Source organism: Ochotona curzoniae, unplaced genomic scaffold (assembly GCF_017591425.1).
Source record: "Ochotona curzoniae isolate NIBS_2020 unplaced genomic scaffold, NIBS_Ocur_1.0 contig_430, whole genome shotgun sequence".
Classification (NCBI taxonomy): Eukaryota; Metazoa; Chordata; class Mammalia; order Lagomorpha; family Ochotonidae; genus Ochotona; species Ochotona curzoniae.
Window position 1 is genome coordinate 28,291,081 of NW_024466219.1, and position 63,475 is coordinate 28,354,555.

Below are 63,475 nucleotides of genomic sequence, written 5' to 3' on the forward strand. Positions count from 1 at the left end.
AACCATTTCCTGGGCAATGCTTGGCCATCTTGGGTGTGGTTGGGCCATGAGGGCTGCGGAAGAGAGGATGCAGGGAGCATCCTTGGTCCACAAGGCCAAGTGCTACTGAGAGCCCAAGGCCTTGGGCCTGACACTTCGCTGTCTTCATCTGGGCCATGCAGTGGTCAGCACCAGCCGTTTCCATGGAGCTGTGTGAGCAAACACAGAGTGGGTGAGTGGAATGGGTAGGAGATAAAGCAGTCATCAGAACTCACGGAGGCAACCAGCAGAGCTGAGGGAAAGACTGGGTTTTCAATTTCCTTTTCTGATTTTATTCACTCAGGAAACTGACAGACAGCGCACTGAGGCCCCAGTCCACTTCCCTGCCTTGGCCAGGCTGGGCCCAGGTCTCCCACATGAGTTGCACATGAGCAGGAAGCTGGAACCTGGAGCAGAACCAAGCATCAGGGGGAGGCAGAGCAGATGCCCACTGCAGGAGTGCTTTTGGTTTCACTGGATGATGTTCCCTGCGAGAGACGTGTTACAGGTGGGGAGGGATACAGGACACAGTAGATACTGAGAGGGCAGAGGGAGAGGGGCTGGCTTAAGCGAAAGGTCCAGGTGGGTAGCAGAGGGGGAATGGGGTCCTCCCCACCATGCTGACCTCACAGCCATAGGTGAGCCGCTCAGCCCATCTTCCTGGGTGATGATGGGAACCTGTAAAGCTAGGGCGTTTCTTTGCAGACACTAAGGGGCAGAGCCAGGCTGGGACTGGGCACTGAGTCCCCGAGACAAGAAAGCCACAGCTCCAAATCCTATATAGCCTACCCTCCTCTGCATGTCAGCAAAAGTGAGCTGGGAGCAAGTGTAACCTATAGGCAGGATTCAAAGCAAGGCAGACCCACCCCCAAAGCCACTGCCAACCTTCCACTGCCCTGGTCAGCCCCCGGCCTCTGTCCTGGAAGCCATCTGTTCTCTTCTCTCTGTTGGTCTCGAGGCTCAGGCGAGCCCACTCAACAAGAGCTGAAGTGTGCAGGTGATGTGCAGGAGGGGAGGCTGAGCGGGGGGCCTCACTCCTGTCCTTCCTCTCCTTTTCTCCTCAGCTCTCCAGGCTCCTGGTTCCCAGAGCAGCCCAGGTGGCACTGTTAACTGGCCCAGCCCTGCACCCTGACCCAAAGGCATCAGGCATGGCCTTCGTACAACTATCTCCCAACTCAGAACTGAAGTTCATCCTCCAGTTCCATCATATAGCCCAGCACCTGGTCACAAACAGGTCCAGGAAAGGCTGTTGGTTGTGGAAGAGCTCAAGATGCAGAGGTGAGTCTCACCACACTGTTAGAAGGTGGGCGCATTCCACGAGGCCCAAGCAGGCTACATTCACTGCTGAGCTGCCACCTGGAGGCCAAACGCTGCCCTTCCCTGGGCCCCAGGTCTTGCCTGCTGAAGGCGTAATCAGCCCTGTGTGCCAAGACATCCAGAGGGCACAATGGCCCTGTTCACCAGGTACCCAAGCAGTGGGAGTGGATCTGCTGGGACCAGACCCTAGGGCCCCAGGACCCCCGTTTCTGAGCCCCCACCCCACCCTCAGTGTTTCCGCTCCCTACAGCCTCTGTGTATCCTTGGGAAGCCGCCACACTGGGCCAGCTTCACTGTGTTCAGCTGCTCCAGCCTCTCCTTGGACACTCAACGGAAACCTTGGAGGCAGGAGGCACACACACCTTGTCCACTTTGAACCTCCTGCACCTGATCAAAGGCATGCTCAAGGTTGCCCAAGGCACAGGGCCACACTTGTCGCCTGCCTTTGCTCTGGTCAAGTCAAGCAAAAATGCACACTTCCTCTCCTCCTGGCCGCTGCCCTTCTTTGGCCATCCAGGGCTCCTTTCCCTTGGTACCATCTGCTGTGGGGTTGGCTCCCTGACTGCCCCCACACCTCCAGCTAAGCAGGGGAGATGCACCTGACGCCCACCTGGGCCTCGGAGTCTGCTTCTACTTGGACAAGTTCAGACAGCCCCTTTCCCAGGCTCTGCCGTGGCAGGGTGGCTGGCTGGCTCACTTCCGTGTGTGCTCGCCACATGTCTGACTTTGTTCTCTGAACTCACCAAGACAGGAAGCAAAACCACTCAACACTGAAGGGCAGAAGGCCGAGCCTTCAGGGTGGCATCTGCTACCAGTTCATGTAAGATCTGACGCCAGTCCAGATCCGTGAGTCAGTCTACCTCCAGCTGCCAAGGGACCAAGTGTCACCGCACTACAGTGGAGCTAGGCTACAGCACCAGCTTCCGGGGTAAGCAGGAGGGACACCTAGGCTCTAGGCCCGAGTCTGCCTTAACGCATCACCCCATCTCCTTGTCAAGGGCTGAGATGTGCCCTCCAAGTTTACATGGGAAACCCTAACCTCCATACCTCCCAAAGTGACCTCAGTTGGGTTAGCGTGAGGTCATCAACATGGGTCCTGACCGTAATGACGGGTGGCCCTAGGTGAGGGGGTATTGGGGATAAACCAGACACACCTGGAGCAAAGAGGATGCAAGGAGGCTCGGGTGGCCCAGAGTGTCAGAGCCACCGACCTGCAGCAGATCCCTGTTCCCTCGCAGACATAGCCAGCACTTCTGCCTGGGAGGAAGCGGGAGGGGTGCACCTCTCCACACCGCACACCCCGTCATCTGGGACACAGATACAGGCCAACTCCCACTGCCCTCTCCTGGACCACGCCAGGCACCAGCATCAGGCTGAGACGCTGCCGGCAGAAAGGCCGGGGAAAGATGCGTCAGAAAGCCTCGGCTTAGCATTGGGAGGGTGGCATCACTGGGGTGCCAGGCGCCCCTCGCGCTGAGAAGGTGCCCCTCCGGCGTCCGGGCGCGAGCCTGGCTCACAGCACCTCCGCGCACCGGGCCTGGGAGGCAGGCCTGGGAGAAGGCCAAGGGGAGCCGGTGGAACTGAGGCGGCAGGGCGAGGAGAGCCCTCCCTCGGCACGTGGGGGACGCTCCCGGGTGCGGGGGACGCCGCGGCAGGACCGGCAGGAGGAGCCGCGCGCCCCGTGCGCCCCTCGGGCAGGCGGGCGGCGGGAGCCCACGGAGCGGGCAGGCGGCTCTGAGGGCCGAGCGGCTGGCCTCCTGGACGCGGCCGCGACCACCCGGCACTCACCGGCCCTGGGAGCACCGACGCTGCCGCCGCTGCCCTGCGACCACCGAGCGGCCCTCGGCACGGGAGCCGACCCCCTGAGCCTTCACAGCACGCGAGGCTGACCCCGGGGGCGCCTTCAAGGAACGCGAGGCTGACCCCGGGGCGACCTCGGTCACCAGGGCACCGGCTTGCTTTTCTTTCTTTCTTTTTTTTTCCTTTGGCTTTCCATGGTCTTCCCCGCCTCCTCATCGCCGGCAGAGGCGAAAGGTTCCTTCTGGACCGCTGCAAGCCGCTTTGCTATTTCTCATGTCTCGGATTCCTGGCGCCCGCCGGAAGAGACGGGCTCCATAGCTCAGTGGTTAGAGCACTGGTCTTGTAAACCAGGGGTCGCGAGTTCGATCCTCGCTGGGGCCTCTTGTTAAGTTTTACTCTTCTCATTTTTGGGGGGGGCGGTTACACTTTACTACAGTCGGCACAGACAACACCCAAGACGGAAAATGCTATTTCTGAAAACATTACCTCCGGCAGAATTGAAAATTGAGTCTGTCCGAACCAGAAGGTGATGTGGATTTCTGTAATTTGCTTTAGAAGTAACCTGGACAAGAGAATATTCCAGAACGCGCCAACAAGGAAGGAAGCAACTTGGCAGCAGCGGTATTACCCGGACGAACTGGGGCGCCGGAAACGGCTGGCTCTTCCCGCGGCCGTCAGAGTCGCCCCCTCAAGCCCCTCAAGCCCCTCAGACCCCGAGAGCCGGAGTGGCCGGCCTCGCCGTGAACTCGGCGAGCGGGGCTGAGGAGGCGCCTGCAGTGCCGCCACCCGGCCGCCGGGCGGCGCTGCGGCCTCGCGCCCCTCGTCCTCCGCGGGCGCTGGCGCGACGGCGTGGCCAGCCGGGCCAGCGTGGCCAGCCAGCCCGACCCGGGCCGCAGCCGGCGCTCGGGTCGACACGTGGCGGCCCGGCCCGGCTCGCAGGTCCTGCCCCTTTGGACTGGAGGCGGAGAGAGACGCCCAAACATAAACAGTCGCGGGCTGCTCAGGAGGCCGGAGTCTGCAGCCTGTCCCCCGCCCCTCTTCCCTCCTTTTTTCCTTGAATTCCAGAACGTCCCGTGACTGGTCGCCAGAGTTGCTGCCAAGAGATTTTTCTGATGCTCCAGTTTTGCCGGGCCAAGTTTCCTTTTCCCAGATCTCGGGCCTTAGTCTGGTGAAGGGCTCTGTGGACGGCAGGCCCGAGCCACACCTGCAGCCCCGAATGACTGAAATGTGGCGAGCCAGCCTTGAGATGGGGGCCCAAAGATTAAATATGCACGAATTTAAGTCACTTCACCACCAAAAGGAGGATGCAAGGGGGCTTTATTCGCTTATTTGAAAGAGTCACACAGAGGGAAAAAAAAAAAACAAAGTGATCTTCCAGACACTGGTCCACACCCCAAATGTCCCGCTGGGCAGGGGGCTGGGGCTGGCTGGGCAAAGCCGAAGCCAGGAGTTAGGAGTTCCTCCCACGCAGGTGTGGATGCCCACGCACTTGGGCCTTCTCCCACTGCTTTCCCAGGCTATTAACAGGGAGCTGGACCAGAAGTGGAGTATCCGGGACTTGAACCGGTGCCCATAGAGGATGCCAGTGTAGCAGGCTGGGGTTGATTGTGCCACAGCTACTACCCCTGTTGAGAATTTTACAATTGGTTACCTGTTTAGAGACAAAAAATACGCTGGTTTTATTGGATAACTCAAATGTCTAATTGCAATGAGGCTTATTTCTTTTTACTGAAATGCTACTACTGGAAAAGAGCCAAGTCGTGGTGGGTGGTTGCAGCTCTCCTTATCTTTCCGCAGGATGGCACAGTCCTGTGACCTTGCTTTCAGGTTAATTCTTAACCCGTGCTTCCATCAGATGCTCACAAACTGCAATGGGTGGAGAGAAGCTTTTCCACCTGTGTCTCTCTTAGAACCAGCACTGGTGCGTGCGGTGAGCCGCAAGCACTGCGTTCCTGGACCTGACGTTACATGGCTTCCCCACACACAAGTAGCAAGAGACTGTATTTCTAAAACAGAATCCGCTTGGGAGTCTTGCCACCACCCTCGGTCCTCCGGAGACCGTTTGTCTTTCTGTGCTCAGGGTGTCTGTTGCTAGGAACGCTACGGAGGGGGAGTGTTCGGAGTGCGGCGGCTTGCATGCTGCAAGAAAAACATCCGCCAGGACGGCGAGGGAGCCTACACCTCACCCACACACCTCACCCACAGTGGTGGCTTTTCCACAAAGCCCTTTCAGGTCGCTTGCTCCAAGGGACGTGGCCATCCAGGAACAGTGAGAAAAAGAAGCGTTCTGCTCCATCCCTCTGCCATCAGGCTGCAACACCAGCTAGTGGCACACAGAGCAATCGAGCGAGCGCCCCTGTGTGCTTTACTAATCATTTCAGCATTGGGGCCTACCTGTCCTCTTTCCTAATCCCTAAACCATCCTAGCCATATCCGTTAAGGTTCACGGGCATTATCTGCCATCTTGTAAGCCAGTGAGCCAGAGAGGGACATGCTGCCAGGCCCCCGGCTTCCCAACATTAAGGTGTCCATCGCTTCCCTTCTGCCCTATTCAAAACTTCCAGCCCCTTCTACTGAAACAAGAACCCAGAGCTCAAATTATTGCAGGTCGGACTGTATTTTTGCCATGTCTTTAAAAGAAAGATCCAGTGGGTCAAATGAGGCTTTGGGTCCAAGGGTTGAACGCCCCCAGGGTTTTTACTGCATCTTTCCACACAATGTTCCAGGATTTAATATGTCTCCAGATACTTCCTCTGAGAAGAGCTAAAAGTGCGTTTGGTGGTACAGTTCAGATTCTGCCTAGCGCATCCACATCCCATACCCGGGAGCCTGGGATCAGGTGCTGCCTCCAGCTTTACATCCAACTGTAGCCTCTTGATGACACACATCCTGGGAGACAGCAAGACTTGGGGTCCTGCCACCCACATGAGAGACCCAGGTGGACTTCCAAGCGCCTGACATCAACCTGGCCCAGTCCCAGCTGGGGAGTGAACCAACCGATGGACGATCTCATTTATTTCATATCAAATTTTTAAAAATAATAATAGGGTTGCTCAGACCCTGAAGAGTATACACAGGAGCTGCCAGGAAAGCTGTGGGGCAAGGAAGAAAAGGGTGCTATTTGGAGGAGCGGAGGCAGAAAATGAAAAGACAATCCAAAAAAACAATCTTCAGAAAATCGTGGAATTTTACATCTTTCATAAACGCTGAATAAGAGCAAAAAAATCAGAAATGTGATAGATTGAGGGGAGGGGAGGAGTGGGCACCTAAAACAGAGCCTGCTTTTATGGAACTTTCAGAATCTGCCCAGGTGTAACCAACCCTAGCTAAGCAGTGATCAGATGACCTCTGCTTAGCCTTAACAATTCCAGGGTTTTCCACTGTTTCATTCCTCATTAGCCAAGCGGCCCCAAACGTTTTGAATGTTTGCATGTTCTGAAGAACTTCAAGAAAATAGGGATCATTTCTTCTGTTCTAAGTCCTCTCATATCAACCCTTCACTACAGCCCCGTGGGGAAGGCAGGTGCCCGGGAGATGCCAACAAGGCAGCGGTCAAGGCCAGCTGAAAGGTTCCCTGTTGCCTCACCCCTGCAGTCTGTCACCTGCCTTCCTGAAGCTCACTATCTCCATCCTCAAACGCAGGTCTACAGCAGCCAAAAAGAGAAAGGTAGTGAGGTTTCAAGATAAAGTATATAAACTTGGCACATTATAGGGACTAAATAAAAGAGTTAAGTTTATTACACTGTTTGCCAAGGCTAAGTGGTGGGTGTTGGAAGGATGAAAATGAACCTACACTGGGTTCACTTTGTGAACTTTGGACTTGGGCAAAGGGGTACCACTTCAGACGGTACTTCCACCTTCCATGGAAGCTGTCAATGACAGGCCTCCTTTCTAGATCCAGATGAGTTAGGGTGGAAGTTACAGCTCTTAGACAAACTCCGTGAGGCAACCTTGATTTCCTAATGCCAGACAAACATCCAGAAGCTCAAAGGACAGGGGTCAGTTTGCACCAATGTTAATTTATTCCTTCAGCTCACAGGCATTTACAAGACATCCCAAGGAATTCCAGACTGGTGGACCCAGTAGCCACCCAGAGACTCTTGCAGTGGGCGACATGGCCTGTCTGCAGAAGCACTGTGTATGTGGACAAAGCCCACTTGTCACTCCATAGATGGCAAGCCTTGCCAGACAGGACAACCATGAGGCTCTTGATGGAAAGTCCTGTCCACCTGCTCCCTCCTCCACTCCAGCAGTAGCTCCCAAGTGACAAGCTGGAGCACTCTCTGCCACAGTCCCCTTGGCCAGCTTCACCAAAGTTTAAGGGAGGCTAGCCCCTGCTGGCCTCCGCTGTGCTGAAAGCCTTATCCTGCCACTGCGGGGGTACAGGCTCTTCTTCCTCAGCCCCTGGGAGGCTGGAAACCATGCTCTGGCTTTCTTCTTTCTCCCAGGCCCTCGCTGCCTTGTCTTGCTGTGTGTGGCAGAAGCCAGCTTCTTGGATGAGGCCCGGTCTGCACTGGAAGCCAAGGTGCCATTGGATGTTTTCCTGGCAGCTTTCTCTGATTGCTCCTTTAGCAAATCCAAGACCGTCTCTGGGAAACAAGCATTTGTTTGGTGAGAAATAGAATCCCTGGAAAGTAGCTAGAAAGGAAGTGCCTCCCGGGAATCCCATAAGTGCATGGAGGCTTTTACTACCTGGTCCACGTCTATGTAAACATACCGTCTTCCGGGCAAGGTCAGGGCAGAGATGCCTGACTCGGGCATGCTCCCTTTGAGCTAGCAGCATCCTCTCTGGGTACCTCCTGACTTCCTGCTCTCCCTGAGGAAGACTTCCTCACCCTCGGGGCCCTCTGCATGCCCTGGGCAACCTTCCATGGCACAACCTCAGGGCTCCATGTATGTTTGTATGGCTGCCCTACTCCAGTTCATGTTTGACTCTGGAGTGCTATGGATCAGAGACCTTGGCATTCACTGCTGCCCACACGCTCCAGTGCCTGCCATAACATTCAGTACTGAATGAGTGATACATAAATGATGAACGTTATGAATGGACAGAGAGCAGGCCCCAGGAGAAGCAGGGGTCCTTCCCACTCACTGGGAGTCACAGAAGATGTAAACAGACTGAACAAGGAGCAACCTCATTAAAACACTACCTCTTAGGGAGGAAGCTATGACACCCCACCCCACCCCCAGGATTAGACTAAAGGCACTGCGGCACCTGTCTGTGGCCCTGGCAGGCTAAGTGCTGAATCTGAGACCCAAAGACAACTCACTGGCAAGTGGCCGGAACGGAATCCGCTTACTCTTGGTTTGCACTGGCACTGGCTTGTGTTTGCACTTGCCTGGGGGTGCACGCCTGAAAAATGAAGAGAAAACAGGGTGAGGTCACAAAACTCCCAAGATTCCATCAGGAGGCAGGTCACCAGGACACACATCGACAGTCCTTACCCAGGGGCATGGAGTAGATACTAGGAAACCTGCTGTGAGCTCAGCCGAGGGGAGAAAGAGTGTGGGAGTTACATAGCACTTCAGATCCCCTGGAGATGGCAGGGGTTAGGAGCAAGGGCATAGTAACAGAACTGGGTCCTAACCCCAGTGACCGAGGCAAGGAACCCTTGTCCAGTCTTAATTTTTGCATGTATGAAATGCAAAAAGTAATAGTACCCTCTTGCAGCCACACAGTGAATATTAAATGAGAGCTGGGTGTCTGGAATGACACAAGTGACTGATTAGGAAAAAAAAAAAAAGACAGTTGGAACACGGTAACAGGTGCTCTAAAGATGACAATAATGAGGAGGAAGAGGAAGATGCGGCTGCTTTCGATGATGGTGGTGGTGGCAACTTCAAGAAATTTGTGGCACAGTCCCCTTAAATAACAGCCAGCTCCCCGCCTCGTAACCTGCTCAGTCTCAAACCGCTTGTCCCCTGGGTGGGTTGTCTGAGATAACAGGGATGCTGGTGATGGCAAGCTCTGCTGCTGGTCAGGGTAGAGCTGGCACTGCCAGCAGTCCCCACTGCCCATCTGCCTTCTCCGACTTTGAGCCTCATTCCACACCCTCGGGAAGAAATAGCTTTATTCATTTAGCAAACCCCTAGGAAATACTAGACACTATTCTAAGTGCTTCAGAAATATTAACTCATTCAGTCTTCACACCATGCCTAGGAAGTAGGTGCTGTTGTTATTCCCACTCTACAGACAGGAAAGTACGGCACACAAAGGCTAGAAAATGGGCTCGAGCTCAGTGACAAAGCCGAGATCTAAACACAGGCTCCTGAATCTGGCCTGTTGACCACTATAGTTTGCTGCCTCTTAAAGATGGGCAGGAGGAAAAGCCAGGAGAGGGGGAAAATATATCAGTCAACCAACTGCCCATCAGGATGCAGGGACTGCATGTTGGGGCAAACGCAGGCTGGTTAAGTAAACAGAGCAGGTCCAGTTCATTACGACAGAGTGTTACAGAGCCTGGGTGCTGGGATGGACTCAGCTGTACTGAATGAACAGCTGATGGACTTTGATCGACCAAGAGAAAGGCTTCCTACCTCAAGCCAGTCCTTTCACTTTCTGACTTCACTTCCTTATTCATAGACTGTGGCTGTCAGCCGTGCACGGTGGGGAATCTGTTAGCATGAGGTGAGAGCCTGCACACAGCGCTCAGCACAGCAGCTGGAACACAGCGATGACTCAGGGAACAGCAACCCCAGAGTAAGTGCAGAAAGACATCTTCCGCATAGTACAAGGCTTACCAGCTGACACTCCCACGGATGCTCTTACAAAAGGGGAGTTCTGGCACATTGGCTCAACCCACTAATTCTCCACCTACAAGAGCAGCATTCGATATGTGCACTGGTTCTAATCCCTGCTGCTCCACTTCCCTTCCAGCTCCCTGCTTGTGACCTGGAAAAGTAACAGAGAATGGCCCAAAGCCTTAGCACCCTGCACCCATGTGGGAGACCAGAGGAGGCTCCTGGCTTCAGATTGGCTCAGCTGTACTCATCGTGGCCATTTGTGGAGTGAGCCAGAGGATGGAAGGTCTTTTTCTCTGTCTTTCCTTCTCTATATATAAATCTGCCTTTCCAATAAAAATTAATTTAAAAAAAAATTTTTTAAAGAAAAAAAAAAAGATTTCAGCTAGCCACAAACCTATCAGGAAACTGCCAAAGAAGAATGACTTCACACAGGAAACTTGTTAGGGGGAAGAGCCGAATTCCTTAGGCAGGTGTTATCAGCCACCTGTGCCTGGCCCTGCTCCATCCCTGGTGCATATGTGGGATACACACGGAGGTAGACCCAGAACAGGAGACAGCCCAGTACCAAGTTCATTCCTTGACACCGTGCTCCACACTCAGCCAAGAAGATGCAGCCCAGGATCGAGGTCTGAGCCTCTTGCACAAACTTCTGACAAATGCACCAAGTAGAGGGAGGCCTTGTTGTCAGATGGAAGCTGAACTGGGCCAGAGCTGACAGCCCAGAGCTTTAATCAGTAACTTGGACCTAGTTACCTAATGTCTGCTCAACTCTAACCCAGATATGTGTAGCATAAGTCTCAGAGGGAAGTTTTGCTCTGCAGATCTAATAGCTCAATCCCAGAAAGAATTCCCTGGTTTGGGTAAGAATCCTGAAACAAATTCAGTACTCGATCCAGACTCCTCATGGTGGAAATACTGCACTACCCTCCCAGGGGCAGCCACAGTGACCACCCACTCAACAACTCACATTATGGACTTGGGCTATTCTGTTGAAGGACTGTTAGCCTCGGAGAGAGGTGAACAAGGAAGGAGAAGTTAATAGCCTGGCATCCACCAAGTGCCTGGATACTATGGCTGAGTTCCAGAGAGGCGAGGTAGAGAGGCTTGAGATAACCCCGCCCAGGAGAGAGAGCATCAGTATTCACTCAGCTGCTCACAGATGGACACCTGCTGTCAGATGAGCCCAGACAGACATTTCCAGAAGCTCATGTGTTTTTTTAGGAGCCACAGATTGAGACTGGCTATTCTGAGTCTCTAGATCTTTATTTCCAACAGCTGCAAGACCATTTCCCAAATCTTCCCTACTTCTTGTAAGTACATTGTTTTGCATGTTTATTTAAACCACTTTATGTCTATCTTGGCAGGGGTATAGAACCCCCAGGCTATAGACCTGGAAAATAATTTCTTTTGGCCCTGCCAACACCATTTCAAGTATGACTCGAAATTTAGTAAATCCATAGTACACTAGTTTTTAAGTTGATCATTTTGAGTGACCCATGAATGATATTAGAAACACCCAAATGGGTCTTGACAGACAAAAGATGTCCCACCTCGAAAAGCTTGCTTCCTCAAACATTTTGGAGATGCTCTCGGGGGCAGAGGATGTGACTGCCATCAAGGTAAGGGCGGGCAAAAATGCACCTGAGCTGAAGAGGACACCACAACTCACCTGGAGGGATCAATAAACTTGTAAATAGATCCGTAGGCTGCATAGGCACTTGGATATGAGGTGGCCAGGAAGTACAGCTCCCCTAAGGAAACAGGAGGAAGCACACAGTTACCACACATCAGCTCAGCTGAGCAGAGCTGCACACAAAGAAAGCCACCAAGAGGAGACTGCAGCCCTTGAATGCAGCAAGGCCCTGTTCAGGGCCCTGGATCCCTGGTTCACAGCCAGGCCTTCACTCCCCTGCAAGGGAGTAGGGATGAGCAGTCATTAACAAAGCCCCGAAGACCAGCTCAGAGTGTAGCCTAGCAGTGGTAACTGTATGTGAACTAAAAATCCCAAATCACCTCTTTGCTCTTGGAAGCTTTGCCTCTGCAAGCACCTCTTTCCTTCCCCAATTTGTTTGTTTGTTTGTTTGTTTTTAAGATTTCGTTGTTTACTGAGTGATGGAGAGACAGACAGGAAGCTCCCCCATCCACTGGTTCACTCCCCAACTAACCACAATGGCCAGAGTTCAGTCAATCAGAAGCCAGGATCCAGGAGCTTCCTCTGGGTCTCCCATGCGGGTGCAGAGTCCCAAGGCTTTGGGCCATCCTTGACTGCTTTCCTAGCCACAAGCAGGGAGCTGGAAGGAAAGTGGAACAGCAGGGACACAAACAGGTGCCCACATGGGATCGCAGGCATGCAAGCAAGAACTTTAGCTACTAGGTACTGCACCAGGCCCACCTTACCTAACTTTTTCACATGATGAGGATTCTCCAGGAGCCCTCTGGAGCCCACAGTGAGTAGGCCCCTTCCTTAGGCGCTTGATTCCACCAGCCCCACCTGAGGGCCATTTTCCCTAAGCCTCACTCTCATTTTCCCTCTTCCTTCCCCATTTCTTGACACCCTCCCCACACCCCAGCCTGCCTGCTACTTCCTTCATGCCCCAAAAAGGCATCTGTATCCATGTTCTCCCATGTGCAGCCAGTTTCTTGCTATGCTTTAACGTTTGGACTGTGGAAATGTGGCTCCTTTCTCACAGTGGTTCCGCTTTGCTTCTTACTCTGTATGACAGCCAGGCTAGCATAGAGCTAAGAGCCCAACTTCAGGACTATCAAGGTTTCAGGAAATTTATAGTTGAGGCCCTGTATAATAGCCTAGTGGCTAACGGCCGCACGTTTCATATGCCGGGATCCCATATGGGTGCCAGTTCGTATCCCAGCTACTGCACTTCCTTTCCAGTTCCCTGTTGTAGCCTGGGAAAGCAGTCAAGGATGGTCCAATGACTTGGGACCCACCCATGTGGGAGACCCAGAGGAGGCTCCTGGCTCCAGATCTGCTCATCTCTGGCCATTGCGGCCACTTGGGGAGTGAATCAGCAGATAGAAGATATTTTTCTCCATCTCTCCTCTCTGTAAATCTGACTTTCCAATAAAAATAAATAAATCTTAAAAAAAAATTTTTTTTTGTAGTTGAGTTCTGGTAACACCACTGCATTATCTTGGTTGCCCTCTTAATCTACATAACCCTTGGATATTTAAAGATTTATATATTTCTATTTATGTATATAATCATAAGAGAAATATTCACTTTAAACTACAGGTGTATTGCTTTATTCATGTGCTTCAACTGGAACTCTGTATAGACAGTCTCCTGGGGGCCTTTGTCTACTAATCCAACTCACGGAAAACTTAACCTTCCTGCTGCCTTCAGGGAAGGCAGGAGAACAAGGTAGACTGGAATGGCTTCAAAGACCTATCTTCCCATCAAAGACACTTCCATGTGAAATAGCAAAACGCCTTTCCAAAAGACCAGTAATGAGCTTTGGAGGTCTGTGCACTTAACAAATTTCACTAGACAGATTTATTTATTTTTATTGAAAAGACAGATCATATTTACAGAGAGGAAACACAGAGAGAAAGATCTTCCATCCGCTGTTTCATTCTCCCAAATGGACACAACAGCTGGTGCTAAGCTGATCCAAAGCCAGGAACCAGGAGTATCTTTAGGGTCTCCCACATGTGTGCAGAGTCCCTGGGATTTGGGCTATCCTCTGCTACTTTTTCAAGTCATAGTAGGGAGACGGATGAGAAATGAGGCATCCAGGACATGAACTGGTGCCCATATGGGATCCTGGCACTTGCAAAGGGAGGATTTAGTCCTTGAGCCATCACACCAGGCCCAACCCTCAGATATTTATTTATTTATTTATTGGTAAAATGGGATCACAACATCTCAAACAATTCTCAGATACTCAGAAGGATCCTATAATCCTGGTTCCTGCTGGTGGTTTGGCTTACAACACTGCTATTGGCTTGGTGCCATGGTGCAATTACATTAAATTAAATCCACTGGCTGTTGCCTTACATTCTCTTCCATGCTGGTTTGGAAGAAAATATCTGTTAAACAGCAAGTCCGAAAGACCTAGAGCTTCTTACACAGGGCTGGAGAATGTCAACAACAGCTTTCCTTGAATGTGCAGAGAATGGTGGCCAGTGCTTGCCTTGGGCACACCGTAAGGTGGCATGGACTTCTCAGAGCCCTTTGCGTGGGGTGACAGCCGCCAAAAGAGCTGTTGGTTCGTGGACAGATGAGCTACACTTGTAATCTTCCCTTATGAAGGGGCCTCAGGAATTAAAACACTACCATGGGCCAGCGGTTCAGGTCAGGCCGCTCCAATTCTGATCCAACTCCCTGCTTGTGGCCTGAGAAAGCAGCAGAGAATGGCTCAAGTCATTTGGCCCCTGCACCTCTGTAGGAGACCCAGAAGCTCCAGGCTCCTGGCTTCAGATTAGCTCCACTTGAGCCACTGCTGCCACTTGGAGAGAATCAGTGGGTGGAAGATATCTCTCTCTCCTTTCTGTATAAGTCCGTCTTTCAAATGAAAAGAATTAAAAAAAAAAAAAAAGCCACCTGCCCTGCCTAATTGGAAACACCACTCACCAATCTACTAACACCATCTACTATTAGATGCCTAAGGTGTCCACCAAGTACCCTTGCGTACATGGGTCACTCTCAAACAAGGGCTTCTCCAAACCACACGAAGGTCTTCCTGGTCTCAGGGAAGAACTGAAAGCACAGTATTGAAGCATGTTCCCCAGAACTGATGTTGTGCAAATTGTACCCATTTAAAATCCCACCCATGGTATTGTTAGGGGGAGATCATACTGTAGATAAATTTTGCCTGTGGTGCCCAGCTAATATTCTCCCCCTACCCCTTTAAGGCAGAGTTACAGAGAGGAGGAGGAAGATTTTCCATCTGCTGATTTATTCTTCAAATGGCCACAATGGCTGGGGTTGGGTCAAGCCACAGTCAAGAACCTAAAACTCCATCTGGGTCTTCCACAAGTGTACCAGGGCCCCAAATACTTGGAGCCATTTTCTGTTTCTTTTCTCAGGTCATTAGCAGAGAGCTGGATCAGACTCTCTGATCCAGTTGGAGCAGCCGAGACTCCAACTGGTACCCATTAGGGATGCTGGCTTCCTAAGTGGAGGCCACTTAGGAATGCGATGCACCAGGCCCCATGCTCATGTTCTTAGTGTATACATTTTAGGAGGACATGAGGAACACAGGGCATACAATGTGAATTGACTGCAAGCAGCATCACTTTGGCCAGCCCTCAACATGCCTCAGTGATTGACATTGCACAATCCTGACAGTTGGGCAGTCCCACATCTGCCATTCACTCAGGGATTCTTTATTCATACCAGCTGTGAAACTTAACACAGGAAGTAAGAATTTTCCTCAACTGAAAAGTGATAGAAAAAAAAAAACGAAATAATGCTCAAATCTAAAAATGTCTCTAAGTGGAAAAGACTATGCTAAAGAGCAAAAAGTATGCATGTGTTTGTGCAAAAAACCCACGCAGTTTCCCAAGAAACAAACTTGCCTTGGGAACAGTCACTGGCTTTAGGGCTGCCAGTGGCTTGGGCAGTGTTTGACTTAGGAGCACCGTGGCCAGCCCATGTCTTAAAATTGGGCCAAGAACACTGAGGTTTTCACGGTGAATGTGTTTTTGCAGCTGCCTGTTTTCTCCTGTAACACATCTGCAGGCACAACAAACCAACCCACCAAAGCTGGGGGCCCTGTGGTCTGTCCTTGAAGGTGACCCCAGTGTTCCTGGGCAATCCTGCCTCCTGGGGGCAGGGCAGGGCAGTGGGGAGAAGCCCACCGTCATCCCCTTTCCAGCCTGTGCTCGCTGTACTTTTCTCTATGCCTGAACTTTCCATCAAAATGCATGTTGACTTCTGTTAGAAATGCTTGAATTTTCCAGAATGCCATCTGATTCTACAGAATGTTCACATCAAATTCTCTTTATAGGTTAGCTGAGAAGAAAGGGTCCCGAGCTGCCTCATCTCTTCCTGACCTGCCCAGGGACAGATCTACCATTAAGCCTGCCCACAGCTCAGAGCTAAAGGAACCCAAACACCTACAGAGACTCCAGGTCTGGCAAGGACCTGAGAGGCCATTTTATCCTCATTTCTTACCTTTAAGCATGGCCATATCCACTGGCAAATACCGGGCTTATTTAAAATGTGAAAATGTTACATTTCAAAATGAAACCTAGTCAAGATGAAGTTAAAAAAAAAAACTACAGGTTGGGCATATGCCACGGTGATTACAATGTTACAATGTCACTTGAGCTGCCCATGCTTCATATCAGATGGCCTGCTGGAGTCCCAGCTCCTCAGCTTCTGGTCTAGCTTCCTGCTGACAGACACTCTAGAAGCAGCAGATGATGGTTCAGGTACTGCCTCCCTGCCACCAGGTGGGAGACCGAGATCCACTTCTGGGCTCCCGGCTGAGGGTAGGCCCATTCCTGGCTGTTGCAAACATCTTGGGGTGAACAAACAGAAGAAAGATCTCTCTCCACTACCACCACTCCATTTAAATAAAATTAAAACAAATAACATTTTAAAGTCAGTTCTCTGTAAAGTATTTGGAATTTTTTTTTTAAAAGAATTATTTGATTTCAAGGTCAGAGTAACAGAAAAAGAGACAGCAAGAGATTGTCACTCTGCTGGTTTAAGCCCTGGTCTAAAGCCAGGAGCCAGGAGCTTCTTCTGAGTCTCCCATGCGGCTGCAGGAACCCAAGGCCTTGGGCCATCCTCCACTGCTTTCACATTTGCATTAGCAGGGAGCTGGATTGGAGGTGGAAAAGGCAAGACTAAAACCTGTGTCCCTATGGGAAGCCATCATTGCAGGAGGAAATTATCTTGCTATGCCACCAAGCCAGCCCCATATTTAAAAAGCTTTGTAGAGCTGAGCCTCTATCTCTCACCTATGCACATGTGCTTTTCTTTGCCAATACCCTTAGTATACGCCTAGTCTGCCTACTGAGCAAACTCCCACCTAGTGTACTCTTACATTTCTCACAAAATAAATACTTTGAGAGAACATTTGGGTAATTAAGATGCCCCTTGGGGCTGGTATTATGGCTCCTGCCCGAATCTCCAGCATTCCATATGGGTATTTTTTGTGTACTAGCCACTCCACTTCCAATCTGCTAATGGCCTGGGAAGAGCAGTGGAAGGTGACCCAAAAGTTTAGGCACTTGCACCAAGTGGATGAGACCTGGATGAAGCGCCTGGCTTTGACGCAGCCTGGCCTGACACTGGCCATTGCAGTCATCTGGAGAATGAACCTGCAGAGAGAAGGGTGCTCTTTCCCCCCACCCTCATTCTCTCTCCATGTGCATGTGCATGTGTTTCTCCCTCTCTCCAGAATCCTAACTTTCAAAATAAAACATACACCTTAAAAGGAAAAACAGAGAGATGCTACTTGGCACACTTACCAGAGTTCTGGGTTCTAATTCCAACTGCTCTGCTTCTAGTCCAGTTTCCGTTAGCAATTAGCACAGCCAGGGAGGCAGCATGTGTTGGCTGAAAGTCTGGACTGGGTTCCCAACTCTGGCTTGTGGCTGGCCCGGAATGGCTTTTGTGCACATTTAGGGAATGAACCAACTGACGGAAGATTGAGATCTTTCTCTCTCTTTCCCCTCCCCATTCCTGACAAAACTAAATAAATCATGTGTGTGAGTTTATTTATTTTTTTATTATAATTATTTTCACTTTTCTCTTGCTCACAGATGCTTCACAGAGTCAGGAAAGAGCCCAGCCCCACCAGCTAGTTTATCCTGAGCCATGTCCTTCCCACCTGAGCAGACTCCAACAGGATCCTCACACTCTGCTCACCTTGGCACTGTGCCCTTTTTCTGTAACTGTAATTAGAACACATGAGGGACCAGAGCCGAGCCTCCTCAGAGGCTCAGACAGAGAAGTGGACAGCACAGTCAGGTGCACATGGAGGATATGGCAGTCTATTAGAACCTGCAGAGGATACGTGGCACTGCAACAGAAGACAGAACCAATCAATCAACTACCCCAGCCAATGTTGGCAGTGAAAAACTAGGCAAACGGAGACTCTAAGGTGGACTACGTCAATTAGTGGATTCTGCAGCAACTTCATCGTGCTTGGAATGGCAGGATTGGTAGCAATTCATAACTGTTGAACTATCAAAACCACTTGAGCAAGACCACATCGGGGACTTGGGATGGGTGGAAGACTGGGTGGGGCTTCTCCCTTCACTTTCCTCTAGCCCTTGATCCTTTGTGCCGTAATTAACCATGTAAAGATTGTCAAAAATAAAGAAAAAAATTAAAAAGAACACATCAAGGAAGGAAGGGCTCGTGAACCTCCTTCGTTATTAAAAGAATAAACAGGTGACAGCATAGATCTTGACAATCCCTGGCCATGAGGTGTGTGGCTCAACCCAGAGTGGAGGTAGACATATTCAGTCCATTTCCACGTTGCTGGAATGAGCAGACTGAGGGCAATGCAGGAGAGCTGCAATGCCCAAGAGATGTGGAGAATGTAAAGTGATCAGAAGGAATCCAGTCCATGCTACAAGACGACTAGAAGGCGCTGATCATGGGAGAAGCAGGGGTCGCCGTGTAAGCACAGCAATAGCAAGAAATGCTCACGGAAGCTGGCCAAGCCGACTTCATGTTTGTTACCTGCTTCATCTTCGGCAAAGGAGATGATGAACTTGCTGTAGGTGTTGATCAGCCCTGGGAAGGCACAGGTCACAGTGCTGCCTGAGCAAATGTCCCGCTTCTTCCACTTCTTGCTTTTCCTATCTTCCTGCAAAGCCATAAGTCGACTACATGAAAAATAAAACCTTATATTTTAGGAATCCGTATTGCCACTCTGTAGGAAACTTTTTCATCTAGAATCTCTGAATCCTCAAGTTCAATAACTGGGTCTCCCATAAAGAGATGAATAACTAATGGTCCCCCCAAAAGCAAGGCTGCTCTACATGGGGAAGTGTGTAATTTAATATTATAAAACAAGTGTTTTGTTTTATTTTGTTTTGTTTTGTTTTTGTCTTGACTAAAGTCCTCGCCTTGCACACGCTGGGATCCCATATGGGCACCAGTTCTAATCCCAACAGGATCACTTCCCATCCAGTTCCCTGCTTGTGGCCTGGGAAGGCAGTCAAGGACAGCACAGAACCTTGGGACCCTGCACCAGCGTGCGAGACCTGGAAGAAGCTCCTGGTTCCTGGCTTAAGACTGGCTCAGCTCTGGCCATTGTGGCCACTTGGAGAGTTAATCAATGTAGAGAAGATCTTCCTCTCTGTCTCTCCTCTTCTATGTATATCTGCCTTCCCAATAAAAAATAAAATCTTTTAAAAAACACACAGTTTGGTGCCCTGTGAAATTCATATCGCTGTAAGACTTCTTTTTCTGAGTTCTGTGACCTGTGGCTAGTTGTCTAGTATATGTAAGGGGCAGTTTCCTCATCTGTAAAATGGTAACTGTTGTGAAAGTTAAAACAACCAATCATGTAATTAAGGCCTCACCACTATTTCTGATAAGGGCTCACAATCCACTAGCTGTTACTATTACATTGACGTAATAGCAAGTAGTTGCCTCACAGCACACTTTTTATTCCACTCTATTATACAGAAGCTAAAAACAATAAACCAATAAAAAATACCAATCTGAGAAAATAAAAGGTATCTATTGTCTCAGATCAATGCTCATTCACATGTAAGACCCAACAGAATATTTTTTTAAATAGCTACTAAAACCAGCGAGGAGTTAGCAAGGCTGCCAGATATAAGATCAATATGCAAAAAAAAAAAAAATCCTGTAGGATAAAGAATCATAAATTGAAATTTAACAAAATACCATTTATATATAGTATCAACATATAGATTACAAGACCCGGCCCTAAAAACTACAAACATTATAGCAATTTACTGACAACATCCCAAAACTCAGTATCCATCACTAGAGAATAGGTAAATAAATTATAATGCCCTCATACAACTGAACAGTGCCAAGCCATCAAGAAGAAAAACTACTGATACATGTTCACAGCAAGGATGAATCTCACAGACAACTCTCACAGACAGCAGTACCATCACTATGATTCCATCCATATAGGAAGTTCCAGAAGCAGAACTAACGTATCGTGAGGGTGGTTCTCTCTGGCTGTTCTATGTGCAGGGACACATGAAGGGAATGAAAGAATGAGAGAGAGAGAGAGAGAAAGGTGGCTTTGACAAGTTAATAGACAAGGAATCTTCAAGGATGACAGATAAGCTCTGCATTATGACATGATTAGTGGTGAGACATTCATAAAACTTTATCCCACCGTGCTCTTAAGAGCTTGTAGTCCATCATATGTAAGTGACACCCAATAAAAAGATGCAAATAACAAAGGGAGAGGATATATTGGTCCTTCCTTACCCACTCATGAAGTCCCCAAAGATGTAGAGACCGTTAAGATTTGGAGATTCACATCCGCGGTAGACATAGCCTCCTGTGACTGACTTGCCCACAGCGTGGCCATAGGCATAGATGGGCAGAACATCATCTGTCCAGGAGCAAGGCAAAGGTGTCAAGGGCACTTTAAGGAGGAAGAAAGGGGCTTTGAAATGCAGTTGATTGGCTCAGTGAGGAATACTTTATCTCTTTAGTCATCAGGGCAGATTGGCAAGTGAATTAGTCATTCTTCCCAATAGACCAATCACATTATGATCTGTTACTGAAGTTAAAGATTCTCACATATCTAGATTTCCCCCCAAAGTTTATAGGGCAGATAATCAGGTTTAAGGAGATGGAAAGTATTGTGAGGCTCTATACAACTGCTTGGTAACTTAGAGGGCAGACACAACTCAGCAAGGCTGATGGAGTCAGAATATTTGGCTCTTAAGCCAGGCAGAGTTTCAAAAGGACAGTATGATTGTTGATTATAGGCACTGCACTCACAGATGACTGAATGGAAATCATTTCAGGGGGCTGTCCCAACGGGGAAATAAATAAGCTGCCAATTTTGTTCTGCCAGTTGTTCTCAAAATCATGTAACTTCTTTACACCATAAATTCTTATGTCAAGGCCATTTTCCCAGTCCACTCAAGATTTTGATTCATTAGATCTAAGTAAAGTCTAAGAAAATACATTTTTAAAAAAATATAAAAGGAAACAATATGGAAAAAAATAATTGTCTTACCCACTTTCCTGTAGCCCTTGAAACTTTTTGCCCTAATTAACCATGTAAAGATTGTCAAATATAATTAAAAATAAATAAAAATACATAAACTTAGCTTTCTTTTCTAGTCAATAGTCAGACAACACTCCACTTCACCAAACAGAATAAATATTCCTATGGCCCAAGCAAAGATCATTATTTTTACAGACAGAGAAGGGCTTCAAGAACACAAACGCAGAAACAACAAACATATTGGTCATTTAAAAGCTAATTTCCCTGTAAGGAGGGACAGGGAGACCAAACAATAGACAAATAATTGATTGGTCAACGTCAGGAATCTACTTTTCAGCAAATATTGCCAAGCATCTCTGGTGCCAGCAGTTGGAGGACCACTCAGAGACCTGCTGTCCCAAAGGACACAAACAAGGCACCATTCAAACCACTAAAGGTATTCCTCCCTCCACATCCAACCCATCCATGTCATTCATGAACTCACCCAGAGAACCCCTTACTTACTCAGTGAGGTATTGAAGCAAAGCTTTTTGTCATAACATTCAAAGCCTTCTTTGGCCCTCCAGCCATAGTTTCCTCCTTTAACAATGAGGTCAATTTCTTCAAACTTGTTCTGGCCCACATCCCCACAGAATATCCGGCCTCGGCCCTGGCGTGTGATGGGGTCCCCTCGGTCTACAGCACAGCGCCACATGTTTCGGACCCCATAGGCATAGACGGCGGGGTGAGCTCCCAGCTCAGAAACAAATGGATTGTCCAAGGGGATTCGGTACTGCCTGCCACCAGAGCCTGCCCCATTCACGTCGATCCTTAACACTTTTCCCAGCAGTGAACTTCTGAAAGACAGAAGGCCAAGAGGCAAGCACAGGTGAATAAGAGCATTAGAGCAGACCACTTGACAGGCCTGACTGATCATTAACACTGGCAGGAGCCACTTGGGGAGACATGACTTGCATCATTCTTTTAAATGTATACAAGAGATTAAGATTTGCCCATTTAGGGGCCAGAACAGCATAGCAAGTTATCCACGTACTTGTGATGCCAGCATCCCATATGGGCACCAGTTTAAGATCCAACTGATCCACTTCCAATCCAGCTCGCTGCTAACACACCTGGGAAAGCACCAGAAAATGGACCAAGTGCTTAGGCCCTTGGACTCCCATAGGAGACTCAGAAAAATCTGCTGGCTACTGGCTTCAGCCTGGCACAGTTGCAGTCATTTGGAAAGCAACCCAGCAGATGGAAGATTTGTCTCTTCCTCTCTCTGTGTAACTGTAACTTTCAAATAAATAAATCAGTCTTTAGAGAAAGACATTTGCCCAATTTTGGCTTCTGAAGAACTGCCAAGCAAGCACCCAAATTATTTCTTATTAATTTCTCTTGGGTCTCCGACACCAAGCTTAGTGCCTGGAACACAGTGCTCAATACTGTGGAGTTTAACTCAGTTGGATGATCGGCATGGTAGATAATGTCCTGCTAACACGCATTTGAAATTCTGGCTCCTTCCCTACATAGCACCCTGAGAGTGACAGTACATGTGCAGAGTATTAACTACTGAAATACACAAGGTCTGGAATCTGTAGGCCAGAAAACCAAACATCTCCCACCCACCTCAGTGAATGGGAAGATAGCTTATGGCAAGTGATTTGGGTTTGCCTCCATCCTAGCGAGAGTGCTGTCTCAGGGATTCACTCCAAGGGCCTGCCCGCAGCTTACTTGTTCTGAGCATTTCCAAACTTGCCAAAGGGGTCCCCGGCCTGCCCTCCATCCCCAGTGAATATATACATATAGCCATCCAAGCCAAAAAGAAGTTGTCCACCGTTGTGATTGGAGGCTGGTTCTTCTATCTCCAAGATGATCCTAGATGTGACGAAGAAATTATACATTAGGGTTTGACCCAGGCTGAATATAGCCCCATCATCTCGTAATACCCAGAAGTGACAACAGGACCTGCCAAGGCAAACAAAACTCCCCACAGAGTTTCCGTGAAGCAGGTAACTGTGGCACTCTGAGATGCCCCATGCTCCCTGGTGTGACTCCTTCATGGGCCATTTTTCTTCCATACTGTGACCTCACAAGCTGCAGCCCAACCATGACATCAATTGTCCCTTTCTAAGGCTTGTCCCGACTCTCTGCTGCACCAGGACTCCTGATCTCTTCATCAGGACCTACTCTACCTGTTCAAGCTCTTTCCAGATATAATATGTAAAGACAAGGCAGAAAGGAGAAGGAAAACAGGCAGAGGCGTAGAGCAGAAAGAACGTTTGAGTTTGAGGTCAACTTTGAGTCTTCATCTGACCATGGCCTTGTGCTGCAGTTTGCTGTGGGGATGGGAAGTCATGTTCTGGGATAGAATGGCCATGAACTGATCAGAGGCTGTTATTCTATTTGATGTACTGAGACTATCTGTGACAATTTCCCAAAACCCTAACGTCACTGACAGTTGCTTGTCCTCCATAAAAGCAAACAAGTGTGACCCTCATTAGGTGAGGGGATGACTATGCCGCCACAAAGACAAGTGACTCGAGTGACTCGTGGGCTGTCTGATTTCTAACCAACAATGGCTCCTTTTTCAACTTCCTCATCAAATGCTCTCAACCCAATAGGGCTCCCTCTTATCATCTCCAAGGACTGACTTGCCACTATGTTGGGCACACCTGACAGCGCTACAAACCCTCACCCATGGATCTCACCTCTCAGATTTGGGGTCAGCTTTGTTGGGATCAGCCCGAGAAACCTTCATCTCACTAATCCGGATCTTTTCAACCTTCCTTCTGCCCAGAAAGGAATAATAAATATAGAACTTGCGGTTGCGACGGAATTGAGGATGAAAGGCCAAACCCAAGAAGCCTCTTTCATCTCCGATCCACGGAGTGGTCAGCACAGCGCTCTTGAGGTCCAGGAAGGGTTGCTCCAGGCGGCTGCCATCAGGGAGGTAGACCCACACCACGCCCACTTGCTCGGCCACAAAGAAGCGATGTGAGCCGTCCCCTGCATGGACCATGGCAACAGGGTTCCTCAGCCCGTTGGCCACCTCAGCAAGGCAGAGCTGCAGGCAGCCTTCATGGTCCTCAGCCACCACACCCAGCCTGCGGTTGAGCTGGTCATTCCTCAGGACATTGGGGAAGCAATAGTCCTTGTCAGGAAGGTTGAGGAGGTGGCAGAAGCGGGCACTGTCCTTGTCCTGGGCGTCCTGGAGGTCACGGTCATTGGTCAGCAGGGAGATGGCGGAGTGGCAGTTAGAGTGGAATGCAAAGCAGTAATCAGAGCAGAGGCCCGGAAGGTTCCGGAGGGGCGTCTGCGGGTTCTCGGCATCATATAGGTGAGCGGCATAGGGCGAGCACTCCTGGAAAGGAAAGGAAGCTGGTGTGGGTTTGAACAAGTGAACATGGGAAACGTCAGGGCGCTGAGGGGATTGAGACCTGTTACCGGTAAGTCACTTCTCTGTGACCCAAGTTTTCTGCAGTTAATGATTTAGAAAGGCAGAAAAGAATATGAATCAACCTCTCACTCTGCCCTAAACTGTAGCCTTTTTAGCTTAGTTCTTGACATGCAAGTTCTATCAAAGAATGGATAGATTTATAAGAAGACAGAACCAAATATTACCATCTTTCCCTTTCTTGCAAATGTCAAAGTAGTGAGATTTGATTTCCTTATCTAATTCTGAAGTAATTGAAGTAATTTGGTAGAGACTGCACGTTTGTCGAATCTGGAGGTTGGAGATGCAGTGCTAGTGCTTTCAGAGGCTGTGCCTTTCCAGGTTGGAAATATAATGAAATATAATGAAGATGATCAAAATGGACATTCAGACTGTCACTCCCAGAGATTCAGTGTCTAAGTCATCTCTTTACGTGTTCATTAGAAATACTTAATAGTTTAACATGTGCAAAGCATCAGCCACACTTTCTGTGTGCACTGCAGCCCGCGGGCGCTGCTCTGTCTCACTGCCCCTGACTGTGAGCTGCTGAGCAAGCTTCTACTCAGCTCACTCAGCAGACGTCTCTATTTCTGGGTGAGGAACCTCAGTCCAGGAAGCGTCTCCATTAGGTGATTCAACAATTGAGTCTCCTCTGCACATGGCTGGTGAAACTACTCTTGCTAGAGCTCAGAAAATCACTCAGCAAATGGACCAGTCCTGCTATTCTGTGTCATGACCAAAATGCCACAACTTGGAGTCCAAGCATCTAGACTTGTGTCCCAGGACTACATGACCTCGGACAAGTCATTTACAATGCCGGATTCCTCGTGAGCAACACAGAAGTCATTATCACTGCCTGTACAGTCTTCCCTGGGAGCACACTGCATGTGCAGGGGAGGACTTGTCGATGTTCTTTTAAAGATTTTTAAAATTTTATCTGAAAGGCAAATTTTTACAGAGAGAAGAAACAGAAAAAGTCTTCCATCCACTAGTTCACTCCCTAAATGGCCACAATGACCAGAGCTGAACTATTCCAAAGCCCAGGCTCCCATGTAGGTGCAGAGTCCCAAGGCCTTGAGTCAACCTCTGTTGCTTTCCCAGGCCATAGCAGAGAACTGGGTTAGAAGTGGAGCATCTGGAACACAAATCGACATTCTTGTGGGATGCTGGCACTGCAGGGCAGGGGATTAGCCTATTGTACCACTGTGCCGACCCCCATCCTTGTATATCTTTAACAAATGGACACAGCGACGCATATTTGGCTGATATTTTTCTAGTGCCTCAAATCCCTAAAACAAAAAATACATATATTTTTTAAAGATTTATTTACTTTTACTGCAAAGTCTGATATATAGAGAGGAGGGGAGACAGAGAGGAAGATCTTCCGTACATTAATTCACTCTCCAAGTGAACACAACGGCCAATGCTGTGTCGATCTGAAGCCAGGAGCCTCTTCCAAGTCTCCCACAAGGATGCAAGGTCCCAAGGCTTTGGGCCATCCCCAACTGCTTTCCCAGGCCAAAAGCAGGGAGCTGGATGGGAAGCAGAGCTGCCAGGGTTAGAACCGGAGCCCACATGGGAACTCAGCATGTTCAAGGCAAGGACTTTAGCTGCTAGGCCACCGCACCAGGCCCCCCAATTTTTTAAATCTCAGAAGTAAATGGTATGAATGCTGTTCACAAAAGTCCTGCTGCTGCCCACGTGGTTATCCCAGGGTTAATTCTCCAGGAAGCTACTGAGGGCTGGACATTAAGGGGAAAGTGTATTGCCCAGGGCTGCACTACCTAGGTGGCTGGCTTTGGGCCCAGCCTGGCTGGGATTTCTCCTCTACACTCTGGGAAGCTTGGTACTTGGTGTCCCTGGCAGGGGTGTGGTGGTGACCAGCATGCTCCAGCTAAGTGGCAGCAAGAAGCATGAAGAGACAAGTGGTGGGTGGCGAGGCAGTTGCTGGGATGCGCCCAGGGGTGGTCTCGGGTCGGCCTGGACTTTGTCTCCTCCCTAGAGCGACCCTCCCCGGCATGACCTCCTGCACCAGCTCGAGGTCAGCCTCTGCCCTTGCACTGCTAAACACTGCACAGTCTGCAGCCCTCGGTGTTCAGGCGAGGCCTCCCAGGGATGTGGATTTTGGCTGTGGGAGAGCCCGAAAAAACAGAAACTCTGAGTCACCGCCACGGTGCTGCTTGAAGTTCTGTGACGCTGGGCAGGCAGGACCCCAAGGAAGAGGCTCCAGCCCCAGCTGCGGCCCACAACACTCCAGAATCACCTGGGGCGGGGAAGATTGGATCTCGGCAGACACTCCCCCCATCTTGCACTCTACTGCAGTACAGGCTACAGGTGGGAGTTGAACCTAGCCCTTTCAGCACTGAAAGGAGGACTCCCCCTCTTCCTCAGAAGAACCCCACAGGAAGAACCTGAAGTGCCTGTGGAAGCCTAACTCAGCATCCTCTCCCTTCAGTGGAGCCTGCAGCTCCAAGGTGAAGTACCTGGCTGGTGAGCCCCATGAAGGCTGGGTCCCCTCTCCCCAATACTCTCCCTCTGCAACCCAGCACCTCAAGTCCCAAAGGGCTGGCAGGTACCCTGCCCAGGGCTCCCTCTCCATTCCTTCAGGGCTGTGCCCAGGGCCTACCTGGCACAGGATGTCTTTAATGTAACCTCCACATAGCTCGTGGCCCCTCAGATCGAAGTAGTCCATGATGTCCTGGTATCGGGCTGCAACGCGGCGGTCCTTGTGCTGGTCACAGCAGCCGAAGGACCCATAGTCGGAGCAGAACTCAAGGCGCCGGGATGGCCGGAAAGGGGGCCCATAATCCAGGCACTGGGGGTGTCCCTGCAGCAAGGCCACCTGGCTCAAAAAGATCACAAGGCAGAGGCCACAGGACAGCCAGGGGGGTCTACTCCCGGGACCACCCTTCAGACCAGAATTAGACCTCCTGGGCATTTTAGCCCCGGGAACACTCTGACTACTGTTTGCTCAGGTGGTTTCCCTGCTTTGCCCAGTTCCCTCCCTCTCTTCCTCCCCTGTCTTCTCTTCCTTCCTGCCCCCTGCCCCGCCCCATCCCCAAGTTCAAGGAAGGTGGATTCTGAGCAATGTCCCTTCAGAGAGCAGTAGCAGGCATCCCTACCTGCCCCACTCCACCTAGGCATAATGCTGGCACAAGCTGAGACGCTGGGAGCACATGGCTACTTAGCCTAAAGGTGCAAAAGTGTCTGTGGCAGAGGCGCAATGAATTCCTGCCAAGCAGCGGGTGGGGAGGCCAGGAAAGTCACACGTTTTATTACTTCACACACTGAGCAGCCCAGTCCCTGTGATTAGACTACGTGTTACAGAACCTCAGGGACACAGATGCAGGGCTGGGAAGATGGAAGCAGCAACCGGCAAGGAGAGGACAGTGAACAAGAATGACGGTGTCTTGGTTCACACTGCCAGAACAAAACACCTCACCGGGTAACTGACGGCAAGTGGAAATATATGTGTCATGGTCCTGGAGCCTGGGGAGTTCAAGATCTGAACAACAGCAGGTTCCTCACTGCTGGTGCCTGCTGCTGCTGCGTGCTCGCAGGGCAGGAAGGGGCAGAGGCTGTCTTCCTATGGTGGAAGAGGGGGAAAGAACAAACCACTTCCTCCAGCCCTTTGGTTGGGGCCTAATCCCGCTGATTAAGGAGGAGCTCTTGAAGTGCCTGGCCCCTCCACCTAATACACTGCTAGTTACTTTCACCACACAGGCTTGGGGAAATAGAACCAGATCAGAGCAGGAATGTGGCCAGGGGAAAACCAAGAGTCAACAAGGATGGTTGTCTGGGAAATCTGGGTCGTTTCTGTGCAATGTCTCCCCGCTCTAGGGGCCCTCACCTCACTCAGGGTTGAGATCCACATTACCGTCTAGGAATAAGCTTTACTTTGTACAAGTGCCTTATATATAACAGGCCTATCATGCACATTTCTTGAAGAGGATGAACACTGGAGTCCCCAATTCACACAGTCCCACAACATCGGAGGGGCCGCAGGCAGGAAGAGAGCTATGGGGACATGGGCTTACCTGCACTCACTCTCCTTTTGCTATCTCCATGGTCCCAGCCCTCCCTGCTAAAGTTTCTGAGATACAGATGAAACACACGCTGCTTCTTGTTCAGAGGCACACCCCTGGGGATGCCCTATGGGCTCCCCAGTTCCCAGCACAAACAGCCTTGGCCAGAAGGTCCTCAAGAGAGAAACCTGAGTCTCCATCTTACAGGCTCACACTCACAATGCCCTGGGTTACAAAAGCCCCAAAGAGCATTCAAACTACAAACTGCTGAAGCCTGGCTTTCCAATTTGTCATGCTCAGAATCATACCTAGTTGGGTGCTGTTTACAACATAAAATATGGCATCTGTGATTCATGGTGACGGTGCTGTTTCCACTGTGCTGTTTGCTTAAAGGTCAGATAACGTCACACTCTGGAAGCTTTGGATAGGAGGAGCAACACTTGGGCTCCTGTCAGTCAGGAAACTCAAGGTCACCCTGGTCTTCTTGGAAATGGGAAGTAACCATCAGGCCACGCAAGAATGGGCACATTCTCTCCTTCCACACACATTTATGACTCAATTTTCCTTCTGTCACAAAACAACAATACAGGTCCCCATAGTGTTGAAAGAATCAACACCCTGAGAGCCTGAGAGTAGGCTTATTAAAATAGGTGACATTTCAGACAGTACTGCCCAATACTTGTGATAATAATTACGCCATAACTGATTGTACAAGAGCTGTTCAGTGTCAGTTCAGAATCTAGACTATGTGCAAAGTATTATGCTGCAAGAGAAATACTAGCAGACGACATGCTCTGAGAAGTATCAAGACAGGAGGAGGGGTCCTTCTATACTCATCATTTCTTTCCAAAATTCCAACAGAACTTATCCCCAAAATATTTCCTCGTGGAGCTAAGTCCAATACAGATCAATAAGAATCTAAAGAAAGAATATTGTCCGTAACTGCTGGTTGCTCTGCTGTTCTGTCCTGCGTTGCTGTCCATTGTGTCCCTATGTGTTAATAAAGCTAATCATTTTATTTAAAAAAAAAAAAAAGAATATCAATTCAAGTGACAGCACCACAGGGTATATTTTATTACAGTTTCAGAGGAAGATCTGCACATGGTAACTGCTGTAGTATTGTACTCTCTAATTAAACAAATGTTTTTCACTTTAAAAACTATTTCTTAATAAATGTTAGTGTTACAAACAAGAAAATACATATTTTCAAGGAGCAGACAGTGAAACTCTTTCTTTAGCAATAATTGAAAACAAAAGAAAATACAAAAAATATACAAAAATAAATTTTTTGTAGTTGTTAAGACAACAAATAAATATAAGCATTAACCAATGAAATACTACTTGGTAGCTACTGTAAAATAACTAAATGTTATTATCAGTGTCCTGGATTTACAATACTGTATTTTTTCACTGATTTCTTCATGCGCTTAATTTTCTTCCTTAACATCTGATGATCTTGTTTTGAGATGTATCGAAAATACCTACAACCTAGAGGAAAAAAAGTTTTAATACTCATTATCAAATTTTATATTTCTACATTTAAAATTTTTTCCTTCATTTCTAGCATACTAATGATAATGAAAACAGATTTACATTACTATGCCAATATACCCTAAGCATTTTCAAAATGTCATTAACGACTGAAATGTGAAACTTTAAAGATGTTAGTGATCTCCTAAATTAAAGTGCATACTTTAGCTTATCTGCTACTCTCTGAAACCCTAGTCACAGAAGTATGCATGTTATATATTGTAAATACTCATATATTACATAAACCTTCTTCAAAAGCAAGCTACTATAATTCCCTTCCCAATGTCAGCTTGTAAATCAGACACAGGAGGGACATCTACAACAATTTAAAAAAATTTTAAAAAAGCTATCTTTTAAAATTTTTGTGTTCAGGACTGGAAAAAACACCACAGGTGGGAAAGTGTCACACATTTTCTGCTTCTTCAGCCATCTGGTGACTGTAATGGCGACAAAGGGGCTTAGCACTTACGAGAACCACTACCAGCTCCTCATAGTCATACTGCAAACAGAACCGTCTATCAAATAATGAGAAATAAAATAAAACTTCTGTAAGAAAACCGTAGGGCTGGCATTGTGACAGTGCTGGCATCCCATATGGCACTGATTCACATCCCGGCTGCTCCACTTCTGACCGAGTTCCCTGCTAATGACCCGAGAAAAGCAGCCAATGGTGACCCCACGTGCTTGGACCCCTAATATCCACGTGAGAGACCCGGAAGATGCTCCTGGCTCCTGGCTTCAGCCTGACCCAGCCCCAGCTATTGTAGGCAGCCAGGGAGTGAGAGAGAATGGAAGAGCTCTCTGTTCTCCCTCTCTGTAACTCTTTCTGGAAATTCATTTTCATTACATTCTTGGCTTACTTCTAGGAAATTGCTAGGACTTACTATACCTTTAGGAACCATTTTATTAACCTAGAAAGCAGTATGCCAGCATTTCTAATACCTTAATAGCTGGATGCAAAGGTGTTTGGGTATTCCTAAAATAATTTCTGTTTCTGCTTTTAACTAGCTCTAACCTAGAAAGAGCTTCACTTCCACTCTAGTAAAAAAGAAAAGCCTGAGAAACAATGAAATTTTAATTTGTTTTAGGTCCCCTAGAGAGTTAAGCACAGCCTACCAAGAAGCCAAAATTCCAAGGATCCAAGGACTCTCCAAAGAGAATCAGGCCTGGCTTGCTTTTAGCAGAGCAGGGAGAAGCAGGCACAAAGAAATGGCAGACCACAATTACGATCTGAATTCACTGAAGGAATGCTGGCAACCAGAACCAAGCAGAAAACTCCCACTGTAGGGTAGGCCCACTTTCAGGCCTGGTGACACCTGACAGTCAGGAAACACTACAGAATGTGTAAGACACTTGGATGTTATGTTCATTGAACGGTTACAACAATCCTGGAAGCAAACGAGAACAGGTGTCCCAATACCCACTTCACTGACAAGTTTCCCGAAGGGTGTCTGTCTGACGTAAGACAGGTGAAGAACTGGAAAGCGAATCCGAGTCTTTGGACACTGTGTAGACACTAACATCTCCAGCTACCTATGTTAGACAATTCTGTACTTAGGTCCAAGTTACACTTTAGTTCCTTTTCATCAGTGTATCAGATAGCAAATTTAAAATTTCCCAATTTATTAACCTCTTTCTTCTATGAAATTGGCACTTTTTCTGATCCCAGGAACTATCCCGATGACTATGGACACCTATCGCATAGCACTGTTACTGGGATGACACTGGCACAGTGCTATGCGGGCAGGGGCTCTCACACAAAACGGCCACTGAGAACACTAATTCCAAAATAAAACACACCCCAAGATGAGCCAAATCTCTTCAAGATACATGTATGAAAATAACTGAATAACTGTCTTGCAGCTATTAAAACACCAAAAATACAATCAGTAACTCTGCTGAAATACTCCTCCAAAACAGATGGCTTTCTAGTAGAGTTCTTTATCTGGTTTAGTCCTTTTCTTTCTGAACACATTTTGTACTTCCAGATCAGATTTTAGTTCCTGGCTATTTTTTTATATTTCAGTGACACAAAGAGGTCATAGTTTTATCAGACAAAATGCACCATAAAGAAAAGATCAAATTCTTTTGAGAGGACCTGCAATAAGTTCAAGAAGGTATTCTTCCTCTGAAGGAGAGAAAACATTTCCTTCCTATAAGAATAGTTGAGCGGGCCCGGCAGCGTGGCCTAGTGGTTAAAGTCCTCGCCTTGAATGCACTGGGATCCCATATGGGCACCGGTTCTAATCCCAGAAGCTCCACTTCCCATCCAGCTCCCTGCCTGTGGCCTGGGAAAGCAGCAGAGGACGGCCCAATGCTTTGGGACCCTGCACCAGCATGGGATACCCGGAAGAGGTTCCTGGTTCCCGGCTTCGGTTCGGCGTAGTACCAGCCATTGCGCTCACTTGGGGAGTGAATCATCGGATGGAAGATCTTCCTCTCTGTCTCTCCTTCTCTCTGTATATTTGACTTTGTAATAAAAATAAATAAATCTTAAAAAAAAAATAGTTGAGCAAACATCAGATAGAATGCTAGTACATAAAACTGAGGTCAGTAAAGAATATTTTTGTACTTTCAGTGAAGTGGACAATATCAGTAAATTTTCTATACAGCACACCAAATGGTGACTCCCTGTGAAAGCAGGAGGCACCGGGTATCTTGATGCCCCTAACACTCAAGGCAGATCCTGCAGACAAGCACCATTGAGAACATGAAATCACTGCTCTAGCCCACAGAGGTTCCTGACAGGCACACTGCCTGGTTCCAACTTGGGATACACTCTTCACATTGGTGATAAATACTTCTTGGTGTGCCTACCAAGCAGGCTCTCAAATGCATGGTGTTCATATTATGTCATTTCAAAATCAGCCAGAAACTTTGTCTAGATAAAAAGGAAAAAAAAAAAATCTACCTTTTCCTAACAGCATTCCAGCTACAAAAGCTTTCTCACAGGCCAAAGCTGTATCTTCTTTCCAATCACTTTTTGCCCAAAAGTAGCTAAAGTGAAAAACTGGCCACCAGTTTTTCCTGGAGTTCCACTCTTCTTGAACCCATGCACGGTGATTCCTGAAGAAGTCACAAAGCAACGTCAGTCATGGGAATAAATTCATATTGTCAGAATTTACATTTAACTGTAGTCCGAGGAAAGACGACACGGGAGATGTGTTCAAACTAGCTTCTGAGCAAGGTCCTGGCATGGCAGAGGAAGGGTGACAGCATCAAAGCACAAGCTTGTTCTCTTTGATCCTCACACCCCATCCTCAATGTAGCCTCACCGTTAGCTCATTATATACACTCAATATAGAGTCTATTGGCAGCAAAGACTCTAAAGCCAGAATCCTGGATTCAAATCTCAGATCTTTCAATTACAGTCTATGGGGTCCTGGGTTTAATCTATCTCCGGGCCTCAGTTTCCTTATGGGTAACATGATTTAATGGTGACTGTTGCTGGCCTCAGTTTCCTTATGGGTAACATGATTTAATGGTGACTGTTGCTGGCATTAAACTGCTACAATACTATGAGGGAGGGCGATGGGGAGGGCTCTCACATAAAAGCTATCTGCATGATGTCTATTACACAGTAACTATCCCAATAATGTTAACTATCTCTCATTGCTATGCATGTTACTCTAGAAGAGAGCAATCGGCATAGCAGTTAAGATCCTACGTGCAGTGCCTGCACCCCATTATCAGAGGGCCTGGTTCAAGTCTCAGTTCCACTCCCAAATTAAGCTTCCTGTTGATGGGTCTCCTGGGAGGGGGTAGGTGATGGAGCAAACTAGTTAGGCTCCTGCCACCTACTTAAGACACCTGTCTTGGGTTCCGGGGTCCTAGTGTCAGCATAACCCAACTCCAGATGTTGCAGGCATTTGGGGGAGTCAATCCATAGGTGGAAGATATGTTTGTGTTTATATCTTTATCTCTACCATTTGAATAAGTAATTTATCTTTTTCTAGATATTTAAAAATATACCTTTCTAAATTTTATTTTTAATGATGTCTACACAGTTGCTCAGGGTGGGAAAGGTCGAGGATCAGGATGCTACAAGGGGCACATAGAGAAGCCATGCCCAGCCTCCCAAGTGTCTCAGTATCAAGAATTGTTATCCAAACTAAGACTTCATTATTACACAAAAACTGAACAAACAGGTTTGACAGTTAAATCTAGCAATGCTATTTATTAACAATTAAAAGTGCTGGCATTGTGGTACCACAGTTTAAACTGCTTCCAACACTTGAATCCCGCATCGGAGTACCAGTTTGAGTACTGGTTACTCTGCTTCTGTTTTCAGCTTTTTGTTAATGTGCTTAAGAAGGAAATACAGACTAATCCAAGCGCTTGAGTCCTTGCCACGTGTGTGGGAGACTAAATGGACTTCCTGGATCCTGGCTCAGGCTTGACCCAGACCTGACTATTGTGGCCGTTTTGGGAGTCAATCAGCAAACTGAAGATTGAAATGTGTCTCTGTGAGATAGAGATGCCTTTCTAGTAAGTAAGTAAATAAATAAGTAATCTCTTTAGAAATAACTTAATTGAGCACACACTTATTTAGCACCTGTGTTTTCCCAAGGATAGAACCCTTTAGAGGTTCAAAAATTGATAGTACATTTCTTGGCTTTCAAGTACCTTATATATCTGGCAGGGGTTTATATAGTTCTTCAGGCATGGAAAGAGATTTATAGTAAGTCTGCCAACAAATCACACTGCCTTGATCAAACTGTCCCCCCAAAATTCATTATGCCAAAACGAATCATCAATATGCTGCCATTGGGTGTACCTGGGGGGCAATTAAGTCATGAGAGATAAATGATGAATCGGATTAGTGCCCTTATAAAAGAAACCTCAGGGTGCTGCCTTCCTCCCTTTCCTTCCACCATCTGAGGACACAGTAAGAGAGTAAAGTCTGTGAACAGGATGCTGCCTTGCTGAGACACTAAATTTGCTGGCACATAGACTCTGCACTTCCCAGTCTCTTTAGAACTTTATATAAAAACAAATTTACATTGTCTGTAAGGTACATAATTATGGTATTTTGCTAACAACAGGCCAAATAGACTGAGTCACCAAAAACCATTCTATAAGCAGCACCATTTTATCTTTAAAGCCAAGTAATTTCTTAATCTTGATACAACTTTGCACTGATACTACGTTTCCTAAGCAAGTAAACTGCCTATAGCAGTCACTCAATGCTTAACGAAGGGGATTTGTTCTGAGAAATGTGTCATTAGGTGATTGCACACAGAATGCACTGACACAAACTAAGATGTCTATGATATCACCAGGTGATAAAATCTTACGGGATCACTGTCACATATATGGTCTGTTTTGGACCAAAACACCATTTCCTGGTGTTTACCATAAACTTTTATGGCATGTTTTACACATCTACATCACTATGGAATTAATATAGATTTCGGGAACAAACGATCCATGATGATGTTGAGAGGCTGAAAGGAAGAGCATTTCCCATGTGAGCACAGACCTGGGTGACATTCCTGAGTACCACAGGCAATCAAGTTCACAGCAAGGGTTTGCAAGTGACACAGGTTTATTACCTAGCAGTACTGTGCTAACAGAGTACTTACTTCATTAGCACAAAAAGTCCTGATAGAACTTCTACCTGTTATGTTTATTTGTATTTCCTTTCTTCTGGTACCTTCAGAAGAAAACAGCTGAAGATATTGTTCAAGAAATCCAAATTACAGTTGAAACAGGTGACAGGTATTAGGAAATATTATTTATAATGACCTAAAAATAAATGCCATGTATCTCATACTTACTGCATTAAAATCTGCTTCAGATATTTTGCCAAATATTTCCAAGCAGTTACATTCTTTGTGCACCCAGCAAAATCTAAGACTCCAAACAAAACTTCCAATCCCAGTTTACGGTGTTCTTCGTTTTCTATAATGGTCATAAAAGCTCAAGTTTATATGTTATTGAAGTACACAAAGCTAAAAATATATACACAACTGATAAAACATGAGGGAATGCTAAGTCTAGTAGTTTGGTTAAAATTCACAGTTTATTATACCACAGTTCATTTAATGAGGTCTGGGGTGTGATCCCTACATAGGCTCGATCCCTCCATTTACACTGACATTACTGAAAGCGCCTGCTGTATTTGGACATTTTTCACCTTTTCTCTCAGGAGGATTTCTGAGTCTTGGCAGCAACTGGGAAATTGTGAATTGATATCATCTTAAGAAATATGTTCATTTTTATACTGGGCTGAAGCCCAGTAGACTCAAATGAGATGAATTATGCAAATACTAGTCATTTCTCTTTTGCTAAATATTGTTAAGGCAAAGTTAGGTACTCCCCACTTTTTTTTTTTCCAAGTAAAGGGCAGGTAACAAAGAGTGTACGTTCTGCAAGCCCTGTAGTCTCTATCACAACTACACAGTTCTGCCATCACAGTGCCAAAGCAGCCACCAGACAATACATAAATGAATGAACTCCAACAGAACTGACTTATAAAAACAGGGAAGGGGTGGACCAGTCCATGGGCCACGGTTTACTGAATTCTATTTTGAACCCACGTTTGAATAGGAAAGTATAAAACAAAAATTAGGAGCCAGTGTGTGGCATGGCAGGTAGCCATCGCTGCAATGCATTAACCCCTACTGATACCAGTTCAGGACCTATCTGCTCCATTTCCAATCCTGTTCTCTGCTAACATGCCTGAGAAAGCTGCAGAAGATGGTTAACTCTTGCTTGGGCCCCTGCACCTGGAAGAGGCTCCTGACTTCAGGTCTGGCAGTCCCAGCCACTGTGGTCATCTGGGGAGTAAGCAGCAGATGCTGCCTTTCAAGCAAATAAGAATAAATTTTTAAAAAATTTACTTACCTGATTTTTTAAGTAATGTATGGAATTCTAACATCAGCTTATGAGACGGTACAATCTGATACAAAATCTGTAAGAAAGAATAATCTTGTAATTTTTGTACACTGAAAAGGCAATTGTCAAATTTCAGCTTACTTTCTTATTGCCTAGTATGCTCTGTGTAAAGGATTCAAGGATTTAGAAAACACCTTGCTTTTACCCATTTTAAATTTGGGTATAGAATGTATTCTAATACTAAATTTTTTAAATCCCAGGCAACAAGATAGAGGACTTGAAAGAAATATGTGGGGAAGGGTGTTTGTTGTTGTTTATCTTTTTCTGTTGATTTTTTGGGCTCTGTACACATATATATACTGCTTACCACATGACTGAGGAAAAAAAATAAAGGGAAAAATAATACAAAAAATATAGGCTTAATATTTATCAATCAGAAATCATAGAATATTTTAGAGATTGTGTTCTGAAGCACTGTACACTAAGATTATCAGCAAATACCTTCACCTTTTTTACACAGCACAAATAAACTTCAACATTTTTAAGAAATGAAAGGGCTTTTAAAATAAATATATAAAAATGAACAAAGTAAGATGTAGTGTAAAATTATATTACTTAATTTAGCAATTCAATATTAGAAATCATTCTAGGTCATGGCACAAAGGGTGAAGCCACTGCTTGCAACATTGCATCCCACAGGAGTTCCAGTTCCAGTCCCAACTGCTCCACTTCCAATCTAGCTTCCTGTTAATGAACCTGGGAAAGCAGTGTAACCAACCAGGGAGACCTGGATGGAGTTCTAGGCTCCTGGTTTCAACACAGCCCAGCCCCAATCATTACGATTTGGAAATGAACCAGTGGATAGGTTTTGCTCTGTTTCTCATTTGTCTTTTCAAATAAGAACAGCAGAAACAGGATGCAGAAGAGGAACAAGAAAATCAAAAAAGAAGTGGAGGTAGAAAAACAGGAAGAGGAAAGAGGAATGAAAAGAAGGAGGAAAAGAAGAAAAAATCAGAAAAGCAGGAAGAACAAAGATGATAAGGATGAAGACAGAAAGAAAAACAAAGAAGGAAATGAAAAAAAAAGAATTTAAAAAAAAAAAAAAGAAGAAGAAGAAGAAATGAACTAATTCTGCTCTCTGAAGTACTTGGTCATATGCTGAAATAATTTCCAACAAAATGAGAAGTAAATTTTGTTACTATCAACTAGGGCCGGTGCAGTAACATATCATGCTAATCCTCTGTTCGTGCCAACATGCTGTATGAGCACCAGTTTGTGTCCAGGCTGCTCCACCTCTGATCTGGCTTCCTGTTTATGGCTTGAGAAAGCAGTGGAGGCTGGCCCAAGTCCTCGGATCCTTGTATCCATTTGGGAGGCCTGGGAAGAAGCTTCTATCAGCTCAGTTCTGACTGTTTAAGCCATTTGGGGAATGAACCGGATGCAAGATCAGTATTTCTCTCTTTCTCCTTCTCTCTCTATAACTCTGCCCTTCCCCCTGAAATAAATAAATACATAAATAGAACCTGGTGCAGTGACTATTTGGCTAATCCTCTCCCTGCAAGTGCTGGCATCTCACATGAGCACCAGTTTTTGCCCAGGCTGTCCCACTTCGGATTCAGCTCCCTGCTGATGGCCTGAGAGCACAGCAGCAGAGGATGGCCCAAAGCCTCAGGTGCCGGAGACCCGGAAGAAGCTCCTGCCTTCAGATTGGCTCAACTTTGGCCTTTGCAGCTATTTGGGGAATAAACCAACAATGGAAGATCTTTCTGTCTCTTCTTTCTGTAAATCTGCCTTTCCAATAAAAATAAATCTTTAAAAATAGACATATAAACCAACATCAACAATAAAAATCATTACATGAATATCAGAAAATATTATTAAAACTTGGTTCCTACTAAACACATTTTCCCAATATAAAATTCTGCATATGGCTCAATTCTCTTAGTTTTTTTTTCCTTAACTGAATTACAACATAAACTAGAAACATATACCAATCATGAGCATGATATTCAATAAATATTCATGAACGGTAACAAACTCAGATAACCAGCAGAAAGATCAAATAACGCAACACTATCAGTAGCTCTAGAAGTTTTCTGGCACTTTTGGAAAGTCCTTAGTTTTTCACTATTGAGTTTTTATTTTGTATGCCTTATTAGCTCTGACTTTTTCCTAAGATCTCCAACACAAATATGTCAGATCTTTCCACTGAGCCCCTTCTACAATCTTTTTTGTACTTTTCATGTTTTTTGTTTTCTGTCCTGCTTGATATTTTCTATACATTACACAATGATCCTTTTCCTGCTTTGTCCAATCCACTCTTAAACACATCTGTTAAGACCAAACACCGCTTTTCTCAAAAGGAAAATCAGAATTTCTAAAATTCCATCTTGTTTTAAACACAAATAAAGTGTTCAACATAGTTTATAAAATTTAAATAAACAATCTTTGCAAAATACCACTAGTGACTGACAACCCAAGAGTCCTGTTTTTGTTCCAACTATTTTAACAGTTTGTTATAAGAATGGGTAAAAGGAATTCTTAGGAAGGATTTTTTTACTTTTGTTTTTTACAATTTATTTATTTGGAAAGTAGAGTTTATAGAAAGCTGAGAAACAGAAAGAAAAGAGATAGAGCTTCCAACCACTGGTTCACTTCTCAAATGGCTGCAACAGCCAGAATTGGGCCTATCTGAAGCCAACAGCTTTTCCCTGATCCCCAACATGGCAGTGGGGGCCAAAAGCTGCTTTCCCACGCATATTAGTAAGGAATGGATCAAGATCAGAAGTGGAGCACTCAGAACTCAAAAGAGGTGCCCATACAGGTTGCCAACATGGTGTTTTAGCTGCTGTGCCACAATGGAAATAAATCAAAATGGTAGTATTAACAGTACTAAATTTAGTGAAACAAAGATTGCTGAAAATGTTATCAAGGGGCCAGCATTATACTGCGACAGGATAAATTACAGCCTGCAATGCTAGCATTCCAAATGGGCACCAGTTTGAAGCCCAAGGGTTCCACTTCTAATCCAGCTCCCTGCTAACTTATCTGGGAAAGCAGCAGCAGATGGCCCAAGAGCGTGGGAATTTTAGGTGCCTGACTTCTGCCTGAACCAGCCAGCCATTGTGGTCATTTAGGGAGTGAACCAGAGGACAGAAAAGTCACTCTCCCCTGCTTCTTTTCTCTGTAATTCCACCTTTCAAATACAAAACTAAAAAAAAAAAATTTAAGACACATTTATTTTATTTGAAAGACAGAGTTACAGAGAGGCAGAGAGAATCTTCCACCCATTGGTTCACTCCCTAGGTGCCTACAATGGCTAGGGTTGAGCCAGTTTGGAGCCAGGAGCTTTATTTGGGCTCCCACAAAGGGAGCAGAGACCAAAACCTTCATGTCGCCTTCTGCTGCTTTTCCCAGGCCATTAGCAGGGAGCTAGATCATAAGAAGAACATATTCAATGCCACTAAATTATAAACTTAAACATTCTAATTTTACATTGTACATATTTCATGATAATAAAAATGCTGAAGCAATATTATACACTACAACACCATGAAATGTTTATGTATACTGTTACTATTACATGTACTGAAAACTCTGAAACATTTTAGAAAGGAACTAAACATCTAAATGAATACACAAACACACCATGTTCACCTCTGGCATTAAGATGTCAGATCTCCCAACACAGAAGTGTAGATGGAAAATCCTTGAAAAAAGTCTTATAACAACAGAAAAACAGCAGCACCTACATATGGCCAATTGATTTTCAACAAAGTTACCAAAAGAGAAAGATATCAATGGGGAAAGAGCAGTACTTTTGATAAACAGTGCTAGAAGAACCATCAGGAAAGAATAAACTTTGTCACTTAGAACTCAATACTACACACAAAAATCACCTAAATATCAAAAAACACAGCGCATTGTGTAAGATCCTATTCACATGAAATTCTTCAGAATGTAAAATTAATTTGTGACCACAAAAAAGCAGATGAGTGCTGCCTGGGGACTGCAGTGTACAGAGCTTTGGTTTTATACGGAAACAAGGCATTTGGGGGAGCAACAGAAATGTTCTTAATCTTAATTATCATGGTTATATATTTTATATATTTGTTAAAATACATCCAGGCACACTTACTATATATAAATTATTTCAAAAAAGTTGGCCTTCACAATACATTACTACAGAGCTTTCAAACAAGAGTGGAAACGGGATTCCTAAATACTGAACCCTACTCAGTCTTGGGCAATGGGAGCCAGCAGACACAGGACCTTTCTGTTTCCCTCAGAGCACTGTCCAAGTAGTGTGATTTTCAGTGGATGCTATGACAGTTGTCTGTGTTTTAACATAGACCCACCCACACACACACACACACAAAGCTGTTCAAACATGGAGCTGAAACTTCCATACCTTTAGCACACTTAGCAGTTTCGCTCTTGGTGCCTTCTCCCTCTTCAGGAAGTTGTACAAATAGATATGGGCATTCGGATTTGAGGGAAACTTGTCATCATATGCATAATTAGTGAGGACCTTTCGAGCTTCTTCATGATCACCACGAAATTCCAGCATCTATATAGAAGTCGTAACATCTTAACTAAATCATCTGACAGCCACGGAAAAGGCAGCTTAACTCTACTGCTGAATACAAAACCGACAAACGGCCACACAGAGAACAACAGCAACGCTAACTTTGGCTCCCACTAGCATGTTATAACATCCATGGAACAATAAAGTTCTTTCCTTTACAACAGTGTTACTAAAACACATAATTTTACAAATTATTTTCTGGCAATATGATTGCTACTTGGCATTCACAAAATTTCACAAATTAGTATAAAGATTTATTCCCAGGGTCCAATGTCAGAGCTGTCTTTTCATGAATAAAAACTTTTTTTTTTAATAAAAAGGCATCTTTATAAACTTCCTAAAAGCCATTTTTCTTAGTCCCATGTACTCTGGCCTAGTTTCAAATTTTGTCTTCTAAATCCCACCAAATCATAAAAAAAAATCTTTCTGCTTTTAACAAAAATAACACAGATTGACATTTAAAACTTTACTATTATTTTATATATTTTGGCCCTGATGAGTTATCCATGAGTTATGGGGAAAATAAACAAGAGAAACATTTATATTACACAAGATTTCTGTAAACAGGAAATATTCAAACTAAAAACAGACACAATGGTAGGCAGGGGCAGTTATAAGCTCCATTAGGCTCCTTCTGCCGAGACAAGATTAGGTAAGTGGTCTTTGTATAGGTTAATGACAAAATGGACATAATACTATTTTATAAAAAGTCTACACACCTCTACGTAACTCTTCACAAACGGATCCCAAACTCCAGGAGTTTTAAGCAATGTACACAGACTTGCAGATGTCTTGCAACTAAGGCTGAGCACATTTCGGGTTGCAGCGCCATAAGAGTAATCATTCTTATCTGTCCAAAGATGAAAATTTTTAATAAACATGGATGAAATTGAGGCATGTGCAATGGCACAGTAGCCTAATCCTCTGCCTAGGTGCTGGCATCCTGTATGAGCACTGGTTCAAGTCCTGAATACCCCACTTCTGATCTAGTTCCCTGCTAAAGGCTTGTGAAAGCAGCAGATGGCCCAAATGCTTGGGTCCCTTCCTCCACAGGGGAAACCTGGAAGAAGTTCCTGATCCCTGGCTTCAGATTGGCCCAGCTATGGCCATTGCAGCCATTTGGGTATGAACCAGCAGATGGAAGATTTCTTCTGTTTCTCATTCTCTCTCTCTCTATAACTTTTCCAAATAAAAAAAAAACTTTTAAAATAAACATGGATCTAATCTGAATAAAGATTTTTAAATAGTTAATAATAATAATTCAAGTTATTGTGGAGGACCAGTAATCACATAACTTCCTATGAGAAAAGCTCAGATCCTGACAACTTCATCACTGCATTCTAATAAGCATTTCAAAACACATACCAATCCTTCACACACTCAGAACATAGGGAACTTTCCAAATTTATCCTGAGGCCAATATTACTGATACAAAAAGGAGTCAGACAATACATGAAAAAAGATCTGTATCTCTGATGAAGATGAATGCAAAATCCTCAACAAAAATGGTAGAAATCTAAGTCTAATAAAAAAATTATGCACCCCATCTACGAAGTCAAATTTAGCCCAACAAATAAAAATTCAACAACATAAATAAGAGAATAAAGCTGTCCATTTAAATCAAAATAACAGAAAAAACCACATCATGATTTCAATAGATATAAAAAAGCATGACAAAAATTCAATAAGCCTTCATAATAAAAACATTCAACAAGAACTTCCTCAATCTGTTAAGTATCTGAAAACATCTAATTAATGCCAAAATTAAATCAGAAACAAAAAGCATTTTCTCTTCTAGTACTTCTGTTTTTTTATACTGGAAGCTTTAGCACAAATTAAGTAAAAAACTAAACAAAACAAAACAAAAAAATAACAGGCACCCAGACTAAAAATGAAGACCACTATTTAAACATAGAAAACCCTAAGAATTCACTAGGAACTAATCAGAATACATAAATGCACTAATGAAACACAAGGCAACTTATACCTTCACACTCTTCAAGTAAGAATGTAAAATGGTGCAGCTACTCTGAACAGTCTAGAACAGTTACATTGCCCAACAATATCATGCTTAAGTAAATACTCACATACGAAAAAAATTTTTCAGATGAATGTTTAAGGCTATATTATTCATTTAGGCAATGGCTCTGTGATGTTCTTTTTAAGTGTATTTCTCACATCACAAATTTGTTTTATATACTTCTTTTTTACTTACTTCATAATTGTAAAGGTTGAAAAGGAAAATTACTTAACTTTAAAAATAACAGCTAACCAAAACACAAAATAAACCAAAGAGGCACTGGTATTTTTTTTTACCAATGGGTCAATTTTTATATTTGTATCAGTATGGGCTTGGGAATGAGACAGGAAAATACATAAGAAATGAAGAAATGACACGGAACATTCTTTTAAAAAGGAAAAAAATTAGCATGTTGATCCATGATTAACCCTTTGTAACTAAGAAGGTTTCCAGTTCCCAAGTACACCAAACCCAATCAAGAAAGAGGCATGGCAGCAAGGACAAAGCCCAAACTGCCACTGAGTATGCATACATGCTCGGTCCTTAGGTGCTGGTCATATACAACTTGTCCTTCTATTCTCATTAAATAGACATGTTTAAATTATTTTATTCATTCAAATTCCCACCTGTTGGTTCACTCCCCAAATGCACCTTAAGGCTGGAGATAGACCAAAAGAAAGCTGGGAGCCAAGAACTCTAGGTCTCTCCAAATGCCTGCAATGTTATGGGCTGTGCCAGGCCAAGACTAGAAGACATGAAATCAAGGTCTCCCCCATAAGTGGCAGGGTCATCACTTCCTGACTCTTGGGATCCACAATGCAGGAAGTTAGAGCCAGAAGGTTAGGGATCAAACACAGGAAACCAGAAAGGGGACTCGGCTTTCTTAACTATTTGACCAAACAAATACCCCAAATGCATATTTTAAGCAAAAGATCATCAAAAAGTTTCATGGGGCTGGTGTCATGGCTCAGCAGTGAAGCCACTCTCTGTAATGCTGGCATCCCTTATGGGCACCAGTTTGCATGACAGCTGCAATCCTGATCCAGTTCCTTGCTAATATGCTGGGAAAGCAGCAGAAGACAGCACATGTCCTTGGGCTACTGCATCCACATGGAAGTGCTGGATGGGGTTCCAGGCTCCTACCTTCAGCCTGACCGCAGCCCCCACCATTGTTAGCCATTAGGGTAGTAAACCAGCAGACAGAAGTTCACTTTCTCCCTCTCCGTCTCTGTCATTCTGCCTTCCAAATAAATAAATCTCTTCAAAAAATCCACCTATTATCCTATTTTCATCTGTTGCTACAGAACAAAGTGCAAGCTACAGAAAGGTATTGACTCATCTACCTATGGGAGTAACAGTAAATATGCCACGTTCCAACTACTTTAATCATCAAATATTTGCATGACTTGTAACTAACCCTATGCCAAGAAAGCACATATTGACTTTATAATTGATCCAATCAAGTTCTGCCAGCAAGCACTTTTTTTAAAGAAATATTATGCAATAAACTATGGCAAAGTAAAAAGAACAGAACACATATGTGGTGTTGAAAGGTTGTTTTGTTTAAATGAGAAGGAACAACATAAACCACATCTGAAAGAAGTCAGGATCATTAAAAAGCAAGAGATGAAGAGCTGATAAAGATGAAGACACTGATGATGCAGCTGACTTACTGGAAATAAGGCAGAGGAATGACAAGATCACCAAGACAAGTGCCTAGGGAGAGATCAAAGACAGGGAGAGGGAAGGGAATGGAGATCAGTAAATCTACACGCCCAGAGACCAAGAAAATACTACTTATCACACAAGGATAATAAGGAAACATTTCTTATCATATACCGAGATAACACCTGCAGTGAAACTAGGATGGAAGTTATGAAAAACAGAAAAGGGTTAGAGAAACTAACCTGTAGCTTCCCCCTAGAGAAAGCATGAGAGAAAACTAGAAAAGCTGAAGAAAGATACAGCAAGTCCTACAGCTTAAAAGAATGCACATCTAGAGGGCAGAAGATGATATCACCACAAACAGGAACACACTTTAGGAACTGAGTGGCCAATTTCTGGCATAGTCGGTAAGTCAAGAAAACCTTCCATTGTAACCCTATTTTGAAATGAAATGACTTTATCAGACTTAGTCTTCGAACTTGTTAGAGTCTGAGAAATAAAACAAACTAATTGTATTCCAAATACATAGGGGAAAAAATGGTTTAGACACATACATATATATGTATTACATATAGCATGTATTGTAAGTATAAGGACTACTGAAGAAAACCTGGCCAAACTCCAGCCAGGCTCTTCAGAGACCTCTTCGAGGCTAACTTCAACAATGCCCTGCAAAGACTTGAACAAGCATGAAGATAATTTCTAATAGCTCAAGGTCACAGCCCTAGGATGACAAGAGTCCACCTTCAAGCAGTAACCTGTTATGGTTACTGTTGGTTCCAGTTCACACACAAAGACAGGGGCTCATCTACCAATTGCCATGGGAGGGTGGGAGTCCACTTTCCATGAGCTCAGGGACCACACGGGTTTAACATAGACCAACTCACCTTTCTGTTTTTGAAACTTTCCACTTCCCTGATTCTAGTCAAAGCTTCAACATATTGCCCAACCCCTTCATTTTCCTCTGAAAACACCAAGTCATTTTTCACAAACTGAAATGGAATTTAGCTTCTTTCCCCTATTATCAGCACCTATGAATATCTAACTATGTTTATCTTTGACAAAACTATGGCTTAAAAAAGCAATAGGTTGGGCCAAGGAAGTGGCAGAGCATCCCATATGGTCCCCAGTTGGCATTCTGGCTGCTCTACCTTCCATTCAGCTCCCTGTTTACAGCCTGTGAAAGTAGAGGAGGGTAACCCAAGTCCTGGGAAACCTGGAAGAACTTTTGCTTCCCAGCTTTGGGTCTGCTCAGCTCTGGCCGCTGCGGCTATTCTGGGAATGAGCCAGTGGAGGGAAGACATTCTGTCTCTAATCTCATCTTTAGGTCCCTGTATCCATGTGGGAGACTCAGAAGCTTCTGCCTCCTGGCTTCCAGCCCAGCTCCAGACATTATGGTCATCTGGCGAGTGAACCAGTAGATGGAGCACTTCTCTCTCTTGCCCTCTCCTCTTCTATACTCTTCCTTTTAAATAAATAAATAAGCTTCTGCACTCATTCTCAATTATCCTAAGAAAAAGATTTATTTATACTCACTCACCAAGCTTTGACAATTCCATCTTCTTTTCTGACCAAGCATAATATTCCAAAAGCCCTTTGTAGGCCTGAACAAGGTTGATTAATATCTCCTGGGAAGACGACTTCTCACCGTATCTCCAAGTCTCAGCCTGAGTGAGGTTTCTGTTTGCATCCTCCAGCATTCCATGATGCACAAGATACAAGGCATGTTGTAAGGAGATCTGCAATAGTAAGACAAAGCCCACGGGCATTTTGGTCATTGGACAGGGATGACTCAAAAAGACCAATAACTATATGACATCTGCTGGGCTAAGACTTTGGTAGAATATAAATGATAGCATACTGTCCCAGCCATCAACATTCTTCACTTAACAGAGGAAAAATACAGGAAACAATACTCAAGATTAAATTATGCAAAGTCACAGTGTGATACAGTGAAAGAATCAGAGGCTTTGAAGACAGCGTTCTGGCTCGGGTGTCATTTAAAAGCTAAACGAACTAGGTAAGTTACCCATTCTTCTCTAGTCTCATCTTTTTGAGTCTCCTCTGTTATATGGAACAATCATGATTAATCCTCCAGAAGGATTAAGAAGATAGCAACATCAATGCCTGCTTTGTTAAGTGTTAACAAATGCTAGGCATAGCTTTAGCTCACATGGAAAGGACCAATGATTCCCTATTAGAAGAGACACAATAAAAAATACACAAGAATGAATACTACAAGGAGGGACGTCATTAGTGAGAATAATGGAAAGTACAATGAAACACATGGGTACAGCCAGATCACAACATTCAATGTCCTCATTTCAACCTACTGCAATGATTTCCCCACTAATCCCATTCCCTCCCCCTTGCAATCCACATTCCTGTGGCTACAGAAGAAAGCCCATTTTGTTACTCATTTGCATAAAAGCCTCCAATGGCTCACACTGCCCGCAGGATAAAACCCAAGCTCTACAGGTATGGCACATGGGGCACAACCAACCTCCTCTGTCTTCCATCAAAGTGATGGAACAAAAGCACGGGTCAAGGGCCAAGAGTCTTTATTACACCTTCCATGCCAGACCGCTGTTTCCCCTAGTCTGCCTAATGAACCCTACTCGTTTTTGCTTTTATTTTTGTTTAATCATTAAGCATCACTTTCTATCTTTTCCTGGTTCACTATGACTCAAAACTCTCCAATTTCAGCGCTACATTTTCTACTACAATGCCCGCAACACTTTATTCCACTTAAATGTCCCTTCTACTTCAAGATCTCTAAGAACATGTTGGCTGGGAAACTGCAAGGGCTTTCTGTTTATTCTAATTATCACCCTGAGAAGCTGAAAAAAAATGAAGTTCCCTTCCAGATTTTTTACTTGAATTGAGTATATTCTATGAGAAATAAAACCAATTAATTTACTTAAAACTTCAAACTCTTTCCCCATCATATAGCTATCCAGGTTCATCTTAGGGAAAGAGAAGACACACGCAACATAAAGGCAGGCAATCCTTTCTCCACTGGAAGGCTCGTCCTTGCATGGAAGCAGAAGCTGACTCCTCCTTATTCCCACTCATCAGAGAGCTTCTAGCATGTAAGTGCTCTTAGATATCGAGAACTTGTTTTTTTCTAAATTAATATCTTAAAAAAATCTAAACTGGGGAAATCTGTTTTCAAAATCAGAAAGTGGTAGAAATACAAAATGGTACAACCACGATAGAAAAACAGTTTAGTAATTCTTACAGATGTTTAACATGGAAATGGAGCACAAAGAATTGAAGACAGGGACTGAAACATTAACCTCAAGCCAATGATCATTGAAACATGACTCACAACAGCTAAATATAAAAACACAACAGACAGATGGATAAGCAAAAGGTGACAGACAATCCGAATAGTACTCAGTCATAAAAAGAAATGAAGTTCCGATGCGTGTCACAACATGAATAAATCCTGAAAATGTTATGCTAAATTAATTATCTAGAATAGGCAAACTCAGAGACTGAAAACAGACTGGAGGTCCAGAAGGGCTGGGAGGGCAGGGGGGGTATTGTGGTAGAGGATGGTAAACCATCATCTGTGATGCCAGCATCCATATGAGTGCTGGTTTGACACCCAGCTGCTCCACTTCTAATCTAGCTCCCTACTAGATATACAGGGAAAAAAAAAAACCAGAAGAAAATAGCTCAAGTTCTGAGGTCCCTGCACCCATGAGTGAGACCTGGCAAAACTTCCTGGCTTCAGCCTGCCACAGCTGTGCCTTTGCAGCCATGTAGAGAGTGAAGCAGTAAATGAAATCCTTGCTCTCCCTCTTTCTATGATTTTCAACTAAATAAAAACAAATCATAAAAAATTTAAAAAAAACCTTGATATTAAAAAATTGGGGGCAAAAATACACCAGAAAAAGAGGGAGATACACCATTTGTGAATGCCTCACTATCTTCGGACAAGACTTCATTAGCAAGCAGGTCTATGGTGCAGTGGGCTAAGAAGCTGCTGGGAAGCCCACATCCCTATTTTAGTGTCCGAGTTCACGTCTCGGTGTTGCCTCCTACCAACTTCCTACTTGTCCTCACTGCACTCTGGGAGATGGCATCTGATGCTCCAGGATTGGGTTGCGCCCATCCACATGGCTCAAGTCCTAGGGTCCCTGGGAGCCCTGACTGAGCTCCAGGCCCTTAGCCTCGGCCGATGTTCCTGCAGGCATTTGCAGAAGCAGTAGCAGAGAGAGCACCATGTCACTCTTTGTTTCTATGCTCTCAAAATGAAAATAAAAACATAAACAGTTTTGCAAAAATAAATTTTATAAAAATAAAGACTTTCATTGGAGAATATATGAATTTGAAAAGAAGGTTCCACTTAAACACAAGGAACACTGAAATATTTCCATGTCTTTAAATTGCCTATTTATTTAGCTATTTTTACAAAAAAAAAAAAAATCACCCACACACAACCAACTCTTAGCTCAAATGCTGAAGTGAACATATGAGAACGTGGCCCACTGACATGAAATGTAACTGCTCTCTCTGATTTGGGCTCTCTCTGGTTTGGACAGCCAGAGAGACCCAGACGTGGTATCTTCATCTGGCAACGTGACAAGTGACTAGAAACCAGGAAGTAAGGGTCTCATAATGCTTTCTGGCAGTTCAACTTCTTCATCCATACACCTTTGTCCCACGCTTTCGACATTATCTTCCATATAACAAATAAATGCAACTTTGAACATGAACATTGAAAACATAAATTCACAAAACTGACATTCTCACCTTTAAATAATTCAAAACGCCAATATTTTTCATCCGGTCGGCAAAGGTATTGAAAGTCTCCACATTGCTTTTGGGATGATAAAACAGAATTTCACTTCCAAGCTTCCAAATAATCTGTCAAAGCAGAAATTACTACCGAAATGTGATATCTTATTTTATCAAATTTCTGCCTACAAGGTTTTTTCCTACTGATCACAACATTTTTTAAAGATTTATTTTTATTGGAAAGGCAGATATAGAGAGAAGGAGACAGAATGATTCCCCCATCCACCAACTTACTCCCCATGTGGCTGCAATGACTGCTCAGCAGATCCTAAGCCAGGAGCCAGGAACCTTCCCTGGGTCTCCCACACAGGTGCAGGGTCCCAAGGCTTTGGACAGTCCTCAACTGCCTTCCCAAGCCACAGGCAGGGAGCTGGATGGGAAGCAGAGCAGCTGGGACGCAAACCAGCACCCACATGGGATCCCAGCGCATGCAAGGTGAGGAACCTAGCAACCAGTCCATCACACCAGGCCTTGATCACAACATTTTATAACAATCTATAATTGCTTCCCCTAGAGATTATGTCAACTGTACTTGTACTCCACCTAGTACAATTAATATTATATCTGATATGATAAAATATTTTCAATCATTTAAACCAGAATACTAGATAAGCATAACAGTGCCATTAAGTTAGTGGTCTAGAGGCAGTTATTACAGGTAATCAGCACAGGAGGAAGAATATTAGCAACCACTTGGATCCCAGTTTCTTACCACTACTGGCTTGATTACTAGGCTCATCTTTATCACCTGTAAAATGAAGGCAATGGATCTGATGTTTCCTGAGATTCCATCAATACTATTAATTCTATATTTAGAATGTCAAATTAAAATTTTCCTTCAGCTATGGACACATCTTAACGAAAAACAGTTTTTCCTGAGAGCACCAAACAGAACTTGAAGGTCTTCTTTTTTCATGGGAGTAAATGTCTATTTCTCTTACCCCAATTTAAAGTATTTTAACAAGACTCACCTTCCCAACTCAAAACAGGCCTCTAGATTTCACTTGTAGAATTACCAAGTTACAGTAGTTGGGACCTTAAAGAAAATTCAAGTTGTTCTTAAACCCAGTTGTTAAAAATAAATATTCTAAGTAATCTGACCCAGATGAGGTAGGACTAGGGTGAACAGAAAAATGTATGCATTTTAACAAAGGCCAAGATGACTGTCTAGAAACCACTAACCAAATTCTTTCATGTTAGGCCCAGTGCTACGGCACAGTGCAGACAGCACTGGTTTGAGTCCTGGCTGCTCCAGTCTTGCTCCCTGTTAATGTACCTCGGAAGGCAGGAGAACACGGCCAGGCTCTCGTGTCCCTGCCCATTTCATGGGAGAAATGGATTTCCAATCCCAGCTTCCACTGACCCAGTCCTGGCCACTGCAGCCACTGGGGAATGAAACAAAGGATGAAAAAGCTCTCTATCCCTGTCCTCCCTTTAATCTCTGTACGCTTACCTGTCAAATAAGTAATCTTTAAAAAAAAAGAGAGAGAAAAACACTTCATTTAGCAAAACAAAATCTGGACAGAGTTTATAACTTGCCCAGTGATATATAGATCTGTGTAACTTGTGTTCCTAAACTAAATTTTCAATCAGTGAATATATTTTTTTACATTTCTTGGGGGCCTTATATATAATTAAGTGTTGCTCTGGTCACTTTATTAGTAAAAGCTATCTAAGACATTCATGTAAATTTATGTGTAAATAAACTTTTACAGAGCAGATTTAACAGTATATGCCAGGTACTGCTTTATCTACGCCCCACAAAATTTGCATTAAAGGTCAGAAAGAGAAGGCAATAATCAAGAAACATGATGATTGAACTGGAAAGTTTTATGGAAAAAGAATCGACAATATGGGATGATATTCTGCCAACTCTACCTTCAGAACAGAGATGGTCTCCCCAAGAAACTGCTGAATTTGTCTGGACAATAAGATGCAGGACTCTATGCTTGGTATATGCTTGCAATGAAAGAATCCTGACTGGATTTGAACTGCAACAAGGTAATACTGCAACAAGGTGGAGGAATCCACCATGGGGGGAGGGGAGAGGAAAGGAATCCCAGAGCCTATGAAACTGTGTCACATAATACAATATAATTAATAATAATTTTTTAAAAAAGATCCTAGAAGGAAAATAAATAAATAAAAGACCAGAACTAAAAAAAAAAAAAAAAGAATTGACAATAAGCAGAGTAGAGGTGTCAGTACAGAAGTATGGGTGCAGACACGAAGAAATGCAGCTGCAATTTTAAACAGTCAAGGTATGTGTCGTCAAAAAGAGACTTCGAAGGTGGGTAACCACAGTGACAACTGAAGAAAGATATTTACAAATAAAGGAGGTAGCTAAGGCAAAAGCGATCCGGCAAAAGTACACAGGCCCATGTAAATAAAACACAGCAAACAGGAAAGGAACAGAAGAGGTGTCAGAAGCTACACAGGGGGAGAAGGTGGGATATCACGCGAGAACTTTGGAGCAATTCTAAGGATACTGGCTTTTTCTCTGTGTGTAACGGGAAGCTAGTCTAGTGCTTTTCAGTAGCCTAGTCTAGCATGTTTTAAAAGGCAGCTGCTGCATAGTCAGTGGAGAAAGGCAAATTACAACCCTTCATAACTACCTGGAAGGAGACAGTAAAAGATACGCATATTAACAAATGGTGGCAAGAATATGGAGAAATCAGACGCCTAAAATACTGCTGGTGGGAATGTAAAATGGCACAGCCACTGTAAACCATCTGGCTCATCGTCAAGAGGCTGAACACAGAGTTACCACAAAAAACCAAGCAGTTCTGCTCCTGGATACATATACACCAAGACAGTAAAGCAAAAGCAGCTTGTACACAAAACTCGTACACAAGTGCTCCAGGATTATTCATAGATTCATACAGTACAGTACTATTTGACAACAGAAAAAAATGCAGTGTCAATCCTACAAGAAGATGGGCCACGAAGACATTATGTTATAGAAGCTCATTCCTAGAAGGTCACATTTTATATAATTCCACTTACATGAAACAGATTAGTGACTAACAACACCTGGTGGTCTGGAGTAGAAATGGGAAAAGACAACAAGAGAACACAATATTTCTTCTTGTGAGGGACAAAAATATCTAAATTTAGATTGTGGTAATCATTGAGTAATTTTGTGACTGTAATAAAAACATTAGGGCCCGGCATGGTGTCCTAACACCTAAAGCCCTCGCCTTGAATGCGCCAGGATCCCTTATGGGTGCCGGTTTTAATCCCAGCAGCTCCACCTCCCACCCAGCTCCCTGTTTGTGGCCTGGGAAAGCAGTAGAGGATGGCCCAAAGCCTTAGGTCCCTGCACCAGCATGGGAGACCTGGAGGAAGTTCCTGGCACCTGGCTTCAGACTGACGCAAGACCAGCCATTGTAGTTACTTGGAGAGTGAATTATCAGACAGAAGATCTTTCTCTCTGTCTCTTCTCCTCTCTATATCTGACTTTGCAATAAAAATAAATAAATCTTTAAGATAAATAAATAAATAAAAACATTAAATTGTTAAATTGTCCAGCTTGTGCCTGTTAGCGCCAACATCCCATATGGACACTGGTTTGTGTCCAGGCTGTGCCACTTCAGATGCAGCTCTCTGCTTTTGGTCTGAGAAAGCAGCAGAGGATGGCTCAAGTTGTTTAGGCCCTGCGCCCATATAGAATAGAAGCCCCAAAGAAGCTCCTAGCTCCAAGCTTTAGATCAACTTAGCTCTGGCCTTCGTGGCCATTTGGGGAATGAACCCATGGACAAAAGACCTCTTTCTCTCGCTCTCTCCATAAAATCTTTCAGATACAAACAAATCTTTAAAAAAAAAAGTTCAATTTAAACAGATCAATTGTATTATCTAATTCAGTTTCAACAGAACTGAGGCCACCCTAAAAAAGCATTACTCTAGTTGGGAAGAACTCTTTTAAGGAGTTTTGTTGAAATACAGCAGAAAACCAGGACACAGCCAGTAAAGAAAGTGGCAGTCAAGTGAACGTTTTCAGACAGGAGAAACCACAGCCCAAAGAGTAGGGAAAATAATGAGACAGGGAAAAGAGGAGGAATAACTGGAATGAATGGAAGAATACTAGGGAATCTGAAAATTAAAGAGTTCAGACTAGAACATTTAAAAAAAAACCAAACTGTTCAGATACAAACTTTCCACCCAAAATTACTTGTAGTAACTTTGTCCAGAGATCCTACTGCTGAGTTCTGCTGGAGGGAGAAACTGCAGCAATCTGTCAAGTCTTCCCTCAGACTTGAAGTCTGTTTACCTCCGGCGCAGCCTGCTTCTTGTAGGTATCTGAGTCTTCCAACGTCTGAAAATAACTGTGCATGTATTCTGCAGCTTCCTGCCACTGGTGCTTCAGCAGAGCTGCTTGGATAAAACCCAGGCAAGCACTTGTTGTCACGGCAAAATCCTTCCTCCTCTTTCCTCCAATCACTACAAAGAAGAGAAGACCCTTTACTCACAGTAACTTCAATCCAAGTATTCAAACAGCTTCCTTCTAATAAGCAGGTTTAATAAGCTGAACAGTAGGAATTGCTGGTCCCAACCCATTCCCAGTACTAAAGCCAGCTTCACTGGGAAAAATTCTCCCATACTATCACCTACTTTCTACGAATGTTTCTGAAAATTCACTGTGATATTCTTGGGCTACCAGAGTCACATATTCAATCGGTGACTTACACCTGATTCGTTCATCATTTCAGCCTTGCACCGAACAATCTGCAGAAAACCTAAGAGGCCCTCAAAGGACACACACAGGTACTTAAAAACAAGTAGGGTCTGGGCCCAGCGCGGTGGCGCAAGTGGTTACAGTCCTCGCCTTGCACGCCCAGGATCCCATATGGGCGCTGGTTCTATCCCGGCAGCCCTGCTTCCCTTCCAGCTCCCTGCCTGTGGCCCGGGAGAGTAGTAGGGGACCCTGCACCCGCGTGGGAGACCCAGAAGAGGCTCCTGGCTTCGGATTGGCATAGCATCGACCATTGCGGCTCACTTGGGGAGTGAATCATTGGATGGAAGATCTTCCTTTCTGTCTCTCCTCTCTGTATATCCGCCTTTCCAATAAAAAAAAATAATAATAAAAATAAATCTTAAAAAAAATCAAGCAGGGTCATTCCAGGCAAGGCTACCAATGTACTGAAACCCTAAATGGATTTCTGTTTATTGCAAGACCAAGTTCAAGGAATTCAATTATATCAAATGCAAATGGGATTTAAAACAGTTGAAGACACTGACTTTCATATCTCTGAAGTACTGACAATCCCATGTTAAGAGCATTTAGGCTGGGGCCTAGACTTTGGCATAACCTGCAAAGCCACTGCCAGCAGCCCATACAGGCACTGGTTGAAGTACCAACTGTTCCACTTCCAATCTAGCTCCTCTTAGAGCACCTGTGAAGGCAGCAAAGGATGGCCCCAGTCCTGGGTATCCACACCCATACAGGAGATTGGGAAGAAGCTTCAGGCTCCTTGCTTAGGTCTGGCACACCTCTGGCTGTGGCAATCACTTAGGGAGTGAACCAGTGGATGAAAGATACCTCTCTCTTTAATTCTGCCTTTCAAGTAAATAAATAAATCATTTTTCAAAAAGATCATTTGGGGGCCCAGCAGCGTGGCCTAGCGACTAAAGTCCTTGCCTTGAATGTACCGGGATCCCATGTGGGCGCCGGTTCTAATCCCAGCAGCTCCACTTCCCATCCAGCTCCCTGCTTGAGGCCTGGGAAAGCAGTGGAGGACGGCCCAAAGTCTTGGGACCCTGCACCTACAAGGGATACCCGGAAGAAGTTCCTTGATCCTGGCTTCGGATCAGCATAGCATTGGCCGTTGAGCTCACTGGGGGAGTGAAACATCGGATGGAAGATCTTCCTGTCTCTCCTTCTCTCTATATATCTGACTTTCCAATAAATAAATAAACCTTTAAAAAAAAAAAAAGATCACTTGGGATTAGTAACAAGCATATAAGGAATTTATCCCATCGAAAAAACTACATGTGTTAAGCACTACTAAAAATGAAGAAAATACCTTTTTAAAAAATTCACTGACTTACTTGAAAGTCAGGGCGAAAGAGACAAGATCTCCCAGGCACTGGTTCACTCCCCAAACAGCCAACAACCAGGCCTGGGTCGTGGCAAAGTCAGCAAGCAGGCTCTCCATCCTGGTCTCCCACATGAGGGGCAGAGGCCCAAGTAACTTAGGTCATCTTCCGCCACACTCCCAGGAGCAGTCATAACTGGTCATGTAACTCTGCTACGGAAAGCCAGCCTGGCAAGTTGCCTTTTTACCCACTGTGCCACAACACCAGCCCCAGCAGATTTCTGAAGCTCATTACACAATCATTTTGGCCTGGAACTATTTCACTACAATTCAACAGAAACTTCCTGGCATATGCTCCTCAGTGGCAAAGCCGTACCTTCTTCACCCGAGTCCTCAATATTCCGTAAAGTCAGAGACACAAGCGCTCATCAAGTATTACTGGAAGAGTGTATCAACCATAAAATAAAACGTCTCATTTCGAAAAAAAAAAAGTTTATTTCCTGTGATTTGCTTTTGGCCTAGTTAAAAAAAAAAAAAAAGTCTTGCATATTCCTATCTTGAAATTGAACTAGTTTAATTATTTATATTGTATCCATACTGAAGCTCACCACCTCCCTTCACTGCAGACAGCATGTTATGCCACTTACCCACAGTTTCTACCAGCTTTTGAAGCCAAGGATAATGCATTCCAGTACCGCAAACCACGGCCGCTCCCCCGTGCTCATCCTCCGATGCCCGCCTTGCGAATTCTTCACTGAAATCACTCATTCCTATTCCAAACTGAGAAAGTCAATTACTGTCTCTACACTTTAGCCCCCAGGCTTTGAAGGGACACAGATAAACAGCTGTGTTTTATAAATATCACTTGATCACAAATTTTCATTGTACCTACTAATCCTTTTCAAGTTAAAAAAAAAGTTTAACCATATTAGCAACAATCCCCTAAAAAAATACAAACAGAACTATTGTTTGAAGTACACACAAAGATAAATAACGTACTACCTAATTTTTTAAAAAATCAGGTCTAGATGAGTAAAAAGAAATGTAAAGAAAAGTATAAAAACTACAATAAAAATAGTGGTAGTTCACATGTTTTGGGCTTTTGTTATAAAAGTATACTTACTACACAGTGTGTTAGTTACTTAGATGGTAGAAATTATCTAATTTAGTCTCCACAGCAATATTTATCAGGTTCTTATTATAGACCACAGTTATCACCTGTATATCACCTGTTTGGATAATCTAGATTATTTCATTTAACCCCCACACCAACCCTCAGGTGGGTACCCTGCAGTTTAAGGTTGAAAGACGGTGAAATTAGGTACATGGGGGGGTGGGGGAGAGAATGCTCTAGAAAATGAACATCGAACCACGTGCAAGCAGGAACCATGTGAGGCGCAGGGGCGTGAAAGGCAGTCAGACTCTGAGGAGGGCAGAGACTTGCCATGCTTAGCGGGTGATTCGTCCCCCAAGGATGCTCGGGCCGGACCCCTGTTGGGCTCCACGTTAAAGTGCTTTCCATGCTGCCTTCCAGACTTTTCCCCACACGCCGCCTTGGGCGCAGTCCCACAACGCTGGTCTAGTTAGGACATCTTTCAAGTGGGTCCAGATCCTTGCCTTGCAGCTCTAATTACTGACTCTGTCCCAAACGTCCACCGTACAACCAGAACAAACACTTTAGAGGCAAATTCGGTGGTTGATTGCACGAGTTTAAAAGAACACCTGAATCTGCCGCCTACACAAGTCATTACTGAAATCTCCCCCAAGTCTTCAGACCCAATGGCGTCCCGCTGTTGCCACGGTAACAAGTTTCTCCCATTTCCCCCATCCCTCCGCCGGCATCAGGGCATGAGAACACAAACGAATCCCAACACACCTGGTCCCTCGCCAGTTCCAACGCAGAAGCCAGGAAAGATCTCCGCCGCACCTAGCGGCGTGGGACCCGAGTTCGTCCGTGAAGCCAAAGTCTAGCGGCTCCGGGGCCTTTACGGGAAGCCTCGGCGCAAACGCGAAAAGCCAGCGCTTCCGCTGAGCGTGCGTGAAACCTGCCGGGGGCGTTCCCGAGGCGCGCAGACTCGGCCCCGCCTCCAATCCCTGCAGGGCCCGCCCCTCGACCCCGGAAGTGGTTTGGGAAGTGCCTGTGGAGAGCCGCGCTCCCAGTGGCGTGTCCAGTTCTAGAAATGAGAAAGTTTCATTGGAAATGGAGATGGCGGTGAAAGAACAGAGGGTGGACGCCGAGCGCGGTAAAAAAAAAAAAAAGCAAAATGTCAGTTTGAGAAATTCGCTATCTGATGGCCCGTTGATGTGTGCGCCTCGCGGTCCAGTTGTGGCTCTCACAGGTCAATACGTCCTTCGAAGTTCTCTTCTGTTTTAGCAGTGTTTCTAGGAGTTAATGACACATATTCTTCACTATTCACAATCTGTTTGGGATTTAAATTACATTTCTCCTTCGAGTTGAAATCAAAGAGTCTTAGTACAGTGCAGTCCTGCGTAGGATCTCTGCCCTCCCCTGTGAGTGAAGTCCAGGCGGGGAGCAGCCCGGGCTTAACCCGGTTTTCGGATCTGAGATCTGAGCTTCACAAGCGCAGCTTAACCACTGCACCATCTCTTGTGGTCCTCTATCACGAGTAGATGATTGGAGGATTTTTTTTTGTCATATCAGCTTTGGTGTTACTCGCTTTTTAAAATGGTGGTCTTAACGTTAGTTCTACGTTGTTTCTTTTACTCTTTTGTTGGTGGGTCTTTCTGCCTGGGCTTGGTTCTGTGTTCTCAGTCAAGAACGCGGTGTTCGTGAAGATCTAGTGTCTCAGCACTGCATGACTTTGCAATCACTCATCTGCCTTCCCAACTCTGGTAAACCTTGCAGAGCCTCATGGGGCACCTTTGTACCCACAGTGAATTTCCATTTAGGCTTTTAATATGATGCACACACACACATACACACCATAAATCGAACATCGTATCCCATGTAATTCCAACCATTTGACAACCTTTGATTATTTTCTCTTTAACTCAACAAAACCACCCATTGAGCATCAGCTGAGTAGTTATGGAGTACACCTGTGTGTTTTGATCTCTGCAATCGCGAGTAGCCTAGTGAATACCTGGAAACACTTGCTGTGCTGTCATTTTTTTCCTATTCTATTTTGGTACTCTTGTAGTAGGAAATCAAATTATCAGTTGTTCTATCACGGTCCAGAGTAAAAGTACTAAATGCCTTCCATCTTTGTCCATTGGTAATGCTAGAGGTATCCACTGACCAGGCTAGATTACATGAAAACTGTAATGTTTCACATGTTCAACAGTTTCATTGTCTGTGGGATGCAAAATTAATGGAATGAATAAACCTTCAGATGAGTCTTTGAAAAACAGACTGACCAAAATTTGTAAGTCAATCCTACTTAAGTAATGTTTCATCAGCATCTTTATGTCCATGACCTCTACAACATGTGGAAAAATAAATTGACTCATGAAACTTAACTACAATTCAAAGGATAGGATCTTATGCTATTTTAATACTTTGTATAATTCCAAAATTATTACGAAATAGCAAAAATATTTCATCCACAAATTAAGATATTCCCAACTATTTTGAAAAATTATTTTAAGTCCAGCCCAAAGATTAGATTCACTTCAAAATGCCCTGGGAAAGACATCTCCTGAATCTCATCAAGTTAAGTTCATTGGTCTCTTGTCACTGTGCCATAACACAGTGCCAAGATTTCTAGTCTTTTTTTTGTGTGCGTGATCTTTACATAGTTGATTAGGACTACAAAGGGTTAAGGGCTACAGAAAAGTGGGTAAGACCTGTTTCCACATTCTCTTTTTTCCTTCCTGTATCTGGAGGAAGGGGAGAGACAACGGGAGAAGCCATATCCACCCTCCCTGCCATCCCAAGTTCTTCGATGTGGGCAAGCTCAAGAGTTTCGATAGTCCAACTATTCTGAATTGCTGCCAATGTTACCATTCCAAGCATGATGAAATCTCTTCAGAATCCACTGGCTGACATAGTCCACCTTACCGTCTCCACTTGCACAGACTTTCACTGCCAACACTTGACTGGGATAGTTGATCAATTTATTCTGTCCTCTGTTGTGATACCAGGTGTCCTCTGCAGGCTCCAATGTACTACCATATCCTCCATGTCCACTGCTCCATTTGAGCCTCTGAGGAGGCTCAGCTTTTTATTATTATTATTATTATTATTATTATTATTATTATTATTACATTCCATTATATGACACAGTTTTATAGTCACTGGGATTTCCCCAAACCCTCCCCCCATGGTGGATTCCTCCACCTTGTTGCATTACCACAGTTCAAGTTTGGTTGAGATTCTTTCATTGCAAGCATATACCAAGCATAGAGTCCAGCATCTTATTGTCCAGATAAGTTCAACGGCTTCTTAGGGAGACCATCTCTGGTCTGAAGGTAGAGCCAGCAGAGTATCATCCCAATCAATTAAAAGTCCCAACATAACATCAGCAACAATTTACAACCTTATGGAATTGACAGTATTGAATAGCCAATATGTTTTAAAAAAAATGCAAGTTCTTAACCACATCCTGTGACTTCTCCATTGACATTTCAATTTTAGTTTATATACATCCGGTTCTATACACCTTAAAATGGCTATGGATTACTATTCAGCTGTTTCATGTCTATTTTCATTATAGTATTTAGCATTTTATACCGTTGAAGTATAATTTTGCTGAACCTGGCTGTTTTTCGGGTAGTCTAGACTGGCTTATAACTCTAACAAGACATATGTCAACAGTTTAGGTGCAGAATAGTTTTAGGAGGGGTGTGCAGAGAAATCTTCAATACCCTAGTGAGGAGTAACTAATCTTTGTGTCCCACCTAGTAAGGTATAAGTGAATCCATGCTGACCGTTTCCTGTCTGATTCTAAGCTTTCCTTGTTGTTCTCTGTCTATCCTAGATTTTTTTGTTTGTTGTTTGTTTGTTTTGAGGAGTTTCCGGAGCAATCCTGATGGTCATTGCCAGAGAGGGTGGGGACCCAAAGTTGGAACCAAGTGAGGACCAGAGAAAGCTCCCCTCCCTATTCCCGAAGGAAACTTCCTAAACTTACTATTATTCTGTTTCTGTGGGCTGCTCAGGGCTCTTGGCTGTTGTTTTGATGCCCTTGGATCCTGCGAGGAAGAATTTGGATTTCTTCCATCCCATGTGGTAGATCCAAGTGGGAGTGGATGACCTCAGAGTTCTTGGCCTCCGAAGGCACTCCAATTCTCCGTGATCTCCTTGGTAGTTGGGATGTAGTCCTTGGTGTTCGTACTGATAGTCTTTGTTGAGGATCCGGGAGTCTTCTGGGTTGGGATACAAGGAGGAGGCTCAGCTTTGACACATACACTCCGTGGTCAGACCATGGAACCTACAATTCTCTTCCTGTTTGGGGTTCTGAGATGAGCAGTTTGTTTGAGGAGATCCCTAAAGACTTCATCTGAAGTGATCCCAGACCAGATTCTTATGTATGCTTGCCAGTACAGAATTCAGCACAGACTGTTGCCCCAATCAGCCTAAATATATACTGGTGTTTGCAATTGCTGGGTCAGTTCTGCCTCTAGCCCTGTCTTCTACATAAACCAATGGGTGTTGGAGCCCATCCAAATCCTGCCCACCACACATTTGGCCACGCAAACCAGTGGGAGCTGCAGCCTAACTGGGGCAACTCCCAATAACCCTCACCAGTCCTGCCCCCTGCCTTGCTTCCCATGCTTGCCAGTATTTGCAGCAGACTGGTCCACTCTCCCTCATTGCATTTAGCTCTCCTACATGTCAATGAGCATTGAAGCCCAGTTCAACCCAGCCAGCCACACTATCCAGCCCACACAAATGCCGGCAGGTGCCACTTTCTGTCTAGCCGTGCCTGCCCTAGTTCTCCTTCTCCTTCTCCCCAGACAGAGTGGCAACCCAAGAGGGAGGTGCCAGCTGATGCTGTGGCAGAACCCAACCAACCCACACCCTCTCTGACTTACACTTACACCAGTAGGAACAGTCAACCCAGTCTGGTTTTTCCCTGGTCCAGCCCACATGAAGCCTACAGGTGTTGTAGCTCTGCCCTTCTGGTCCACCCCATCCCAACTCACATGCTCCAATGAGAGTGGTGATCCAACAGGGGAGCCCCATGCAGCCCCACTACTGGCATTGCCCCCGTCCCGCCCTGGGTGTTGAGTGTGCTGGTTGGATGCCGTGGCCCAGTCTGGCATGGCCTGCCTCACCTCAGCTTTTGCCAGTGGGTGCTGTAGTCTGGCCTGGCCTGGCCCACCCCTAATTCCAGCTCAGGTTGGTGGGAGCTTCAGCCTAGCCCAGCCCAGACAGCACCCAGTCCCAGCTATAATGCGTACTGGCATGTGTTGCGACCGAACCCAACCTGACATTCCATTCTGGTGTTCGGATTTGCCAGTAGGTGATGTGAACTGGCCCTGTCTGACTTACCCCTGACCTGTGCCAAATATATGCCGCTGGGTACCATTCCCTGGCCTGGTCTTGGCTGCTGCCTATCATGGTTCTTGCACTTACCTGCAGGGCCTATGTCCTGACAGGAATTTCCCAGGCTCATCCATCAGAACCTCTCCCAATGCCAGATCTTGTGCACATCGGTGGGTTCATGGGTTTACCTCCCAACATAGCAGGAACAATGGCATTTCCTGACCAGCCTTCAACCCTTTCTGGTTATTATTGTTGGGTATTACAGCCCAGTCTAACCTGCTCCACACATAGACCCAGCTCACACCTGGCTCAGCAGGGGCAAAAACCTAGCCTAGCCTGTCCTCTACCTACCATGCACCAGTGGGTGCTGTGATCTGACCCAGTCCAACGCACTCAGCCCTAGTCCGCACTTGTGCCAAGGGACACTGCAGCCATGTCCAGACCAGAACACGGCCTCCGTTCCAGCCCTGCTCTTACCAGTGGGAACCACAACCCAGCCCCAAGGCATCCCCTTAGCTCCCAAACCAGGTCTATTCCCAGCTATAAATCTTGTACGTGGCAATGGTTACTCTGACCCAACTTGGCCTAGTCCATCACCTGTCATGACCTTTGGCTTTGGATGCTGTAGGCTGGCCTATCCCAGGCTGCCCCAGGTCCCACCACTTGCTAAGATTTCTAGTCTTAAATGCAACCTTCTACTGTGAGAAGATATGGGCCCTCACAATTAGCGACTTCTGGGTTATATTTTGTATAACCCATTCGAGCTACACTGAATAAAATGTTTGTGTACATATTCTGCCAACCTTTAATTACCAGTCCATATCAGGAGTCTACACAATTTGTCTATAAAGTGTCAGCTAGTAAATGTATTGAGCTTTTGTGGCCTGTCCGGCTGTTGTAGCACAAAAGAGGGAGTAGACAACCTGTAAACAAACGAGCAAGTCTCTGCTCTAGAAGAATTATGTTCACAAAAGTCAGGGTCGGGCCCAGCGCATTAGCTCAGCGGCTAGGGTCCTCACCTTGCATGCGTTGGGATCTCATATGAGCACTAGTTCT

General features: G+C 45.1%; 2 protein-coding genes and 1 non-coding gene across 3 annotated transcripts; 1 reads left to right on the top strand and 2 right to left on the bottom strand.

Moving 5' to 3' along the window:
* Positions 1–3,443: 3,443 nt before the first annotated feature.
* TRNAT-UGU lies at positions 3,444–3,516 on the top strand. Its single transcript has one exon. It is a non-coding gene; the product is annotated as a tRNA-Thr (tRNA).
* A 3,718-nt stretch (positions 3,517–7,234) lies between these two features.
* On the bottom strand, positions 7,235–27,454 carry HHIPL2 (HHIP like 2). Its single transcript, XM_040985709.1, has 9 exons — positions 27,086–27,454; positions 23,735–24,387; positions 22,758–22,901; positions 21,546–21,877; positions 20,288–20,414; positions 18,545–18,690; positions 11,549–11,630; positions 8,406–8,488; positions 7,235–7,724 (listed from the first exon to the last, which is right to left on the bottom strand). Exons 1-9 carry the CDS (start codon positions 27,395–27,397, stop codon positions 7,453–7,455), a joined length of 2,151 nt encoding a protein of 716 aa, XP_040841643.1. The 5' UTR covers positions 27,398–27,454; the 3' UTR covers positions 7,235–7,452.
* Positions 27,455–29,538: 2,084 nt separating this feature from the next.
* On the bottom strand, positions 29,539–57,962 carry TAF1A (TATA-box binding protein associated factor, RNA polymerase I subunit A). Its single transcript, XM_040985710.1, has 11 exons — positions 57,848–57,962; positions 56,619–56,751; positions 54,207–54,376; positions 49,892–50,005; positions 46,668–46,866; positions 42,162–42,292; positions 41,266–41,424; positions 36,864–36,930; positions 35,795–35,918; positions 32,926–33,080; positions 29,539–29,972 (listed from the first exon to the last, which is right to left on the bottom strand). The coding sequence occupies exons 2-11, from the start codon at positions 56,737–56,739 to the stop codon at positions 29,860–29,862; spliced, it is 1,353 nt and encodes a 450-aa protein (XP_040841644.1). The 5' UTR covers positions 56,740–56,751; positions 57,848–57,962; the 3' UTR covers positions 29,539–29,859.
* Between the last annotated feature and the right edge of the window lie 5,513 nt (positions 57,963–63,475).

What these genes read in the sequence shown, in the direction of transcription:
- HHIPL2 (XM_040985709.1), bottom strand. Translation starts at nt 27,397, where the DNA reads ATGCCCAGGAGGTCTAATTCTGGTCTGAAGGGTGGTCCCGGGAGTAGA. An exon ending in TTAAAGACATCCTGTGCCAG is followed by an intron (nt 24,388 to 27,085) that starts GTAGGCCCTGGG and finishes TTTCCTTTCCAG; the next exon opens with GAGTGCTCGCCCTATGCCGC. An exon ending in TTTGGAAATGCTCAGAACAA is followed by an intron (nt 21,878 to 22,757) that starts GTAAGCTGCGGG and finishes TCTGTCTTTCAG; the next exon opens with AAGTTCACTGCTGGGAAAAG.
- TAF1A (XM_040985710.1), bottom strand. Translation starts at nt 56,739, where the DNA reads ATGAGTGATTTCAGTGAAGAATTCGCAAGGCGGGCATCGGAGGATGAG. An exon ending in GCGTTTTGAATTATTTAAAG is followed by an intron (nt 46,867 to 49,891) that starts GTGAGAATGTCA and finishes TTACTATTGCAG; the next exon opens with ATCTCCTTACAACATGCCTT. An exon ending in GATGGAATTGTCAAAGCTTG is followed by an intron (nt 42,293 to 46,667) that starts GTGAGTGAGTAT and finishes ATCTTTGGACAG; the next exon opens with ATAAGAATGATTACTCTTAT.